Source organism: Alosa alosa, chromosome 21 (assembly GCF_017589495.1).
Source record: "Alosa alosa isolate M-15738 ecotype Scorff River chromosome 21, AALO_Geno_1.1, whole genome shotgun sequence".
In the NCBI taxonomy this organism is placed as follows: domain Eukaryota; kingdom Metazoa; phylum Chordata; class Actinopteri; order Clupeiformes; family Clupeidae; genus Alosa; species Alosa alosa.
In genome coordinates this window covers 17057063-17128517 of record NC_063209.1, presented here as the reverse complement: position 1 = coordinate 17128517, position 71455 = coordinate 17057063, and the positions used below count along the sequence as shown (strand labels likewise).

General features: G+C 42.3%; 5 protein-coding genes and 1 long non-coding RNA gene across 10 annotated transcripts in view; 2 read left to right on the top strand and 4 right to left on the bottom strand.

Moving 5' to 3' along the window:
- Nucleotides 1-28088, bottom strand: part of LOC125286060 (aminopeptidase N-like) — a 38731-nt gene extending 10643 nt beyond the window's left edge. The window contains exons 1-12 of one of the 3 annotated variants that reach the window (XM_048230747.1): nucleotides 28052-28088; nucleotides 20407-21240; nucleotides 19743-19885; nucleotides 18856-18998; nucleotides 18374-18500; nucleotides 17643-17797; nucleotides 17154-17267; nucleotides 15978-16121; nucleotides 14778-14843; nucleotides 14359-14424; nucleotides 13733-13911; nucleotides 13507-13583 (exon numbers count right to left, since the gene is read on the bottom strand). In XM_048230747.1, coding sequence (XP_048086704.1) covers nucleotides 13507-13583; nucleotides 13733-13911; nucleotides 14359-14424; nucleotides 14778-14843; nucleotides 15978-16121; nucleotides 17154-17267; nucleotides 17643-17797; nucleotides 18374-18500; nucleotides 18856-18998; nucleotides 19743-19885; nucleotides 20407-21008 — 1816 coding nt within the window. In that variant the 5' untranslated portion in view covers nucleotides 21009-21240; nucleotides 28052-28088. Of the gene's footprint in view, nucleotides 1-13506; nucleotides 13584-13732; nucleotides 13912-14358; nucleotides 14425-14777; nucleotides 14844-15977; nucleotides 16122-17153; nucleotides 17268-17642; nucleotides 17798-18373; nucleotides 18501-18855; nucleotides 18999-19742; nucleotides 19886-20406; nucleotides 21241-25439; nucleotides 25519-25929; nucleotides 26006-28051 lie in introns of those variants that run through there. The other 2 variants (XM_048230745.1, XM_048230746.1) reach the window with 2 other exon arrangements.
- Nucleotides 4443-6294, bottom strand: LOC125286061. The gene is made up of 2 exons (XM_048230748.1): nucleotides 5087-6294; nucleotides 4443-4481 (listed from the first exon to the last, which is right to left on the bottom strand). The coding sequence occupies exon 1, from the start codon at nucleotides 6131-6133 to the stop codon at nucleotides 5180-5182; it is 954 nt and encodes a 317-aa protein (XP_048086705.1). The 5' UTR covers nucleotides 6134-6294; the 3' UTR covers nucleotides 4443-4481; nucleotides 5087-5179.
- Nucleotides 7595-8150, top strand: LOC125286062. The gene is made up of 2 exons (XR_007192125.1): nucleotides 7595-7686; nucleotides 8059-8150. It is a non-coding gene; the product is annotated as an uncharacterized LOC125286062 (long non-coding RNA).
- An 18136-nt stretch (nucleotides 28089-46224) lies between the features above and the next one.
- Nucleotides 46225-52362, bottom strand: LOC125286909 (heat shock factor-binding protein 1-like). Of its 2 annotated transcripts, none has more exons than XM_048232232.1 (4): nucleotides 52150-52362; nucleotides 50952-51018; nucleotides 49197-49343; nucleotides 46225-47818 (listed from the first exon to the last, which is right to left on the bottom strand). In XM_048232232.1, the coding sequence occupies exons 1-3, from the start codon at nucleotides 52192-52194 to the stop codon at nucleotides 49213-49215; spliced, it is 243 nt and encodes an 80-aa protein (XP_048088189.1). In that variant the 5' UTR covers nucleotides 52195-52362; the 3' UTR covers nucleotides 46225-47818; nucleotides 49197-49212. The 2 variants fall into 2 exon arrangements, with proteins under 2 accessions (XP_048088189.1, XP_048088188.1); XM_048232231.1 differs by having other exon boundaries at nucleotides 49211-49343; nucleotides 52150-52358.
- A 401-nt stretch (nucleotides 52363-52763) lies between these two features.
- On the top strand, nucleotides 52764-62188 carry LOC125286403 (ADP-ribosylation factor-like 14 effector protein). The gene is made up of 5 exons (XM_048231472.1): nucleotides 52764-52928; nucleotides 56679-56865; nucleotides 60546-60659; nucleotides 60905-60954; nucleotides 61458-62188. Exons 1-5 carry the CDS (start codon nucleotides 52858-52860, stop codon nucleotides 61684-61686), a joined length of 651 nt encoding a protein of 216 aa, XP_048087429.1. The 5' UTR covers nucleotides 52764-52857; the 3' UTR covers nucleotides 61687-62188.
- Nucleotides 62189-62403: 215 nt separating this feature from the next.
- LOC125286404 (gonadotropin subunit beta-1-like) lies at nucleotides 62404-64478 on the bottom strand. 2 transcript variants are annotated; one of them, XM_048231473.1, is made up of 4 exons: nucleotides 64467-64478; nucleotides 63728-63786; nucleotides 63154-63362; nucleotides 62404-62773 (listed from the first exon to the last, which is right to left on the bottom strand). In XM_048231473.1, the coding sequence occupies exons 3-4, from the start codon at nucleotides 63304-63306 to the stop codon at nucleotides 62522-62524; spliced, it is 405 nt and encodes a 134-aa protein (XP_048087430.1). In that variant the 5' UTR covers nucleotides 63307-63362; nucleotides 63728-63786; nucleotides 64467-64478; the 3' UTR covers nucleotides 62404-62521. The 2 variants fall into 2 exon arrangements, with proteins under 2 accessions (XP_048087430.1, XP_048087431.1); XM_048231474.1 differs by having other exon boundaries at nucleotides 63154-63312; nucleotides 64467-64476.
- Nucleotides 64479-71455: the final 6977 nt, after the last annotated feature.

The window sequence follows — 71455 nt, the reverse complement described above, 5'->3', positions numbered from 1 at the left end:
CGACTGAGCATTTTTGTTATCCACAGTTTTGATCTGCTCTTCCAGCTCCTTTAATTTGGTCATGTTTTGTTTCCTCCTTGATGCTTCAAATGAGATAATACTACCCCTAATAAAAGCTTTAAATGCTTCCCAGAGAATGGAAGGAGAGGTCCCAGAGATGTCATTCATCTGAAAATACAAGGAAATTTGTTCTTTTAAATATTGGCGAAAGATTTGATCTGTAAAAAGTTGGGGATTTAGCCTCCAAGAGGAATGTGGTTTATCCATGTGGTCTAAATGCAAGGAAAAGGAAACAGGGGCATGGTCTGAAATCAAAATACTGTGATATCGAGCGTCCAGTATAAAGGGTGCAAGTCTACCATCCACTAGAAAGAAGTCAATTCTACTGTATGAGTTATGCACTGGTGAATAAAAGGAGTAGTCTCTACCTAAGGGATTCATTATTCTCCATATGTCTAATATATTTGCATTGTTTATATAAGAATTAAAAAATTCACTTGAGGCGTTTTTGGGGGGATTCCTTGTAGAGGATCTATCAAGATGTACATCTAGAACAGTATTAAAATCCCCTCCAATAATCAAATTAGTTTGTGAAACATCCGGTATTAGTGAGAAGACTTTCTGGAAAAATGCTGGGTTGTCTATGTTAGGAGCATATATGTTGACAAGGGTGAGTGAGATGTTGTAAATTTCTCCAATCACTATGATGTAGCGACCCTCTCTATCAGACATTGTTTTGCTATGTAAGAAGGGTACACCCTTTCTAATTAAAATGGCAGCACCTCTTGCTTTACATGAGAAAGCAGAATGAAAAACCTCTCCTATCCACTTTGTCCTAAGCCTATTGTGTGAGTTATTATTCAAATCGTTTCTTGCAAAAAACATAATATCTGAGGTGAGCGTCCTGAGATGAGATAAGACTTTCCCTCTTTTGACAGGGTGATTCAATCCACGCACATTCCAGCTAGAAAATCTAAGGTTCCCTATTGCCCTGGTGTTGTCATTTATAGTATCCTGCATAAGCACTGTTTGTTTGAATTTGAATATATAGCAGCATTGCTATTCTGTGCAATCTTTTTGTAGAGTCTTCATATCCCTCCCACCCCCTCATAGTAAGCCACCCAATGGCCACTACCTCCCCCAACCCATACCTCTTTTCCCATGTCAACCAGAACCACACATTAATAAAATAAAAGAAGACAAACCCAATTACTCTAGCCAGGTCAAAGTGATAGGCGCGAGTAGGGCTGGGCGATATGGCCTAAAAAAAAAATCCCCGATTTTTTTCACAAAAAATCCGATTTACGATTTAAATCGATTTTCTCAACAGCCCCCAAATTCAGATGCAAAAGAAATAGTTCCAAAAATACTTGTTTATTTTGATTTCTCCCTTGGAGTTAAAGTGCAATCAACAACAATTAGCCAAAAAGGCAATATGGCAGACCCTGCCATTGTAAACTGTGAAAACATGACATGTACATGACACAAAACATGACATGTAACCTTATGTAACATAACATTCAACAGCATCAGTTATCTGTACATGACAGCATAGGGTGCTTTTTTCTAAAAATTTCTAAACATTCTTAGCAAGCCTATCTACCACCTCTGGCTTTAGACATGCCCCGTGGCATGTAACAATGCCTGCCCCCCCAAAAAAAAAAAAAAAAAAAACTTGTTTATTTTGATTTCTCCCTTGGAGTTAAAGTGCAATCAACAACAACTAGCCAAAAAGGCAATATGGCAGGCCCTGCCATTGTAAACTGTGAAAATGTAATATGACATGTAACCTTATGTAACATAACATTCAACAGCATCAGTTATCTGTACATGACAGCATAGGGTGCTTTTTTCTAAACATTTCTAAACATTCTTAGCCAGGAAGACAAGCCTATCTACCACCTCTGGCTTTAGACATGCTCGATGGCATGTAACAATGCCCCCCCCCACTGAAAACCCTCTCTGAGGGTGCACTTGTTGCTGGGATTGAGAGGTATCTTTTTGCCAGGACACTTAGCCTAGGAAAATTTGGTTGGTGGCTTCCCACCACTCAAGAGGATTGGTGTCTGGGTCTACTTCAGGGGTCAATAAGTAAGATTTCAGCTCAGTCTCTATCTTTTCTGCCTCTGACTGGTTGGGAGATGACACTACATTCTGTTTGAAGAAGGCCGCTAAAGTCATCTTTTTCTTGGGTGGAGGCTGTGCATCTTCTTGGCGCACCTGCACAGCTGTGCCAGGCTGCTGTGGTGTACTGTTGTTGGAGGGAGCAGGTAGAGCCATCAGCTCAGCAACAACTCTTTTTTTGACTTCTTCCACCTTGTCTGGGTCAATGTAGGTTGTGCGGAACCTTGGGTCAACCAGTGAGGCCATGTCCAAGAGCTCATCTTTTACAGGGTCACTGTATTTGTCGTCAAGGTACCGCATTACATTCCCTTTTATTATTTTGGTGAGCTCTGTGTCTTCCTCCCCTGGCTCTAGGAGACTGGTTTTGAACAGATGGAGCACTGGTTTAATGTATGAAACACTGACATAGGATTCCCCAGAGAGTGCATCAGTGAACTCTTGGAGTGGTTTCACAGCTTTATTTACCGACTCCAACACATCCAAATCTTGCCAAGTGGGCACAAGATGGCTTACTTTTTCTTGTCCCAACCCAGGACACGGACTAGAGCCTTCTCCTGTTCGAGAAATCTCTCAATCATTCTTTGGCGTGAACCCCATCTAGTCGGGGACTCTGTTATCAGCTGATGAGTGGGTAGACCAAGCTCTGCCTGTACTTCGCTCATGTCTCTTCTTTTTTTCCAGCTGTAAGAAAAGGCAGACACAGCCTTTTTACAAACCCCAACAGCACGATTGATCCGTGGGTCCTTCACACCATTCTCTGTAGTAAATAAAAAATACATAGGCCTAATCAAAACACATTTTAGGGGAACATACCACTACATTCACAAACTTGTCTTGCTTCAATTTCTGTACAATATGAATGCACATGCACAAAGGGCACACACTCATTCACACACACACACACACACACACACACACACACACTTCATGTATACCATTATGATTAGATAGATAGATAGATAGATACAGTAGATAGATAGATAGATAGATAGATAGATAGATAGATAGATAGATTGATTGATTCCGGGGGAATTTCAAAATGTATTAATTCATACAATTTGTCATAATATTGGCTTGATGCATTAATTACATGATTCCTTACTTAGATTGTCTTGCTAAAGTAAAAAATGTCACTTGATGGATAGCCATTAGACTTACCGACAGCATTGTGCAATCTGTGTCCAAAGCACTGCAGGTTAGGCCACGCATTGTCCTTCAGAGCTTTAATCATGTTGCTGCCACTGTCAGTAGTCATACAAATGAGTCGGTCTTCGGCAAGGTTCCATGAGTTGAGGGCATCTCTTAGCCCCTGGGCTACAATTTCACCCGTGTGGTCCTCTGGAAAGTATGCCGTTTGAAGGCAGACGCTCCAAGAGAATCCAGTCATTGTTAATGAAGTGCACAGTGAGACTCATGTACGGTTGCATCGTCCGACTTGACCATAAATCTGTGGTGGCAGAGTAAGACGACACATCGTCCAATTCTTTTTTGACCCGTTGTCTTGTGCTATTATATAGATTGGGCAAGGCAACATCGGAGAAGTACTTTCGGCTAGGTAGCACATACCTGGGGTCCAAAACTTTAATCATGTTAATGAACCCCGGCTTTTCCACCGTATATATTGGCACCATATCCTTTGCTATATACATAGCAATCGCATCTGTTATGGCTTTCCAGCGGGCCAATTCTTGTCATATGGGATGCAGTTTGAAAACGTTTGTGGTACGGTGGACTGTATTTTTTAGCGGCTGTGCGTGTGGTGCTTGGGGTGCTGCTGTCTTTTTTTCATTCCGCTGCGCTTAACATTTCTCCCATTCGACAGGATGCTTTTGTTTGAGGTGCTGCAGTAAATTTGTCGTGATACTGCTGCCTTTGCTAGCAACAGACTTCATACAGACTTTGCAGCGGGGTGTTGTCTGGTCTAAATCTGACCTCGCGACGCGAACCAATTCAAATGACGGATGACACAGTGCCTTTCTTCGAACGAGTTCTTCCCTGCTTGCTGCCATGTTGTCACTCACTACTATCACTCACTATTTGGTAAATGCGCGCTCTATGCGGGGGGAGGGAGGGCCGAGCTCATTCTACGGGAGGCCAGAGGGAAGCGTTAGCGGATGTTAAAGAGAAAACCGATTTTCATTCAAACAAGTCGACGTGAACTACACACTCGAGTTAATCGATAAAATCGGTTTATCGCCCAGCCCTAGGCGCGAGTCTTCTTAGTGCAAACAAATAATAATAAAAATGCAGATAGAAAAGAAAAGAAGAAAAAAGAACAAATACTGTATACTATGCTTACTTCCGTGCACATGGCCTGCTTCTAAGTTCTAACAGCTCTGAAACTTAATTCCAAAGAACTTGATTGGAGAAAAGGGAAACAAACGAACATTAAGGCAGATGTATTTCACACCTGCCTACACCCAATTAGCAAATCTATAGGAGGAACAGTAAACTATTGGAGGTTACAGATATACACTTTTAGGTCTATTAATCTATTTGCTCTGCAACACCCTGAATTCAGATTCAAACAGCACATATTTGTATGCTGTATACTCAAAACATTAATTGCAATCATAATTTAAACATTCTGATTCAGATAATATCTGATTTAGGAACAATCAGATATAGGTACATTTCAAACATATCCCCCTTATCACATTTGTGTCAAACAAGGGAACAATGGATAACATAAAACATTTTTAGTAAACTGTATTGAGATGGAAAATAGGCTATAGCCTAGCCTAGACTAGGCCTACTGATCAATAACCCAAAACAGAACAAGATAGGCTGCACTCAATCGTTTAAGCACATTTAAAAGTAGCATCTTAACGTTTGTATTAACATAAAGGTGCCCACCAGACTAAAAAAATACAGTCTTCCCCGTAGGTTTAGGCTACAAATGGCACAAACCTCCCTTTGGAGAATCCCGGTATCCTACCATTTAGAAAATGTACAGTCTTACCATTATGTAGGCTAAGGTTAGTAGACAGGCACGGCTACTCTGGCAGGCTGTGTTATGCGTTAGTCATCAAGCTTATCAGCCAGCGAGCAAAAACTATTCCTGAGATTCCATGTCATTTGTCGAAGTCGACGGTTTTGGAGCAAACAGTCCTTCGGCGTATTCTTCGGCTTTTTTGGCGTCTGTGAAGGAAGTTTGTGTTCCGTTGAATGTAACCAGTAGTCTTGCGGGGTATAGCAGACCATACTTCACACCGGGCCTGTCTCGTAACAGCTCCCTGGCGCGATTGAATAACGCCCTACGCTTAGCTACGGCCGGAGGGTAGTCGGGAAAGATTTGGATTCTCTTGCCTTCGTAGAAGAGTTGTCTCGCCGCGATGGCTTTCCGTAGTATGCCCTCTAGCACATGATAGTAATGAAGTCTCAGGACGATGGGTCTTGGGGGCTCTTGCGGATCAGGTCTTCTACAGAGGGTCCGGTGCGCTCGATCAATAAGTGGCTTCGCCTCTAGAGATAGCACTTCTTGCAGTAGGTCAGCGACAAAGTCGTGTGGAGCGGATCCTTCTGCTCCTTCTGGGATTCCAATGATTCTAATGTTGTGTCGTCTTGACCTTCCTTCTAAGTCCTCACATTTAGTGACTAATTTATCCACCTCAGAATTCAACCGCGTTACTTGACTTTGGAGAGCAGTAATATCGTCGGACTGGAGTGAGGCTGATCTCTCTAGGTCTTTAATAGTTTTCTCGTGCGAGGATGTGTTTCCCTCAAGTGCTGTAATGGAAGTTTGAATCTCTTTTTTAGTTGTGGCAAGTTCGCCTCTTAGTTCGGTGCAAACAGTTTGTATTCGTGCATCTATGGACGAGCATATATCACCCTTAATCTGGGCAACTTCGCTTCGTAAGGCAGCAATAGCGGCTAGCACTGTACGGTTTGGAGGGTCTGCGTCGTCGTTCATATCACCGGGTGGCTGGGTTGTGTCACTCGAGTCCGAGGACTGAGCAGGGCCTAGTTCTTGTTCCTCGTTTTTCTTGGGTTTTCCCTTTTTTGACATCTTTTCCTCTGTCGGTCTAAATATTACTCTTGTGTGTGTTTCTTTTTGTCGTTCCGAGGATGTTTAGAGCGGATTTACATGAGTTTTGTGTTATAGTAAAGACAAATATGTCAGAGCTATCGCAATCACGTCTCACTCCTCCATCACTCAACCGGAAGTCCCTCGCGAATGAAGTTATTAACGTGGGAGTTGATGGGTGGTGCTTTTTTCTGGACAATTAGTCCGGTCTTCTTGCTCACTCCCTGTCGGGCTGTGCATTTCTTTCCATCTTCCGGATTAATTCTCACCAGAAATCTATAATGTGAGATTACATTTTAACTTCCAGTCTATAATTTTATAATTGATAAAAATAAAACATACAGAATATAACTTACCTCTGAACAAGGTCCAAATTGCATGCAGCTGACTCTTGGTATTCCATGTTTAAGACGTAATACGATGCAAAAAGAGTGGCGAAGGCAGCAGGAAAACTGTCTGATCCAGTGAATGTAATAGCAACTGTTCCTTCAATGGACACCATCCATCTTTTTTGCTGTCATGAGCGAGGGTCCTAAAACAAAACAATGTACTTTATTTTTGAATACTGAACTTCAAAAATACTGAAAACTGAAACAATGCAATAACAGACCGAGTTCAGATGTACACCCTATAGAGAATATCTGAAAATCCTTGATGACAAAGCAGTGGTTTAAGGTATTATCTGGAGTCAACCAACCCATAACCCTGTTGTTTCACATTACTAAGTGCTGTCAGAAGGTATGAAAACTACAAGACTTGGTACAACATAGACCAAATGGTGAAACATCAGCCAGCACTAACTGATAAGGGCAAAGAAGTTTCATTTTCATCTGTTAGCATTAGCAAATTTGGTCACTGTTGTAATGCTGTGGTTCTTTTACCTACCAGCAGCACTCACCAGACTCAAAGAACAGAGGTACAGAGATAGTTTCAGAACCCAACTATAGCTGCCAAACTGTGGAAGAGACTGCAAAAAGATAGGACCAAGATTCTGCTAACCAGGGATCCTTAAAAAAAAAAAACAGTGGAATACCCATACCCATATTCTATCAAATTTAGATTAATGAAGATTAATAATATTTATGCAATGTAACACAAGTGGGAGTGAGGTTGTTCGTGGATATCCTCTCGGGTGTAGTTCAGACAAAGGTAACCACACACATAAGGAGATCCAAGAACAACCTCACAACCACAAGTGTTATATGGCTTTTATAAAACCATTCCATTGCTAAATAATAAAGTTTACATACAAATGAAGAGGAAAAAACATACTTACCAAGCATAATGAGTCTGGGTGTGTCAGGCAATCTCTCGTGCCCCTCTATGTCTGCCACGGTTTCAGTGACCTGTATAAAACAAAACAAAACAAAAAAACATGGGCATTACAGTTTGTTAATTTGTCATGCTATTACTTACAAAAAATTAAATGTTAGATGTCTTTGTAGAGCAATACTTACATCAGCCAGAATGAAGAGAGAATCTGTCTGCTCTCTGAAGAATGCCATTAACAGCAGGATCGCTGAGATTGCCATGAGGTTGGTGTCATCTAATGTCCTAGTGTCATTTCCGATCTCCGTTAACAGGGACTGGATATCCCCTATCCATTTCAACCTCTGTTGCAAGAAGAAGTTGACAATTCGCCTGCCCTTACTCAGAAAAGCCTCTGTCAGCCTTGAAAGAAGGTCGATCCCTGTCAATTTTTCAAAATGTAAACAAAGCCATCTCTTCTGGGATAGAAAGGGCCACTCCTCCAGTATTGTAGAAACTTGAGGAGGGGGGCTGGAGTTGATAAGATCACGTTGTTTAACGTATGTCAACTGCATAAGGTCATCAACCCTAACCATGTCCACCCGTCTAGGTCCCTCAGTTTTGTATAGAGTCACTAACATCTGCCTTTTGACTTCCAGGGAATCTGAGGTTTCACCTTCAGGAAGGTCCTGAGGTTGCCAATCAACACAACCATAACTGTCCAATTTATTAAATGAGTTCTTTTGGGGAATGCTTTCGGGATTTGCTCTCTTTGGTTTACGAATTCTGGCAAGGGTGTTGTTTCTGTTCACATGCTCAACTCTGGTTTTTAATTGATTTAGAAGGGATGTGTAGCCACATCCCAAGAGTTCTCCTTCATCAGTCACATCCCCAAAGGTTTTGGGGTACTGTGCTACCACAGTCCTGGCTATCTCAGCACACTGAGCTCTGGTTGGGTTAACACAATGCAATCTGACAGCATCTATGATAACCCTAATCATTTGAAGTCGGTCAGGCTGGGCTGCCCTTTGTTCCTGAGACATGGCATTTCTAAGTGAAACTGGCATTTTTCCCCATGGAACCTGAAATTCCTGGATCCATTGGGAAGATGTAGAGATGGCAGAGGTGGCAGAGAGTGAAGATGAAGAGGAGGCAGCTGAGGGAGGAGATGGTGCAGGCAGTGGCGGAGAAGAAGTCGTTGGTGGCATTACAGAAGAAACGCCTGGACTCATCAGCACAGCAGAGTCACAGGGAGAGAAACAGAAGAACAGAAAGTAGCCTTTTGCTTGTATGGTGCTTGTATGAGGTTTGTAAGGTGTGTGTGTGATAGGATGTGTTTGATGGGGTCTCAGAGGCCTAGGTTATAAATGAAAACTGATTGTGTTTATCTTCGGGAGTTTGGGGCATGTCCACAAATTCACAGGCAGTGGGCTTACACAGTGGGCTTGCTATCTCTGAAATATTTGAATCCTTTCTGTACAAAAATATAATTGGTGGACTCAAATATACAATGCATATGTGTGTGTGTGTGCGTACTGGGGTGTGGAATTTGGGGGCATAGAACAGAGTACAATACAGCGTAAGACAAAAATGTCACAATGACAAGTGCATTCAACTAATTGAAATATCAGAACTTTATACAAACCTCTCCTTCGAAAGGCATCCAAAAATTTGCGGTATTGACATGGTGTAAGGATGTCCTTAATATCGTCTTCTGTCACGTAACAGAGATCTTGGACTTCTTCTATGCAAACAACTAGTAGAAGCCGTTCAAGAAGACTTCGCAGCCGCTCCTCATCTAATTTTGGAAGTACAGAGGTCACAACATCAAGGATGGTTTGTGACATCCTGCCATCTGCAAAATTAAACACAAATAGAGTGATGAAGTGCAACCACTGGAATGTCACATAAGTGATAGAGTGGTAATGGATAGTAGTCAGCTAGACTGTCTATGTCCATACACATGTATTCCTCCTGAGCAGTCAAGCTGTGAACCCCAACATCAATGAGCAAAACGGACACATGTTTCTCCAACATCAAAAACACTCTGTTCTGATGAAGCAAAATCAACACAATCTTGCCAAACACAATTCCCCCACTGTCATGTGCAACTGCCACAATTAGTCCCTTGCAGTATTTTGTGTTCTTGTACACTACAGCCGACAATTCTGTTGTGTCTTTTCTGAAAACGAATTTTCTGCAAAATGCCTGTTGAATCAAGGGACTGTAGAGCTTCTCCTCAAAGTTGGTTGTTGGGCCTACCACTTGAATATTGGGAGAAAACAGCTGCCCAGTGCTTAAGTATGCCTGCAACAATTGATGTCGTTCTGCCAATGAGCTGCACAAGTTTTTTGAAATTGTGTACGCTCCTTTGCACAGCGTTTGAAATAGCAATGTTTGCTTTCAAAGCGTGGGGTCCACAATCGAATAAGAGGCCCAAAATGGAGAATAAGATATGGATAGTGCAACAAATAATGATGTTTGGCTTTTAACAGACAATCAGGGAACATGGTGTGTCTCAGGTGAATGTATTCTTCAATGAGAACCTTTAGGTAACCAATCTGGCCATGACTAATTTTTGCTGCACAAATCAGCTCTACAATTTCCCTCAATTTTAGACAAAGCTGCCACACTTGGTTGTCTACTGGATTCTTAATACGGTCTCCAATGTAAAGAGGAAGCAAGCGTAAAAAACACCAATTCTGTGCGGCATGGCCACCAAGCTTCTCACCATCTTCTTTAACATCACATGGCCTGTTGTTTAAATCACTTCCAGAATGAGAGAATTGTGAAATGCACCTGTTCAACTGCACATATGTAAATTGTCTCTCAATTTTCACCAGATGCCTAATGTAAACTGCCAAATCATATGAGACAACACCCTCAAACAAATCATGCCCCAAACAAGGAGGTAGACCTGGATCACACACATGAAAGTGTTTCAGGCTGTTGAACATGGAATCAAATTTAATTCCATTAACAAGAGGGTGTCCATCTCTGAGTTCCAGAACACTTTCCCTGTAATTCTCCCGAGTCCTGTTGGGTCCTACCTGTCCTGGTTGTTCCTCAAATGTTGCCCTATCTATTAGGCAGTAGCGACAGAAGTTCTTACTCCTGCTAAAATTTTCTGTGAATCCCCCCACACAATGTGATCCAAGATTGTCCCCCGATATTGCCATTAATGATCCTTTTAGACTGTTGCTAATTTCAGTTTCAATTCCAAATTCCTCAATGTCTTTCAAATCCGATATAAGAGGCGTAAAAATCTTTTCTTGCCCAAAGTAACGGAAGTCATTCTCCCTACACAGCAACACCAACTGCATTGGATCTGTGCAAGAGCGGTTGTGGGGTAAGATTTCACCCAGGGTCAAGTACACAGCCAATATTTTATGCTTCTTTTTACCAGACCCAAGAGGGTTGGCAACCTCAAATGAATCCTGATAAAGAATTACAGTGAGAGATGAAGGGGATTCTTTCAAAAGAGCATTCTTTCTGATGGATTCTCCATCCATCAAGTCTTTTAAAACATCTCTCTGAGAGTCTGACATCAGATTCATCTTTGTCTCTGTGTACTGGTCTTTCACTATTGCCTGACTTAGAAGAGACTTTAGGGTCTCCTTGACTGGAATGTACTGAAAGGAGCGTTCAATGCCTGCTGCATCTGCACCTAAATAGATCTGAGTTGGTTCAACATAATTAAAAGTCTTCTTGAAAAATGTTTTGCGAGTTTGGTCAGATCGCAAGGGCCCTTCATGGCATCCTTTAAAGATATCTGCTTCAGTCAAATCATTCAGAATCTCATTGACCTCACTATCAGGCAGGTTCAATTTGGTTAGTTTATTTTTAAGTTTTGACAGGAGACATCTCATACCAGAATTATGAACCTCTTGGTATTCCTCTATGATGGTCTGGACCGTGCTTGCTGGAATGAGCATTTTAGCTTGCATTTTTAAATAAAAAAGTGCCAGATTGTTCAGAAACTGTGTGTCATCAAGCACCATATCATCCTCCACATGTACTCTGTCCACAGGAACATCAGTGGCAATGTCATCAGACAAGTTGAACAGCTCCTGTTGCTGTGTAGCTGGAGCAGTGTGACTTGCTGTTTCACACTGAACTAATTTATGATACCTACTCAAATGAGAGGAAAAGCTTGACCTAACTCTGAAGTATTTGGTGCAACCTGAGTAGGGACAATTCACCTTTTTTCCATCTCCAATATGCCATCTCAAGTGTGCACACAGATTTGCAAAATCTATGCCATGAAATGTGCAACCTTCAATTTGGCATGACATTATAACATCCTGCCTTTGAACTTGAGCTTGAGTTTGTGCTTTGTCATGGTGATGTCTATACATGTGCGATCTAAATGACTGAAATTTCTTAAAACTGCATGAGCACTGAGAAACACCACATGCATACCAGTAATTAGCCAAATTTCGGTGTGACCTTGCATGTCTAATGTAGGTGTGTAAGAAAGTGGTCGAATAACTGCAGGCCTTGCAGTTAAGGACGGACATACTTGGATGTCTGGCACTGTGCTCAAACCCGTCAATTCTTCTCACTCTACTCCAACCACTGTAGACAAAGACACAAAAAGGCAAAAGTTAAAACCCTGTTCACAACCTCACTTGTAGACTTTCTTCAATTATTTCCAAAAGCTAGGTTTACAAAAAGATAGGTTTTAAAAAAGAAAATGTATATATTTTATTTTTTTTAGAGGGATATGTCACAATCCTAATAGCCTACATTTTCTAGCCTAACGTTAGCAGATGCTACCTTGCAGGGATTAGACCATTTCTAACCCAGAAAAAAATATATACAAATACATGACGAACTTCACAATATACGTTAGTAATGTCACCAGGATAGTAGCATGGAAAAATAAACTATATCAGACAACTGTTAAACAGGGCCAAATACATGTGCCGTCTGTTTTGAAGTGCTAAAATAATTTTCGAAAGTCAGTGTATGCTGGCTTTGTGGACAAGATTATCATCGTTTTCGTTTAGTCCATGAAATAGCAGACAATACGCGATACTACATTTGTACAGATTAAAATGACGGCATAAAGAAGGCTAGATGATCTTAGTTTAAACAAATAGGCCTACCTTGCTGTTAATTCAAACTAGGGTTAGCTGTGCTTAGACGAGAGTCAACGGGCTATATGACAGACTTCACAATATACAGACGTTTGTCGCCAGGATAGTAAAATGGAAAAATAAATAATATAAGACAACTATTAAAAATGGGCAAATACATTTACTATTAGTTTTGAAGTGCTAAAATATCTGACGAGAATCGTCAATGTCTGCTCTAAGTGGGGACGAGAGTCGTCGACATCGTTTTCAATTTACTTAACGTTAGGCTAGCTTCTAGTCCTTGAAGTTAGCTGGTAATAACAACAGACAATACTTTTCAACGACAAGTCGATATTTTTAACTGTAAACTTACACAAGTTAAAAGGAGGGCATAAAGAGGACTAAATGATTATAAATTATCTCGATGAGGACTAGATGATTAATTTAAACAAATAGGCTATGCCTACCTTGTTGTTAAAGCTAGCTATGCTTAGCTGCTAAGCCAGAGACAATACTTTGCTATCGACACCAGCTTTGATACCAGCAAACAAGCTATGCTCGTCTTTTTACTAAACAAAAATCTACACAATGCTGGGGTAAAACTACTTAATGAATGCGAAAACCAAACTCACCAAATGTCAATGACTTGCGCTCATTCCACTATGGGTCATGTCTTCAGAAGAGGAGTAAAGTCGTCGGTTGGAAGAACTTCGTTCTCGATATTACAGCAAGGTGGCAGCAAAGTTACAGTATGCGGGAAAATGTACTGTAATATATTCCCGCGTCAATAATATTACACAGAATGCAACATTAACTACAACACTGTGCTGTAAAGACATGATATTGTATCATACTGTAGAATTTAGCTGTACTGTACTGCAAAACCTACAGCCACATTTAACAGTGTATACTTGGCTAATAATAAACCTGATTTACATTAATGGTTGAGCAGATGGGCTTACCTGACTAATGATTGAGCAGCTGGTCTTACAGTACCTGTCTAATGGTTGATCAGGTGTTCTATACCTGTCTTTTCAATCAGCCAGTGTTGATCCTGATGTACGCCATTCTTCATCCACTTGATTGGCACAATCCATTGGTAACTATGGCAATGAGAATGGAAGCAATAAACGACGTTTTGGAGGTTGATGCTATAACTGTAGTTACATCGGTTATACCGAATTTTATGAGTATATAATAATGGAGAAACATCATCAGCCAATGGAAGAGTTGTACTGTAGCATAAACCCACTTGTAAATGGATGGTCTGTCCACCACTGCATCAGGGTCCAACAGGAAGTGCTTCTGGCTAATGGTTCCTGTTGTGGTATCTATGGTAACCAGAGGGAAGCCCATCTGAAGGATCCAGCGGTTCATAATGTCATGGACGGAGTAGGGCAGATTTACATGTAACCCTGTGCTCTGTGCAGCCTGATGAGACAATGAAGCACTTTTCGGTAAACAGCAAATTACATCAAAGTACACAAATGTTCTTTTTTTGCATCCTGTGTTTGGGGTTTACAGAGGCCATATATCAAGAAATGTGTTTAAAGGGGTGGCTCAGGATTTTGGACATAGGACCTCATTTCTAAGTTAGCAAGTGTGATATTTATCAGTGGAGACCGTTTTCAAAATTTCAAATTTATTTGCCTCGGGTGTACTGTGGGGGTAAGGCTGTTTTTAATGGTAGGCTAACACATACTGATGACTTGCCTAGCACCTCCGAACTCTGAAACTAGAAGGACTGGATGGAACGTGTTGAAAATGGTCTCCACTGATAAATATCACACTTGCTAATTTGGAAATGAGGTCCTACTGTATGTCCAAAATCCTGAACCCACCCCTTTAATGTATTGTTCTGTGATGTCAAGAACTTACATCCTGCAAATGGTCCCAAAGGTCAGAATATACAGTGTTGCCAAAAGCAAACTGATGCAAATAGGACTGCAAAAAAAAGAAAATATAGAAAGAAATATAAAGAATGGATAAAGAAAGGAGAGAGAGAGAGAGTTAATAAATCCAGTGTCAGAGACTGTCATTTTGTTACCATGGGGATTATACAGTTTCAGCATAAATGTCACATCACCATAAGAGACATTGTTTACAATGTCTTATTTTTTTGATAGATTTTTTAGATCATTATAATGTCTATTAAACAGTTACTGTTACATTATTATTACATTACATTACAGTTACATTATTATTTGTTATACTGTATTATGAAAGCCTGATTTAAAGTGTAGCAATTAATGAATTGATTAATTTGATTGGTTGATTGATTGATTGGTCAGACCTACACTGAGTCCTTTAACGAATACGGGCTCAGACAGAAACTCCGACAGCATTCTCAGGACAGCTGCACCCTGTGACGCCAAACACACCCGATTAGTACAGACCTAACGCTGTCTCAGAAGGAACAGCACGTGACATTCCAACCATGGTTTAACACCACACACACACACACACACACATATACATTCTTATCCACAAGTATGCATACACCATACACATGCATTCACACATACATAGACTATTCACTTACCCATACACATCAATACCAAACATGCACATGTATGTACACACAAACACACACACACACACACACACACACACACACACACACACACACACACACACACACACACACACACACACACACACTGGCAGCACACACATACAGACATGGGCAAGTGTCTGGCTCAAGCTGAGAGGTTTTACGACTGGGAACCTGCCCCCTTTTTCCTCACTTTGACCCTAATCAGGGAATCTTACCCTGGCTGACCCCTGCCTGCATACACACACACACACACACACACACACACACACACACACACACACACACACACACATACCGGCTGGCTCCAGTTCATGCAGTCCACGACGAGACGGATTTATGTGATGAATAAACTGAGGGAAATGACTAACATCTGTTTGGGTCACCCTCTGGGCCTTACGCCGTGGTCTCCCATTAGCACCGCTCATTACAGCCAAGCTGGATTGGAACATGTCTTAACTGTTCAGCAGCCAGGCAACACTGTGCTGGGCTCGGCCTCATGGTAATTGGAGTTTATTTACATGCAACAAAGCAGTGCTTAGGCATTTACATTCCTGCCAGTGGACGGATGGTGATGAAGGATCTGATTACTTGGTCTTGAGTGAAAGCAAGTAAAGCAACCTTGCCTTCTACGGTTCAGCAAAACTCTGCTTTAAAAGCATGCGACTGTAACAGTTAGTTCACCACTAGAAAGGCAGATGTTTTATACAAACGTTTGATATATATATATATATTTATTAATAAAGGTCACTAAATAAAGTCAGATGACCATTGAAATGGCCTGTGGATGGACTGAGGAGCTTTCATACCTTGCTGCAGGAGATGGTGTTGAACATATGGCTTCTCTCTCTCTCTCTCTCTCTCTCTCTCTCTCTTACATACACACACACACACAGTCCTGCTGGTAGAATGGCCGTGTGGATGGAGGGAGGGGTTCTCATACCTTGCTGTAGGAGATGGTGTCGAACATCTGGCTGATCTCCTCTGGCTTACTGACCTCGTTCTCACTGCGGGTCAGAGGGTGCGAGGAGACCAGCGAGTCTGCAGCGAAAGCTCTCTGGACGTCACCCTGCACGATCATGTCTTTCTGTGGAGACAGGTGGAAATAAACAAAAACATCCCTTGTTGTTGTTGATGTTGTTGTTTTGTCACTGTTTGTATTCTCGGCTAGCGTGCCGTAGCTAGAAAAGTTGTGGGTTCAATTCCCAGCTTCCCTGTGAGCTGTGCCCTTGAGCAAGGCACTTAACCCCAAGTTGCTCCAGGGACAATGTAACAATAAATAAATAATAAAATAAATAATAAATGTAAATGTAAAATGTTTTTTTCTGGATCAGTTAATATCATATGTGAAGAAAACTGAGTTTGGACTTGGATGTGTGTCACTGTTTTAAGGTCTGGGATAGCACATTTCGGTGTTTTTGTGACACATGCCAGGTTGAATACTTGTGACATGCACAACAAAAGATGACTTTGGTCTTAAGGTGACCACAATATGAGGACAGCGTGTCTCTCCATTGTGTTTCTTTTTGCCAAGTTAAGACCTTTTTAAGACCATTATGAGTGAAATGTAAGACATTTTCTTCAAAAGAAGGTGAAACAATTTACTCAAACAAATTCAATACTGGTTTTAACATTAAAGATGTTACTACATTAGAATACAGAGCCCAGGATAGAGACCTGCTCTGTTCAACACAAAATGCTGAGACAAGCACGAGACTAAACAATCATATGCAACTCAATCTAACTGAGCTTTTACACATCGAGGTTACAGGTTACATAAATGAAGAGTCATTTTTTCCTCATTCAGGTTTCCTGTGGCTTGCTCATCAGTTCTACAGATACTTCAGATTCTTCCCCATCATGCCGTGGTTAAAGTGGGAGGAATCCAGAGTTCTTCACTCCCAAAGCAAACTCATCAAACTGCTCATTCCTGCATGTGGCTGAAACAATGTTTATTTTAGTTCAGGGGCCTAAAAACGTTCAATCTTTTTCCATTGTTTTTGGGTTAGAATTTCCTTGAGGTTGTATGTGTGTGTGTGTGTGTGTGTGTGTGTGTGTGTGTGTGTGTGTGCGTGCGTGCGTGTGTGTGTGTGTGTGTGCGGGAGATTTATAAGCTCACAATATGCCAGGAGGGTTCTGCGTGGTCGGCTCCAAGATACTCCACGTAGGAGGCGAAGCCTTCGTTCAGCCACAGGTCGTTCCACCACCTCAGAGTCACCAGGTTGCCAAACCACTACGAGGGAATCACATGCATGCACACACACACACACACACAAACACACACAGACATACACACACACACACACACACACATACACACATACACACACATACATATAGTTATTCTCCCAGAACCTCCTAGTCTCCAGATATATCCCTAATTCCCTACTTCTCTCTCTTTATATCTACTTCTCTTTATCTGTCTGTCCAGACTACCAAAGAAAGTTTTGTTTCTGTGTGATATATATAACCCATGTCTATAAGCAGCCTACTAAAAAAAACCCTCCTGTCTTTTCTTTTTGTATAGTGCCAACAGTCTGAGATCTATTAGCAGGAATGAAATCAAGCGCCTCATAAATTAAAGTTGTTGTTATTCTTTTATTAATACCATATGGGCCAGTTCGTGCGCGATGACTGTTAAAACCCTCTCCTTGTTCCCGTTGGAGGAGGTCTTGGGGTCGTACAGGAGGCTCGTCTCACGGTAAGTGATCAGCCCCCAGTTCTCCATGGCCCCGGCGTTGAAGTCCGGGAGAGCCACCTGGTCTAGAGAGGGGAGTGGAGTGCACCACCATCATACGGCAGCAAAACGTTTAGCCAACGTTTTGAAACAATACTGTACAATAGGGATGTTCCTGTTGTGTTGTGTGAAACGTTTAAATAGTTTTCACTTAACAATACACAAAAGTACATGGACATGAATGTTTGATATTCTACATAATACTGACAGTGATGCAGGAGAAGAAGAAAGAATAGTTGTGATAAGACAAACGCATAAAACTTTTGCACAGGACTGTACATCAATGAGTGTCTAAAGCTTATGTGTGAAAACACAGTCTACAAATGATGAATGATGAGTCTCAAAGTGCCTCATACACACACACACACACACACAGCGTCACACTCACACACACACACACACACAGCGTCACACTCACACACACACACACACACACACACACACAGCGTCACACTCACACACACACACACACAGCGTCACACTCACACACACACACACAGCGTCACACTCACACAATGAGTTTCTGAAGCTGATGTGTAAACACACAGTCTACAAATGATGAATGATGAATCTCAAAGTGTCTTCCGTGGCTGTGACCATACCTGATTTTGTGAGCGGATAGCTGGTGTTGTAGTACCGCTCGAAGAACTCCAGCACGCGAAGGGTTACGTTGAGGGCGTAGTCCCCATGTCCTGATTCCAGCGCCGTTTTCCTGGCCCAGATACGAACCTGTCAAAAAAAAAGGAAAACTGAATATTTCCCGTCCAAACCTCCTTGGCTCAATTACTCACTGAATGTGGAGTGTGTGTGAGCAAGGAGTGGGTGAGTTTGAAATGTGTGTGAGTGGGGAGTGTGTGTGTGTTTGTGTGTGTGTGAGTATGTGTGTGTGCATACTGCAGAGGTTTTAAAAAATGAACTGCCCTCCTCATTACCCCCTTGTGGGAGTTGGTGGTGATGAAATTTATTATTATCACTAAAAACCATTATCCATTACACAATGGGCCAAGCTCACTCAACCATTTCTTGGCTTGTAAATTATAACTCGGTCTCAGGAGACGAAATAGAAATGTGTGAAAATAATCACCAGGGTTGTAGAGTCTGTTTCGTCCTTCTGGATAGAGCCAAAGTCGGAGACGATGAAGGCCAAGATGTATGTGGACATGCGTTTGGTCGGCTCAAACCTGGTGACTAGGACGTCTGTTTCATCCAGAGACGTGTGTAGGATTTCTGAGGAGGCAGGCACACATAGAGTTAGGTGAGACGGTGTTGGGGATTGGGAGCGTAAACATGTTCAGATGGCTCCACCAACACTCCGGCCCTGGCCCAACCTGTAGTAAGGTTGGGTTCCTGGCCAAGGGACTTTATGGAGCGTTTTCACAACTAAGCTGTTTACATGAAATTGTGACAGACAACAGTAAAGACATACAGTATTCATTTGAGAACTTGTTGGTTGCTTTTTTGTTTACTCATGGTAATCAAGAAGCATTCAAGGTGACTCTTTGAAGAAACCGGTTATGATGATGTCAGCAGTCATTGTCAGTGTCAATTGATTTATAGCTCTTTTATACACCATGGCAGTTAATCAATAGTGTACAAACCAGCCATGAAGGTAAATGGAGGCTATTTTAGTTTTCAGTGCTGTTCTACTATGTCAAAATAGTCAAAAAGAAACAACCATAAAAGAGCAGGTGTTTCAAAACCTTTGAACTTGTATGTACATAAATAAACAGTAAACTAAGTGAATAAATATCTAATAAACAAATAACCTCATATCTAGTGGACATGACTGAAAATCCAGAGACATGAGAGCAGTCTGTCTTTCTCTTGTCCACATCTTATCAGGTGTGAACATACTGGCCAGTCACCCACTACGGGGCCAGTGCGGGGGGGTCGATGGCTGGGGTGGGGCAGGTGTCACAATGCCTCTGTGTTCTATGTTGTCTGTGACCATGGTTCTCATGGTTCCCTTACCAGCATCTCGGCTGTTGGCCAGCGCTATGGTTCCGGGAGGATGGATCAGGGTTATGTGAAAGACCGCCTTCATGGCCGGCTCGTCGAAGCACGGGAACGCTTTCCTGGCGTATGTAGCCTGCATCTGAGTAGTGGCCACAATTCTGGTGGAAAGAATCATAATGCTAATGGTTAACAGACGCCAGACCTATGGCACATACCCAGGCTGCATCCTGAGTAATTTATATCTGATTACACTTTATCTGTTTTCAGCTGCAATGCGATGCATAATGATAGCTATTGAGATTCACTATTATGATCCCCTGCATCACTGTAGGGTTCTCTGACTTTTGATTGTAAACTCAGTGAATTGTTAGCATATCTGACACAGCACAGAGTAGTGATTGCTCGGTTACACTTTACTTGACAGTATCGACATAAGAGTGACATGACACTGTCATGAACGTGTCATAAACAAGTCATACACTATGACATAACGCTTCTGTCATTAAGTGTCATTCGGTTTTTGTCATAACAAGTTAGGGTTATGATTAGGGGTTAGGTTTAGGGTTAGAGTTAGGGTTGCTTAGGGTTCATGTGTCATGACATTGTCATGTGTTCATGACAGTGTCATGTCAGTCTTATGTCGATACTGTCAAGTTCGGTGTTACCGATTGCTCCTTACTTTTTGACACCCTTCTCGGTGTATTCACTCCTGTAGAAGCCCTCGAGGTCATCGGCCAGCTCTCCCTGAAACTTGGTGTGGAGCTGGTAAGAATGTCCTGGGACTAGTTTGCCACTGAGCTGGACGACCAGGTACTCTGTCTTCTCCTGGAGCCATGTGGTCTTGATAGAAGGAGCTCTCGCTCTACCCAGTCCAGTCAGAGTTGCGTGATGCCCGTTGGACTTGGTCAAGTTGAGTTTGCTGGAGTGAATGAGGATCAGGTCTGTCTCCTTCTCGCACTTAAAGTCCACAGTAGAGTGTCCAGTGAAGACGTACAGGCCGTGCTCGTTCTTTGTCAGGCGAGGCCACAGGGTGACGTTGTAGTGGACTGGGTACAGAGTGTCCGGCAGACGGTACCTATCCCAGGGTTCCCTGGCCTCAGGGGCTGGAGTGGGACCCACCAGAGTCCCCCCATCTCCTCCCCCATCTCCTCCTCCTCCTCCTGCAGTGCACTTGTGTTTAGAGTAGGCCACTGACAAGGCGAAGATGGTGATGGCGGCAACGACAGCAACAACAGCGGCGCTGACCGCGACAGTCCTGCTGACGTAATAACCCTGAGACATGGCCAGGCGCTGGTACAGTGTAGAACAGTGAACGGACGGACCGGTCAGTCTTAATATGCACACTAAGGCAACTACACTCTCTCATGTGTTGTCCCTATCTGGACACAGAGATGTGTTAAAAACAACGCAAGTTGTGTTGTTTTCAACACATTCGCTTTAAGAGTGTACTAAGACGCTGGCCTTGGACTGTCCATAAACAACATCCTTTGTCCTCTGTTACTCCTTCAGGAACCTAAAGCATAAGAGGAGACTTCTTTTAGTCATAGTTCTAGTAGTGTTGTAGTTTAAGTGGCGCTCATCCATACATGTGACATTGTAAATGTATGTCCATTGGTGGGGCCCTTGTCTTAAACCAAACATTTCCCAGAGGATTGTCCAACATGAATCCAAATAAGGCTTTTGAGACTCATCAGATAAAAGGATCTCACATTACTAATGTTGTCTTAATGGCTCATATGTGCTATACACCAATTGAAAAGGATATGTAAATGTTATGACAAACATGACTAAGGACAGACTTATTTGGACTTGATTTGGAACACAGAGGCTTACTTCTTGTTTTTGTACTTTAATGTAGGGACAGTGTCATACTCATAATAAAAGACTTTGATGATGTTTATCTGAGTTGTGACACAGAGACTGATTAGAGTTATACTTGTGCTTTAACGTAGGGACACTGTCATACTCATAATAAAAGACTTGTGACTATGTGTCCATAACTGCTGATAGATACCCTCATATCATTATCAAACTAATAGCACTAACCCAAGGGCATTTATTGACTCCATATCTTTAGGTTGTTACTTTTATTGACCACCTAATCATATACAGCATTAGTCAGTCCCAGCAGGCGGTAATAGGCCTTGACCTTCTCACCACACCTGGCATGTTGAACACTCACTCACATAGACTAGAGAGAATATCTCGGTTGTTAAATCCACTGTGAATACTGCAGTTTCAGTGGGACTTCACCCAGGACACTCCTGGCCCTATCCCAGAGTCTGAAATGCTACCCTAACATTTAAGGAACTTCAACGGTGTTGTTTGACACTCAGGATTGTCAGCATAAACACTATACTGGCCATAAATGTACTCCAGCCAAATGCAGTGTTTCTCTGGCTAAGAGTGCCATCAGCTTCAGTGGTGTGCTAAGAAAAGAGTCAGACTCTTACACCCATATTGTCATATGGCCTGTTTTAGTTTTTGCCACAGATGTTTGCCCCTTATCTGTCAAGAAGATCTAGGAGGTTGTTCATTGCGTGTGTGTGTGTGTGTGTGTGTGTGTGTGTGTGCGTACGAGAGAGAGAGAGAGAGAGAGAGAGTGTGTGTGTGTGTGTGTGTGTGTGTGTGTGTGTGTTTTATATCAACCACACAAAAGAGCTGTTTCTGAAACTGTGTGTCCCACAAGGGAAGGGAACAGATAAGAAGGTAGTCAGCAAACTGTACAAACAGAGAGAGCTCTGCAGCCGATTCTATGAAAAACCACTCAGGCATCCAAATGGGGCAAATATGAGCACCTCTTGGTGGCACATCCAGCAACCGAGCAATCTGCCTATCAAGTACATTTTCTTGCACTTACTCCCACTTATCTTTTGAGGTTGGTTAAAGCGTAAACAATTATGCCACGAACATGACGATATTTGCAGCAGAAATGTGTTTTTGCTGAGATGACCCTGGTTAAGGCGAGGCAGCTCAAAGATGTGGCGGTGTGTGGGTGGCTCTGAGCAGGCCACCTAGCGTAAATCTGTAACAGTAGTGCTGTTGCCCACAGAAATAAAGCCTGTTTTCCCATCATCCTCTCCTACGACAGAGGAATGGCCCATCTATCTGCAGAAGTTATGCGCAGCTGGTCAACTCATTAGGTGAGAAACTGTGTAAGTAACCTATGCTGAACAATACTCTTAGTTACTGTATTACTGTGTAAAGAATAAGTACACACACGCATGCATGTGTACACAGACACACACACAGACACACACACACTCTGAGATAAATGCATTTTTGCTCTGTCTCTATCGTTCTCACACACAGACAGACACACACAAACACACACACACACTGAGATAAATGCATTCATTCTCTCTCTCTCCTGCTCTCTCTCTCTCTCTCTCTCTCTCTCTCTCGTACACACATACACACACACAGGCACACACAAATATCCATGCATTCACAAAGTACCCAAACACTCTTTGACGCTCTGAAACTCTCTGTTGAGTGACGTGCTGAAGAGGAAGCCATATGGGAGCGTGAAGACGTGCTCACCGGCAATATGTGTGTCTAGAGACTGCATACAAACACACCCACACAAACACACACACACACACACACACACACACACACACACACACACAGAATTGTGTGATAGAGAAGACATGCTTACCAGTAACGTGTGTCAGAATGCATACAAACACACAGAGACATACAGACACACAGACACACACACACAGCAATGTGTGAGAGGGATATAGAGCTAAATTTGTCTCAATAATATTTGTATATGCGCAGAGGGGGATCCACAAATATTTCTTGATTTGCATGTGTTTTGATATCTACAAATAAAAAAATCATATTTGTAACTCGTATATTGATTTTTACAAATATATAATTTGAATTGAAAGATAAATATATATCTACGCATAAAACCGTCAGTTTGTAAGCGAAATCAAGCTTTGACTCCAAGGATTGTTGGTTCAAATCCAGGAGTAATCATTCTGCCAATGTTAGTTTTGGAAAGGATACATGCCAACACAAAAGTTGTAAAAGTAGGCCTAGCCAACTAACATTCGTTATTGCAATACGTTTTAACCAAAGATTCTAGAGATGAGCTCTGTTCTAGAATCTTTGGTTTTAACACCTAAAGCCTCGGTTGCTAGATAACAATAAACAAACTCAAAGATCGTAATTCTTGATTTCGCTTACAAACTGACGGTTTTATGCGTTCACTAAACAAAGATTATGGAAATTAAACACCACTTTTCCATCAAAAAGCTGGTTGTAAAAGGCATAACTTGTTAGATTTAACAACTACGTTCGCTAGCTCTGTGTGTTTTGAGTCCCATAGAACAACACTGCCATCTACTGGATTAGAAAGTCTGTCAGCAGGCGAATTAGAGGTAGGCTATTTGTGGATCTGGTGGCTCCTCTGCCGCAAAGATTGTCTTAAAAACACGTGTGCTGATCCACAAATGCGAAAACGAAAACTGGGTGTGTTGGTGATCCACAAATGCAAAATTAGATTTCACAAAGGCAATTTTCAGTTTTACAAATGCCATTTCATTTACAAATACACATCTACAATTGTGAAAAACAATTTACAAGTTAGAAAAAAAATTTGCGTGTGGATTTGTGCGACTTTCATGTGAAGAACGTCTCAAAAACACGTAACTTTGTAAGGCGAAGAATGCGTGTGCTGGTGATCCACAAATGCAGAATCACATTTCACAAATGAAGTTTTCGGTTTTACAATGGCATTTTATTTACAAATGCACATCTATATTTGTAAAAATCAATATACGAGTTACACAGTGTGCAGTGTGACAGATCGGATTAGAAGACGCCAGCGTAAACATGTTTGTGTTTTGTCCTGAGTTTGCAGCCAGCAGCTAATTTTGATGCCGACTATGTTTGTTCTTTCTGTTTCTAATTATGGCTACGGCGGACCACAGCCCCACAACATCAACAGTGTAGCTAAAGAAAACCTCTCCACAAACAAAAGCCAGGACAGGGGCGAAACGACACTAATGCTGAAACATCTGTGAAGACAACCCGCAAGCCACGTCCATTCAGGCAAACTCACAGGCGCCTGTCAAAGTGAGTTATCCACCTCCCTTATCGGCTGGCCCCGAATCTAACGGATAGTCATATCATAGAGTCTTCCAGTGCTTCTTAACTGGTGGGTAGGGACCCAAAAGTGGGTTGAGGGACCGTTCTGAGTGGGTCGCGGAGCTTGTGTTGAAATCACTCATTTAATATTGGACCTTTTTTTTTGATAGACCTTATTTGTATGTCAGTCATTGCCATGGACATAGATAGACAATGTTTATGTGACAGGTCATGTTAGACATAATTTTAGCGGTAAACACAAGTAAACAAAATGGGACAGAAACCCCAGTGTGTGGTGTGCAGTGAATTACTGGCACATGAAACCATAAAAACTAAAAGGTCACATCTAAACTTTGTCCAGAATCCAGTGGATAGCTAGATCACAGGCTATACCTGCACAAGACCCTGCTTTATTTCAATGGGATACCATCAATCACCAACTAAACAGTTATTCCCACCTACTGTTTGGGTTCATTAGCAGGGTTCATTTAAAGCCAAAGTCAGCTTTATTGTCAATCCTGCTGTTTGTACAAGACATATAGAGAATTGAAATCAGGCCCACAGTAGGGACATTAATTGACATTGACATGAGTGATGATAGATTCTTACCCTCATCCAAAGTGTGTGGGTGAAACTTTTCACTGAGTGTGGAGCGTGTTCCTATCCTCTCTCCAGCCCTGTAACTGTCCCTCTGCAGCCGCCTGTTAAGAGTGGGTGGGTGCAGTCGAGAGCCCTGTGCGCTCACAAGAGGACGCGGAGAGCGAGGGCGCAGCTTCTCAAGTTCTCCCTCAACGGCTACATGTGTGGAATCAATCAGTTGGGTAGAGAGAGCGATAGAGAGAGAGAGAGAGAGTCTACACAGCTGCAAGCAGCAAGACTCCCAGCTCTCTCTCTCTCTCTCTCTCTCTCTCTTTTCCCCTTCTCTGTCCCTCTCTTTCCTCCCCTGCTTTCTCTGCTTTTCCACTTTTATGAAAGAATGTAGTTTACATTCACATTCCAACACTTGGGACTGGGGAAACCAATCCATAAACAAACAAACAAACAAACAGAGTAAACAAGCACAAGCAAAACAAGGAAAACAAGTCAACAGGTTTCTCACCAAGGCATGCTGAAAAAGAACAGAGGAGGTGCAATCAGCAGTGGCACAGCGCAGAGCAGAGTAGAGAAGGACGTGCGTACCGTGCGATCAAGACTGACCACAGGGGTGTGTGTGGAGCATCCAGGATACAGCTAAAGGGGAGCTTACACACTCACTCACTCTCTCTCTCTTTCTCTATCTCTCTCTTACACACACACACGCTCAGCCCCTGGTCTGTGAAGGAGGGGTGGAGAGGTGGGGGTTGGGGGGGTGGGGCATGTAAGTTCTTCATGCATGGCAGGTTTCTGGAGCTTACTCATAATTTTGTAAGGAGGACTGGGGGAGGAGAGAAGGAGGTGTGTGTGTGTGTGTGTGTGTGTGTGTGTGTGTGTGTGTGTGTGTGTGTGTGTGTGTGTGTGTGTGTGTGTGTTTAAAACTATAATGTGGTTAACCAGTTGTCTAGGACCTCGTCCAAACTCGCAACAGCAGTAGTGACAGCTGTCAGACAAGAAAAGGCAAGTCAAGAGAACATAATTATATTTGCCATGCGTTGCAGTACAGCAGCATAAAGAACGAGAGATGATGAGAAAAAAAGAACGTTGAGACTGTCAGCTCTTAGACAGGATGATGATAAAGAATCTGTGTGTGTGTGTGTGTGTGTGTGTTTGCCACAATGTGTGGCAACAGTTTCCTGAGCAGGATGACAAGGTTTACTCAGAAAGTTAGTATCAACCATACACATCTTAGAAAAATTAAGCAAAATGACAGTGCATGCGGGCAGTTTTAAGATCTACTTAATGTCACAATGAATAAGGATGTTAGCACAGTTTTTCATTTTAAGTTACTCACCCAAAAAGTGATGATACACATGGCACCTTCTTGAGAAATGTTGCTTCAAAATGTTCCTGAGTATTGTTCTATGGGAATGTTCCCATTGATATGGGGCAACATTCTTTTTTACTTTTATCAACTTTAATCATCAGTAGGCAAATTCTTATGCCATCCAATCAGAAGACAAGGAACTGGTAATGTGGTTGCCCAGCAACAGTGCTCAGAACGCTGTCCCTAGTATCTTGACCCTTACACTAAGCAATGCAAATGTATGTAACTGCACTGTTGTTATCAATGACACTACAGGCACAAGGCCTGAGTACGACATTTTGACATTTCATCAAAACTTTCGTTTTTACACATTCTGTTGCTAAAGTCATTTTTCAATGATCTAAACAAATCCTCGTTGCATCGTTAATTGACCTCTACATTAACAGATTTCCCCCCTAAGAATTCCATTATCTTATCATTGATTCTTATCATGATGCATATCATATGGGATCACGTTCAGAGCATGAGAGAATGACACAAACCTGTCAGAAAGCCAATAACAATCCATCGAATTTTAGAAAATGAAGAATATTTGGAGCGCTTTGGGTTGCACTATGTGCATGTTAAATGCGCTTTAAAAATAAATCTGACTTGACTTGACTTGACTATTTGTGGAGACTTTTTATTTTGTTGTTGCTGTTCAGTGTGGCCATTCATATCGTTACAGCTTACAGCTGACGTTACTGTCTTAGTTCTTCTGTGTGGATTGGCCTTTGGTCTCTCACAGTGCCCTGCACTCAGATGACCCCCATCACTGAGCATTAAGCAAATCATTACTTTCTAATCCACTCTGTGGGGAATTAGTGCAGACTGAGGTACCTGAGTGACCGTGTGTAAAGTGCTGGTTGTGTAAAGTGGTGTAAAGTGGCGGTGTAAAGCGGTGTAAAGTGGTGGTGTAAAGCACACAAGCATTCTTGCAGTACACTAAGCAGCGTTAGTGCGCCACTTCGAAAGTTTGTTTAGATCCAGTGACACTGCAATCATGAAAACGGAACGTCACACTTTGGTACTCTATTAGTATGCCAGTGACTGTGCCAGCCACTCTATGTTGTCTTCTAACTTTTACTCTCCTGTTGTGCACCGTTGGATGAATACCGTGTTTATAATAGTTATTCATTTTCTACCAGGGACAGGTGAGAGCCGAGATAAAGAGAAACAAAAAGTTAGTTCACCCCTATCTGTGTCACCTCATGATAAGGTTATTTCACATTAGCTCTCTGGAAAACAAAACAACAAAAATAACATCAACACAGTGACTTACTTTAATCTGTTGAGGAGTGAATTCTTTAAGACAGTTCCCCAGAGAGTGAATTATTTTCCTGGCTCCTTCTAGAATTCTACGCAAACGTTCTATAGTTTGAGTGTTCTTAAAATTGTTACAGAAAAGTCCCTGAGGGTAATTGTTGCATCATAGTACGGAACTTTTTTTGAAAACGTTCTAATCACATATTTGTCATCGTACTCCCAGGGGCCCTGATCACATATTTGTGACTGTACTCCTCAACAGGTTAAAAACGGAAGATTGAAGGTTTGAGCCAGTGTGACTAAGCCACCACCATATTGTCTCAGAATAATAATTACATCCCTCTCAACTATTGTTATTATTTCTGTTAGCTATTGTTAATTTCTCCTTGGTGTTATTTTATAACTATATTTTTTACATCCATTGCACAAGTCTGTGCTAAAATGGTGTATCAAGAGCTGTGTGAATACAATGAACACTAAAAAATTACATTTACAGTAATGTTTACACAACTCTGTTATAACATCAAGCTCTGAACACTGACACATTTTTATCAGCTTCCCCCTATCTAGGGTCAACAGCCAAGGTCAGATCAGGTAGAGTAGCCCCAGTTTGAACTGTGTCTAGCCACTAGGCTATGTCAACAACGACTATTCGTGTTCATCAGTTCTACCCTAAATTCCAAATCTGTATGACTGAACAAAACAAATGAAGCAAAGAAAAATGGCAGGTATTTTTCAGTGAACTTATACATCAGGGTGGCATGAACAAGAAAAAAAATTCTAAATATTCAATCGTATAAAGTTAACCAAAAGTGTGTGTTTCCCATATGTAGGCTGCAAGTTTTAGCATCACACTTCCAATGAAGTGTGCCCCTGTTAAGCTGCTGGAGTTGTTGAAGAAAGGTATGCGTGTGTGTGTGTGTGTGTGTGTGTGTGTGTGTGTGTGTGTGTGTGTGTGTGTGTGTCTGTGTGTGTGTCTGTGTGTGTGCTATAGTGAACATATGCATAACGCTGGCAGAAATCTTACATTATATAATTCCATGATGCTTGCTTTACATTACATTGTATGTACTATATGGATCTCCTTGAATCCTTGAAGTCATGCTGAACCACGTTTCTGTGCATTTTGATGTGGTTGTGTTGCCATGGCTTTAGCTGCATAAAGTTTAAGTAGGTAATTTGGCACCATATTAAACACTACAACAAACTTACTTGGTATGATGATAACTTAGAAGTGATGGTTCACACCTGCATTTCCCAGCAAACTATGTATGTGTTTCATTTGTGTCGTGTGTGTTGTACGGTGTGATATATGTGCCAGTTTGACTGATTCAGATTAACCACAGCTACGAGGAATGTTCAAAAGTGTGTGGACTATAGTCGTGGTCAGAAGATTAGTCTAATGTAAGAAGAAGGCTTGGGTGCATGCTGTCTCATTCGATTAATTTATTTTTCTTTGTGTGTGTGTGTGTGTGTGTGTGTGTGTGTGTGTGTGTGTGTTAGTGTGTGTGTGTGTGTTAGTGTGTTCGTGTGTGTGTGTGTGTGTGTGTGTGTGTGTGTGTGTGTTGTGTGTGTTAGTGTGTTAGTGTGTGTGTGTGTGTATAAGGGAATTGCTATGGAGCATTACTGAGCTCCACATAATGATCTGCCAAGCTAATGCTAATATGGCTCCATCTAAAATATGTGGGCTCTGTTAAGTAAGGTTCCAGGTAATGATTTGTCTAACTCCCAGGTTAACACTATACAAGAGACATTACTCATGAGACATTACTCATGAACACACATGGGCGATCGTTCCATTCACTGTGTACATCTGAGAATAAAGCCATAGTTTCAAAAGAAAAAAAAGTTTTTTTTAGTTTGTGTATAGTGAACTTTGTGTAAACAGTCTATGTAAGTGCTATCCTTTAAAGGACCTTAATACATCAGTTTGCCATCTCCCTTTAAAGGAATCAGCCTATCCTTAGTCGATAATGTGTTTTGTTTTTTCTCTGACATTTGAGAGCAATATAAAATGAACAAAAATATGTTTGAGATCTAAAAATAATGAAAACCCCCAGTGAACATCTGAGAGTATTTCTGAATGGACTGTTACATGGGCGTATTTAATGCCTTTAAACTGGATATGAGAGACCACCCACACTTTTATTGATACTTCACATTCCAGTACATTCCTCTTGGCTCTAAGTCCCTGAAAAGCCATCCTGAAAGAGATGCATGTGTCTTAGAGGACCGCCTCTATTTGTGCAGTCTGTGGCCGGGACTACAGATGCCGGTTCCCCAGATCCCGCACTGACATATGACTCCAATTTCCTGTGGACGCAGAAAGTCCGCTAAGGAGTCGCTAAGCAGTCAACACCATATTATTCACCTATAAGTGCTGTTTGTGGAGGCATGCTGATTGTGCAATACACATGATTCAGCTCTGCTCTGCACACACACACACACACACACACACACACACACACACACACACACCAAAACCAACTTCCTTCTTACTGCATGTCAATGATTGCTTTCATTTAGAACACTTTACAAATGCAACTTGGGGTGCCCTGCTCAAGGGCACAATGGTGGAAGCCAGGAATTGAACCCACAACTTTCAGGCTACTGCACCCTAGCGCAGCTCCTTAACCACTACACTACCACCATGTAGCCTAGGGAAGAATTTAATCACTTCACAGCAGATAGCTTTTACAACTGTAGAAATCAGATTTATTTATTTCATTTATTTTTATTTTACCTTTATTATACCAGGAATTCTCATTGAGATCAAGAGTTTATTGTACAAGAAATACCTGGCCAAGACAGCAGCAGTGCAGCACAGACCACAAACTCACCATGATCAACATGATACACAAAATCACACACACACACACACACAAACACACAAGGTACAACCCGTGGACCTCCAAAGGCGCCATGCAGAGACCACCATGAGATGACGTTATGCTGTATGTCAAAAACATCCTGTTCATAGGCACATAGCTTTTTTGAACACTTCTCTGTCGTGAGAGTTAGGTGCGGATGCTCCGAGGGCTGGCCCAATGCAGTGACCACAGATGAGATGACAACCAAGAACACATGGTGCTGATTGGGATCCTGGTGAGAAGTTGTCTGATCTGCCACATGAAGTGTCTATTGCAGAGTGACGGTCCTATTGGGCAAGAGTATTGACTAGGTCATTACTCACTGGTGGCTTCTGCAGGCATTCTCTGAGTCTGCCCCCGCACCTCACACGATCAGAAGCTAGACATGCCGCTCTACTGTAGCCACTCCCCCGTCTGTGTGTTATTTGCATATTTGTCGAACCATTTGTCCGAATGATTTTTCTAACTTGGCATGTGTCTTGCTACGGGCACAAGTAAGTGCAGTGCCAGGTTTGACGTTGTTTGGATAAGAAATGCCAAAATATTGTTATATCGGTAAAAGAAACAAACATTGGCTTTTGCCTGTTGCCACTCCCCCTCTCACACAGCACTGTTACAGTAGGTGACCTATTTGGCAGAACCAAATCAGTGTAGGCTACACAGGTAAAAAGTTAAGTGAGTGCAAAATGTGTTGATGATTATCATGTCTTACCTCAACAGTAAAGACTCCCTGTATGCAGTTTGCTTGCATTAAATGATTCAGCAGATTTTGCAACAACAAGCCAACTAACACAGGTATGCAGTGGCTATTCAACTTTTTTACACTTCGAATAGCCCAGGCTACTTTGGACTGTCATTAGACTTTGAATAAACAAACGACTGCAAGGTCCCAAATTGAAGCAAGCAAATTTACTGTAAGGACGTTTCAGAATCTACTCAATCATCAAATTATTTAATCAGCTAAACATATAGTCTTAACTGAAAGCTTTAGGCTTATGTCATTTTGATTACAGACAGTGGCAGACAGAGTTGCAAATATCATATTATGATGTATTATTCCACAAAATGTTTTTCTATACAAAAGTCTGTCTTTTCTATCATCAAGTTATTCTATAGGCTAAACAAACAGCCTTGACTCAAACAGCTGTTAGGTTTATGTCATTTTAATCTGTCACATACAGCCAATAGCATCATCCCATTTTTAAAGCAGGCCTACCTGCGGGCATGTAATTGGGCTACAGGTTTTCTACAGGAACATTTGAACAGGCACTGCACTAGTCTACTAAATGATTAAATGTAAATGCAGTTATAAACAGGGTTAGATTTAACCATTGCCTCATCAGATTATGAATGAATGAATGAATGAATGAATGAATGAAAGTCACAGTGTGTGATTGTGTAGGAGTGTCTATCTTACCTCGTGATAAAATCAGATGTACTCCCTCTTATCGTGATATCAAAGGTCAGTGATAGGGCCATCACACCATTACTGTAGGACTGAAGCCTCTCCGAGGCTCAGAGCTGGCACGTGCTCTCTTTCTGAACTTTTCTCTTCATAAGAGTATGAGAACTGAGTAAGTGTGGAGAACTTCTCTCTGTTAAAGAGTGTGTTCCAACTGTCTATGTACTTGTTTAGCCCACTATACTTAGACCACATATATTTTCAAGAGCAAGGACATACACATTCACCAATTAATCTATTTTAGTTTGTTAGTTGGTTAACAAGGACACTAAAGAAATGGTACTAATACACTTTTTGTTTTAAGAAAATGTGAAACTGTCCATCCTCCCTGTAATACATTTGCACATTGCATGGACCTGCCCAAGGCTATTTCATAAGTTGTAAAACACAAGTCGGCTCTTAAGAAATACCACTAACATTATGAGAAACGACACAAAACAACGCTGAAAAATATTTTTTCATGCAAAATTCAACTGATTGCCTTTACTCTCTGCTACTGTTCCTGAGTTTTGTCCTGTCTGTGGTAGGGGGAAGGTCTATCTCCCTATCTACCTTGCATAGTGCGCATGTCAAATGCAGTGTTGTATGAAAGCACCCAGCTACCTGAGGGTGCAAATGTATTCTTGTGACAAACCCAGATTTAACCCTTTGTAAAGGTAAAATATGGTAAAATATGTCTTGTCTTCACCGTGGGATAGTGAGAAACGTAATTTCGATCTCTTTGTATGTCTGGAACATGTGAAGAAATTGACAATAAAGCTGACTTTGACTTTGACTTTGTACTCTGCAGTTTTAGTGAATGAACAAGCAATATTACTGTAATCTTACTATAGCCTCGTGAGACCATCCTGATCTCGCAAGCTTCAGGTTTCCACTCGCAGATCAGTCTGGCATCTTTCCGATAAAGAAAATTTGGAGCAGTTCACCAAACGAACGGTCAATCAGCGTTGGTTTGAGGCGGGTTTAGGTGTGACGCAACGAACAACATGACGGCATACACAGATGAGATGAGCATAGCTATCACGCAAGTTTTATTCAAATTAGAAAGTATTCCTGGGGAAGCTGTGAAGCTATGAGTCTCAGCCATGCAGCTGGGAGGAATGAAAGACACAGACATACTCCATGGCCGATTCCAGTTCATAATGGAGGAATATACTTTCTTCAGAAGTGTAGGGCCTACTGTGAAAACTTGGTGGGAATTGTCGTTGAGGTTCACGTCACATACAAATTGTAAGTTAAAAAATGTTAACGTTAGTTACGTTACCTAACTTAATTGTATGTTAAATGAAGACATTAGAAGAACACTTCGTTCATCTAATTGGTTGATTTGGCCCATCGATAACCAACATAGGTGGTGATAGACAGATGGTTTATCCAATCAGCTAACCAGTATTTCCGCCCCTTCCCAAAAGTTCTCCAACAGAAAGTTTTGAGATGGACATGCGAAGCATCCATCTGGCGGAGTCAGGTTAATATTACTATACTAAAAAAAATAATTATAATATTGTACTTGTGTGTAGGTGAGAGTGTATGCCAATTTCAGCAAATAATAAGACAAAAACTCATATGGCCTCTCTAAGTTTGAAGGAGTTTCTACTGCATACAGTACACTCCAGAATAAATGGCATAATTGACTAAATACATGCATAAAAAATAATCTTTTGGTGATTTATTGTAATCACACAATGAAATGAATGTGGAAAAATCCAATGTTGAAGAGAAGCAAATGTATTCTGAGAAAAAGGAAAATTTCAGGAAGAAATAAATATGTTTTTAAGAAATTGCCCCACAATTATTGGCACCCTCAGAAAATCTTATATGGAGAGGAGGAGAAAGGAGAGGCTAAATTCCCTAGTCATGTCAACATGGGAAAGACAAGCTAGTACACTAAATTGAAATGAAAAGAAAGTGTGTTGACATGTGTAATTTAGGGAATTGCTAACAAAACTAGGCACTCTGTTGAAAATACCCATATTTACAGATAAAACAATAATTAAAAGGTTTTATTTAATTGGAAATGTGACAAACATTCTTGGACAAAGATGGTTATCTTGCCCACACAGTATGGAGGATGGTATTATTGATTATTTACAGGGCATGCCAGGTAAAGGCCTTTTCAGTCATTTACAGTTTTTCTCAGTCACTTTGGTGCATTTCTCTAATTATAATGTACATTTTCATAATAGTGCATTTCTCAAAACAAACTGCAAACTGCACTGCATATCGAATGCAAAAGCGCATATCTTGCACAAAATGCTTAGTTTATGCCTTAAAAGCAAATATCTATGCCAATGAAACGGTCAGTGCAATCAAAATAACAAGTTGTTTATGTCAAGATAGTCAAACTGTTTAGTCTTGTTGTCAATGACAGTTTACTCTGTAAGTATTTTCAAATGAACAATGTTCAAGTCAGCACTATTTTCTATTTCAAAACTACAAAGTTACACATTATTGTGTGTGTGAAGGGGGTTGATTGCAAGACAATGGATGTGTTTCAAAGTTTATTTTTTCTGTTGATAGACATTGTGAAAGTACAAAGAAATATACAGTAAAACACCCCTTGGTCAGAGCTGTGCACCACATCTTTCTAATCCTGATCCTGTCTGTCAGGTCACATATTTAAATATGCTAGACAGACTATGACAATTAGTTATGACAACTAGTTCAACACATTTGCATGTAGTGACACAAGCGATGCAATAATTAAGGGTAATTTGTTTTATGGGGTAGAACTATTCAGCAGGGAACCAGTAGTGTATGTTGATCAACATGACATTAGCCATTGGAAATTCAACAGTAAACATTTGTACAAAATCAGTTGCATAGATGTACAAAAGCATTGCTATTTGTTCAAAATGTGGAGAAACTGCTTCAATGATGTACAATGAAGTGATTGAATTGATATGGAGTTTGAACAAATCATTTTGAGAATTAGATTCTGATCTGAGAAATGCAAGATGAAAAAAACTGAGAAAACTGTAATTACAAGTGTAAACGACAGGAGTTACTTAATGGTACAGTGACTTTGACTGGAATTATGGTTCAATGCAAATTGCACTGTTTAGCAAGAAACATTTTGTGTGGCGTTTGGTATACATTGAAGAATGACTATACTGAAAAGAACCCCATGCCTAATGAGAATTGTGGCGGAGGGGCTGGGGGGATTTTATAAAGACGAATGGTCTTAAATCCCTTGGTTTGTATTCTCCAACTTTATGGGGTGTCATAAGAAAATATTACAAGCTGTTTTATTGTCAAAGAGAGACAAGCAGGGGTACCAATAAATGTGGGTGATGTGTTTTTGTAAAAATATTTATTTGATTTTCCTTTTTTGCAGAATAAAGTTGCTTTCCTATGCAACCTTGAAGGAAAAGCACTGTATATATATATATATATATATATATATATATATATATATATATATATATATATATATATATATATATACACACACACACACACCTGTTTTCGGTCAACTTTACCAAAGGTGCCAATAATTCTCTGTGGAGGATACCGGACACATGACTTCCCTCTTATGGCTCAATGATCCCCCTAGTGGTGACATGTTAAAATGCTTCCCTATTACTGCTGCCTTCGTTGTCAATCAGTGGTCATCTTCTGAAGGTCTGTATTTAAAGAACATTTATGAATGAACACAGATACTGTGCAACCGTAGGGGGATCCCGGTAGTATAAAAAAACTGCATTAGATACCTTTAATTTCACACTCTAATGGCCAACAATCGAGTTTGGTAGAATATCAATATCTAAAAAAGGACCTCACACAAAGTATCTCTAATTTCATGGGCAGTTGGTATCTCTCTAAAAAAATGAACAGATCATATGATGTAGGCTACAACCCCTGCTGTGTGTGTGTATGTCTGTGTGTGTGTGTGTGTGTGTGTGTGTGTGTGTGTGTGTGCGTGTCTCCTCAAGTGATTCGCTGAAAACAATCCAGCATCTTTCATCACTGAAAGAGTAAACAGTGGATACAAATGGGAATGCAAAAGGCTTTATATTTGTGTGCTCAAGTGCTTCAAATTGTGACTGATCTTTTCAGCACAATTCCATGCCTGGCTAAACAACATGGGGCAATATAACTGCCTGGTCCTAAATTATGTTGCAGTGTTACAGAGATGAGTTACTTGCATTTATTGTCACTATATTATATATTCATCTTTTGATAATCTGTGATGAAAATGTATTGAATCTTCCAGTAAATGTACAAAAACCTACATCTCAGTGATCTCAAGATGTAAGTGAAGTCTCTTCTTTCACCTGCAAGGGGCGTCCTTACAACACACTTTTAGGCTACAGCCAGTTACAGAAAAAACATAGCAGTCCCCTCGCACATTCACTCAAAAGTGATCACCATAGATACCAAAACAATACCAGGATGGCACTGTTATATTTGTACAACATTTTGTGATGTGTCTGTCTGAGTACCTTTGAGGTACAGTTAGTGGATTTACACTAATCTACATCCACTACACCACTACACAATGGTCTTCAATGGAAATTATTGGTATGGACCCCATCCATTGCATAATATGGCCATATAAAAACATTAATTATCATAGAATAATATATTGTACTAACATCACATGTGATCCCACATATTAACTTTGCTAAAGGTTAGCTTGGTTCTCTACTATGACTGACATGTTTCTGTAATGTCCTCTCAGCTTTCTTCCCCTAACTTTGTCATCATCAATGCATCAAGTCAAGTCAGCTTTTTTTATATAGCGCATTTCATATACAGAGGTCATTTAATGTTCTTTACATAAACACAAGCAATCACACCCACAGACTATATGTATACACTACAGAGGTAGCCTTTCTTCATAGGCCAAGGTCTTGATAACGGTAGTTGTCCCGCTCTTCAAGCAAAGAGAGCAGGATGCTACATGCTCCGTCCCCTTTTTAATCACCACGTCAACAAGGAAGGTCACCTGGTCCTGCAGCACACTGGTCCTCTGCAAGACCTCCTCTGCCTCCCTACTGCTGATCACACAAGGCTGGCCCTGAAGCCTGTCCAAGACATCTCTGAGAAGACCTCCTGATATCCTTTTGATGAGGTCAGGCCAAAACGTAAACAGTTGATCTAGGAACAGATCATCAACAGATCATCAAAGCAAGTAGGCTCAGGATTCTGACACTTACTCATGGCCATAATGCTTACCCATTGACCCATTCTGAAAACAGAACAGTATTGATGGAAATTCTAAACCATGTTGTGGTCCGGATTGGAATGGATGTAAACATTCTGCATGCAGGATTTGGCCATATTGTTTCCCCATTCGTCAACCCTGATCACAGAGACCACCATCTCGGGTTACTTCCAAGCTCCACACAAGGTACAGACACCTTCTTTGACCATTTCATGGACCACCAGCAGTTCTGCCAACTCCACATGCTGCAGTGCATGGCCTGGCAGAGGAGGTTGCCCTGGCACACGGGCCTATCATGGAGGAGCTCAGCGCTGGGCTGTGTGGCACAGTGGCGCCTGGAGCAAAATATTTTGAACTTGAGAAAGCGATGTGAGTCCGGGGGAGCACACGACCCCCAGGGAAAGAAAATTGTGAAACATATCCCCTCAAATGGAAACTTCGGGTAACTTTTGTGGGAACAAAATTGACCAATGGAAGGCATATGTCATGAGCTCTCTCTCTGCCTGGTAACACGAGCTGATTGAAGTCTGATGACCTCCACCTGTTCCTGCTCTGCTCTGCCTCACCCTCGTTTACCTACCAGCTGCACTGCATTCACCACTCATCATGCCCTGTATATAAAGCCTTGCTTTTCAGTCCACACTTGTCAGATCGTCTGCAAACCCAAGACCAGTTACCTGCCTGTCTTGGAAAACGACTCTGACTCTTTGCCTGTGAACCCAGACCCGCTCGACTACTTCTTTGATCTCCAGCCCGGTAATCTTGACCTGCCTTCCGTCTCTCTTCTCACGAATACAGCCTAGCCCTTGACTGTACTGCTGCTTCGTTTCAATTGCTGTTGTGTGTGTGTTTCCCCAGGACTTCCCGGATCATCCAGCTCCTGCCATTGCTGCTCGGCTATTGGGGGAAACACACACACGCAGACTCTGGAACTCCGGAACCCCTGAAACCCCCAACCCTTAAATAAATTTTCCTAACGTGGCGGCTTTTGTGGTCCTCGTCCTGTTTGGTGTCTGACAGTGCGATCTGACCAAACATGGACCCAGCGCCGCGGTCGAACCAACATGGAAACCGGCGAACCAGAACCACCCACCGCCATGCAACGCCTGGAAGAGACAGAGAGAGGCAAACCGCAACACTGCTGACATTGCCTCCCTACTTCAAGCCGCCTACCAACAGCTTCAGCAGTTCCAGCAGCAACAGCAACAACTTGCAATGATCATTCAACTTCTCACCAACCTTTCTCCTCTGCCTGCTCCCACCGCCCAGCCCCAGCCAGCCTGCTCACCGCCCAGCACCCGAAGTCTCCTGCCCAGTCCACTGCTGCCGTGGCTGCCGGAGCCCCAGAACCCAGGATCGGCAATCCAGAGCGGTTCAGCGGCGACCCAACCCAGGTACGGGCGTTCCTGACTTGCTGCCGTGTCCAGTTTACCCTGCAACCCAGGACTTTTGCCACTGAAGGGGCGAGGGTCGGTTCACGTGATCACTCACCTGACGGGCCGAGCTCGACTCTGGGGAACGGCGGAGTTCGGCCCAGACCCCAGCATGTGCAACCTTCAACCTATTCGCAGAGGAGATGCTCAAGGTATTCGATTTGGAATCCACCACAGCCGAGGCATCTCGGACCCTGATGAGTATTCGCCAAGGCAGAAGGACTGTTGCGGATTACTCCATTGACTTCCGAACTGTGGCAAGTCGGAGCTCCTGGAACATGGAAGCATTGGTGGATGCCTTCCTCCACAGCCTGGCGGACTACATAAAGGACGAGCTGGTTTCCCATGATCAACCCCCCACTCTTGATGAAGCCATTAGTCTGGCTGTCCGCATCGACCGCAGGATCCAGGTCCGCCGTCGTGAGAGGGCGCCAGAGTCCATCCACCAGCACACGGAGTGTCCCAACTGCCCTTCTGTCCGCACCTGCCACACCGTCTAGCCAGCCGGACCAGTCTGAACCGATGGAGATCGGCCACCCTCCTAACCCCTGCAGAGCGCCAGCGACGCATCACCTCCAACTTGTGCCTGTACTGTGGTGGTGATGGTCATCGAGTCGCCACCTGTCCAGCAAAAGGCCGGAGCTCACCAGATGTAGGAGGAATCCGGATGAGCTCAATGAACATTCAGCCCTCCATCAGCCGTAAACCCCTCATCCAAGTCTGCCTTCACCTGTCTGATTCCACCCACACCCTGGCAGCCCTGGTGGACTCTGGCGCAGAAGCAAACATTATTGACACAGGACTTGCTCGTCAGCTGGGCTTGGAAAGCCATCGCTTGTCCACTCCTGTTCGGCCCGGGCCCTGGGCGGTCACGCACTGGCACAGTTACCAGCATCACAGCCCCCATCTCAATGATGGTGTCAGGAAACCACCGAGAGACCATCCGCTTCCACCTGCTCAGCTCTCCAGGCCAACCCCTAATCCTGGGCTACCCTTGGCTCCGTCTCCACAATCCTCACCTCGATTGGGCCTCCGGAACTGTGAAAGAGTGGGGAAATGCCTGCCACCTGACCTGTTTGCGTGCTGCCTCGTTGCCCCCCGGCTCAGTACCCCCCAGCACTGCCCCGACATTTCTAATGTCCCTGAATGTTACCATGGCCTCCGAGAGGTGTTCAACAAGACCAAAGCCACATCTCTGCCCCCACACCGTCCGTACGACTGTGCCATTGATCTCCTCCCTGGGACTGCTCCACCCAAAGGTCACCTCTACTCACTATCCCCTCCTGAAAGAAAAGCTATGGAGGATTACATCAGGGACTCCCTGGCAGCTGGACTCATCCGCCCGTCTTCCTCTCCAGCTGGTGCCGGGTTCTTCTTTGTGGGAAAGAAAGATGGTTCTCTTCGCCCCTGCATTGATTATCGAGGTCTGAATGATGTCACAGTGAAGAACCGGTACCCTCTGCCTTTACTCACCTCTGCTTTTGAGTTGCTCCAGGGATCCACTATTTTCACCAAACTGGACCTTAGAAATGCTTACCACCTAGTCCGAATAAGGGAGGGTGACGAGTGGAAGACTGCATTCAACACCCACACCGGCCATTATGAGTACCTGGTAATGCCATTTGGCCTCACCAACGCCCCAGCGGTATTCCAGGCGCTGGTGAATGATGTGCTGCGGGACATGCTGAATAAATTAGCCTTCGCGGTACCTGGGCGACATCTTAATTTTCTCCAGAACTCTGTCCTAACACACTTCGTCATGTCCAGCTGGTTCTTCAATGGCTCCTGGAGAACTCCCTTTATGTCAAAGCAGAGAAATGCGAGTTCCATGCTCAGACTGTGTCATTCCTGGGATACATCGTCGCTGAAGGCAATATCCAGATGGACCCCGCAAAGGTCTCGGCAGTTACCTCCTGGCCAGTTCCGGGGAATAGGAAGAAGTTGCAGCAATTCCTCGGGTTTGCCAATTTCTACCGGAGATTCATCCGGAACTACAGCTCCGTCGCCGCTCCCCTCACAGCTCTGACCAGCATCAAACACCCCTTTTCCTGGACCCCAGAGGCCAACACAGCCTTTCATACCCTCAAGGCCCGGTTCACCACTGCCCCCATCCTCCAGATGCCGGATTCAGACCGGCAGTTCGTTGTCGAGGTGGATGCCTCAGACGTGGGAGTCGGGGCCATACTCTCTCAACGGGCAGAGGAGGACAACAAGTTGCACCCCTGCGCATTTTTCTCTCGCCGGCTTTCACCTGCAGAGCGCAATTATGATGTTGGAGACCGTGAGCTGTTGGCAGTCAAGCTTGCCCTGGAGGAGTGGCGTCACTGGCTGGAGGGGTCCACAGTTCCGTTCCTGGTCTGGACCGATCACAAAAACCTCGAATACATCCGCAACGCCAAACGTCTTAACCCCAGACAGTCCCGCTGGGCCTTGTTTTTCACCAGATTCAACTTCACCCTGTCATACCGCCCAGGTTCTCGAACACCAAGCGGACGCTCTCTCCCGTCAGTTTCATAAGGATGGCGCCCTTCCCAGGAACCTGCATCAATTCTGCCCGATCCCTGCGTCGTAGCTGCCCTGACCTGGGATATCGAGGAGGAGATTCAAGAGGCCCTCCGTGACCATCCCAGTCCCAGTGCATGCCCAGACGGTCGTCTCTTCGTCCCAGAGAATTTGAGGTCCCGGGTCATACAGTGGGGACACAACTCCCGCCTTGCCTGCCACCCGGGCTCCGCCCGCACCTGCCATCTCCTTGCCCAGCGCTTCTGGTGGTCTTCTTTGAGAAAGGATGTCCGAGAATTCGTCCGTGCCTGCCCCACCTGCAATCAGAACAAGTCCTCCACTCGGCCCCCCGCGGGTTTACTCCAGCCCTTGCCTGTGCCCACACGACCCTGGTCCCACGTCTCCTTGGACTTTGTAACTGGCCTCCCACCATCAGGTGGGATGACGGTCATTCTCACTGTGGTTGACCGGTTCAGAAATATGGCACACTTCATTCCCCTCCCTAAACTGCCATCTGCCAGAGAGACAGCCCAGGCTGTTCTTGATCATGTCTTCCGTCTACACGGGCTGCCCAGGGATGTTGTCTCTGACCGAGGTCCGCAATTCACCTCTACATTCTGGAAGGAGTTCTGCCGTCTTCTAGGGGCCACAGTGAGTCTCACCTCTGGGTTCCACCCCCAGTCCAATGGTCAATCCGAGCGGGCAAACCAGGAGCGGGAGAAGGCGCTGCGGTGCATGGTTTCTCACAAACCCCAGGCTTGGGTACAACAACTGACGTGGATAGAGTATGCTCACAACTCCCTCACCTGCTCTGCCACTAGTATGTCACCTTTCCAGTGTGTGTATGGCTACCAGCCCCCCCTGTTCCCCAGCCAGGAGGGAGATGTGTCCTGCCCGTCTGCCCTCGCCTATGCCCGCCGTGGCCGTCGTACCTGGTCACAAGCTCGTGCCACGCTACTCAAGTCAGCTGTCAGCTATGCCACTGGGGCTAACCGCCGAAGATCGCCGGCACCTGCCTACCGTGTTGGCCAGAAGGTGTGGCTGTCAGCCAAGGATCTCCCACTGCAGGTGGAATCGCGTAAACTGGCACCTCGATTCCTCGGCCCGTTCCCTATCCAGAGGGTCATCAGCCCAACCGCAGTCCGGCTCCAGTTGCCAACCTCCATGAGGGTGCACCCTACTTTCCATGTTTGAAAGTCAAGCCGGCGCATGAAAGCCCGCTGGTCCCGTGCGCTTCCTCCTCCTCCTCCTCGCCTCGTTGGCCGGTGGGCTGGTGTACACCGTTCGGCGCCTGCTTCCGGTCCAGGCGGCGAGGTAGGGGCCTCCAGTATCTCGTCGACTGGGAGGGCTATGGGCCTGAGGAGAGAACCTGGGTGCCAGCCAGTCGGATTGTGGACCGGACACTCATCGCCGACTTCCACCGTCTGCATCCTGATCAACCTGCAATCCGTAAGGGCCGCCCCAGAGGGGTCCCTAACCGTCCTGCCCGCCCGGCTTCCTGTCCTGTGCCTGACCCTGTTTCGGTACCTGTCCCGTGTTCTGTCCATGACCCTCCAGCTCCCTCCGAGGATGAGGATTTTCACTCGGTCCGCTCGGAGGAATTCTAGCCCTCCACCGGCTCCCCTCCGCCCTCCCGACGTGGTGTCACTCTTGGGGACTTCTGGGGCCGTCCCTTAGGGGGGGGGGTTCTGTCATAGCTCTCTCTCTGCCTGGTAACACGCGCTGATTGAAGTCTGATGACCTCCACCTGTTCCTGCTCTGCTCTGCCTCACCCTCGTTTACCTACCAGCTGCACTGCATTCACCACTCATCATGCCCTGTATATAAAGCCTTGCTTTTCAGTCCACACTTGTCAGATCGTCTGCAAACCCGCACCAGTTACCTGCCTGTCTTGGAAAACGACTGACTCTTTGCCTGTGAACCCAGACCCGCTCGACTACTTCTTTGATCTCCAGCCCCGGTAATCTTGACCTGCCTTCCGTCTCTCTTCTCTAATACAGCCTAGCCCTTGACTGTACTGCTGCTTCGTTTCAATTGCTGTTGTGTGTGTGTGTTTCCCCCAGAACTTCCCGGATCATCCAGCTCCTGCCATTGCTGCTCGGCTATTGGGGGAACACACACACGCAGACTCTTGGAACTCCCGGAACCCCTGAAACCCCTGTAACCCCCAACCCTTAAATAAATTTTCTAACGTGACGCTTTTGTGGTCCTCGTCCTGTTTGGTGTCTGACAGCATAGTAGTAGCAGTGGTATAGTATAAACGTATATAAAACGTATTATAATTTAATTTAATTTAATTTAATTTAATTTAATTTAATTTAAAAAGTAGTAGTATAAAAGTATATAGAAAATAGGAGACTACAAGTATATAAAAAGTAGTATAAAAGGATTGGGGCACCTGCCTTTACACCCACAGGAACGTCAGTAACATCCCACTCTTAATCCATCAATCCAAGTATTAAATGATTTGGTCCCTCTTTACAGTTTAACAATGGCTAAATCCCAATCCCTGTGGCTGCAACACGAAACTACATGGAACAAGAACACTGGAGATTTCTGCCAGAGTTAGCAAGCTAACTACCTAAGCCTTATGCCACAATGCTACATACCCAGAAGTTGAAGCTTCTCTCATACAAATTAACATCCCCCAGAATGTCCATACGAAAATGTTCAGCATGTAATGTCAACTATTCATCTAGTTAGACTGATGATGCAAAGTTTGCTAGCAAGTAAGCTAATATGGAAAGTTCGCTAGCAAGTTAGCTATGGCTAAGATGGAGAGTCTGTTTGGGGAATGTGTTGTGTTTGAAGATATCGCCATCTAGCTTGGCGGAGTAAAACATTAATACATTGGCCTACGACAGTGTTTCTCAAACTATTTCAGTTTCAGGACCACTTAACTAACCCTACTAAAAAAAAAAAAAAAAGATTAGACCTACTTCAACAGTAGCCTATAATTAGTCTATAGGCCTACTCACTGAACCACCTTGCTTATTGTCTTTGCACTGCTTATTGTGTCAGAGGATTCATTCTGTATGATTTAAACTGGCATATCTTACATAGACAGTGTTGCAGAACTGTTTGGATTTAACTACAAGTTATTTGGCAAACAACTCATCTATATTATATTTTACCACGTCTGCTCGCGGACCACTTGGTGATCCCCGGACCACACTTTGAGAAACACTGGTCTACGAATATGACAGTGGTCCAGTCAAATCTTTTACTGTCTATGGTCAAATCCCAGCCGAGCTATAACTGTAGCTCGACTTACCTGTGCATGTAAACATAATGGACTGACAAAAAAATCAGAATGAGTAATTATAACAGACGAGTAGCCCTGTGGACACACAATATTGTTGGAAAATTGAGATGTGTGAAACACTATTTGACTCAAATGGTAATCAGAAATAATTAAAAAAAAAAAAAAAAGACTAAAATGTGTTGACTAAAACTGACTAAGACTAAGATACCTTTAGTTTTCTTTTGACTAAAACTAGACTAAAATGATTTAGACTTTTAGTCAACTAAAACTTGACTAACAAAAATGATATTTGAATGACTAAATATGACAAAGACTAAAAAGGACATTTCGTCACAAGACTAAGACTAAGACTAAATTAAAAATAGGTGACAAAATTAACACTAAAAAGCATTCCCCATAAAAAATAAATCAATTAAAAAGTCAATAAATAAATAATAATAATAACAATAATAATAATAGTAATAATAGTATTGATAATAAATCCTACACAGAATATTCTGTTTCACAAGGAGATCTTGTATGGACCGTGTAATCCACGAATGGTGTTCGTTGATGTTCCAAAACAAGTAGCGTAGCAAAATACAGTTTGTGTCGTATTTTATTTGCCATTTTGTAAAATCCCATTGATTTCTGTTGGAAGACTCATTGCACGTTGATATTACTGCGCCACCGTCTATGCTTCAGGCTCAAAAATTGAGCAGAAGTGTATACGCGATTGTGAGGTGTCTGAAAAAATAGTTCCACAATAGCAAATAAGACGGCAGGAAATCATACATTGCGCCGATATATTTGATTTTAATAATCAATGAACACCACTAACCACTCGGTGAGTTGCAGTTTTGAAAACAAACGTTAAGGGTTGTTTTAGGACATGTTTGAGCATGCCTGTAGGCAGCCACTCTGAATAGTCAAAGGCGATTCAAAACGAGTCAGAAAAGTCGAGACGGGACCAATCGTCAAAATGTCGGTGTCCACCACTGTAGTTCATCTAAAACAAACCAGAAAAGGGACTCGAAGTGCTAAATACCGGAATTTTCCTTTAAGTGCTTGAGGGCTCGGCTGCACCCTTTCTCCAAGTCGGGATCTGTGAACACTTTACTCAAGGAAATTACCTACAATTCATAGCGTTGTAACCTGAAACACAGGACTACCCAAAGGGAGGCTGGAAGGTTGAAAAACCACCAGTTAACAATTGCTATAAAATGGAAACGTGTTTGCAAAACGTTTTTTGTGATTTAATTATAGGTCACAGGCACAAGCTTGATCACTTACGACTAATATGTAGGGTTTAGGGGAGAGATTGTGATTTAGCTAGTGTTTGAAACATTTAGGAACCACTGAGCTACATGAAATTGTTCAGATCAGGGTTGGGGCCCCAGAATGATCTCACAGGGCTATTCTAAAGTAAGCCTTCATTCATGGGAAGCTATACCCATTTATGACCACAGACAATCTGTTATTCAGACAGAAACAGCCGTACTAGTAAGTGAAATAGCAAATCGTTTATTTTTTTTTAGCAATGGTACACCACCACACAACACAGTTTTGAGCAAAAACTTATATTTACTGTGTCCAATTGAGTTCAAGACAAATGTGTTACAAGTCAAGAAGCATATATGTCGGTATCTTATTAATGATAAAGCATCACCGCCCCCCCCCAAAAACAAAACAAAAAAAAAAAAAAAACACAGTAACAAGCAGCATCTCTAATAAATCAAATATAATCAAATTAAAATAAATAAACATGTAATCTTCACTGCAGTTCAGTGCAACATTGGTGCACACTCGATCATAGTGACTCTTCAGCAGCAGCGCACCCCAGCATTAAAGGTTGCAGTGCACTTTTTTATGCGCCCCAAGAGCCCTGTGTGTAAGGGCGTAGCACCAAATTTATTTGCAGTTTAACCCCCTATACCCCAACCCTTCCCACCCCACCTGGGGTATACTACAAAGGAAGACTAATGGTATACTGAGCCTAAAGCCCAAAGTGTGCTTAATTTTCCCAAATAGTGGAAAATGTTCCTTTTTTCTTTCTTTGATCTTTACATTTGAATGTTTTGGGGTACAAATTATCAGTAGAGTTCTTTAAACTGTAATATGGCAAGCAACAAGGCAGTTGCCACAAACTTTTGCCTCTGCTTGGCAAATCTGAGCACACACACCCCATGCATTAGGATCAACATACCCCTCATCTCATTTTGTACTATACCCTCTGAACACCCCCTTTAAACCCCAACCTGTGCTCATCAGTGCAAACGAACAGGGATGAGTTCAGATTGAGTCTGAACTATGATAAAAGCTGGACTGGGTTTCCCCAAACGTGCTGTACTATGACCACTGTTAAGGGCGCCCATTTTAAACCAGTGACTACAAGTAGTATGTACTGTGTGGTGTTACTTATGTTAGCTTACTGGGTTAAATTAATTAATTCAAAATAAGACCGGTCATTTTTTTTGTGTTTGCAGAGTAAAATAAATAAATTGGGACCACAACTGTTGTCACCATTTTAAAAAATATTTTTCTCCTTGATTACAATGGCCACAGTACTTCAATATTTCAGCGAAACTCAGTCCTCGTTTCTTAAGATGAATTCTGATGATTGTGACGCGTTACCTCACATACAACCTGCATCTGTGATGAGCGACTGAACGAATGAGAGGTGGAGCCTAGAAAAACGGGGCAAATACATCTGAAAGTCTCAAAAACTTAAAATGTAGTAGAAAACGTGACATAGGAAAAGAACTTTGCATCTCTTGTTTGGGGTCGCCATGTCTATTTGGCAGGTAACTGGTATTAGTGTCTGATGACTTACTGTACACATTTAAGGTTAACAAACATAAATTATATATTTGACCATAATTTCCCACAATATTTATAGTTAGAGTAACATGATACTGTATAAAAGACCTTATACACAGTAAGTCATAATTAAATCACAATGATGACAAAAAGGAAGAAAGGAAAGGGGAAAAAAAAAAAAAAAAAAAAAAACACACATCCTTTAGCATCCTTGAATAAGAATTAAAAAAAAAAGAATCTCAACTTCTCTAAAATGTCTTCATCGATGCAGTACTGAGTATCCTGTTGGATGAGTGCACACACGCACACACACACACACACACACACACAGAGAGAGAGAGTGAGACAACAAAATGTATTAATCGCTGCTTACAAGAAGGACACTAGTTATTCCACTCAAGAGAATCTGTCTGAAAATGCAGTTTGAATCCTAACCAATTTAACATCCTCAACCTCAGTACTTGTCTGTTTTTATATGGTTAAGTTTAAAGAGCCCTTTGATTATCCTTACCAATTTATGTCTTCTACATAAGCTATTTGAATCAGTCTTCGACTACCCCACCACAACACCCCAAAGTGCCCCGAGTTTCACCGTACCAATAAGATTGTGGGCTTTTTTGAAATCACAGAATATCAGAACGGAAGAGAACAATACCAGGTAAAGCGTATGTAACCTACTGGTACCCAGCCTTCAGCTTCTGATATAAATAACGTATGTACTGAGGCAAAGATTGCATTACATAAAGCATCCTTATATAATGCTAAACATACATACATAACACATGCGTAAATATAGATGAGGTCACCTCAAAGTAACCTTCAAGTTCCACACAGACTACTGAAGAACCTGCAAGACCGGCCTAGACACTATAAGACTGAGGCCCTTTTTCCATACAACAGAGACATCTCAAATGGTAAAAATGTCAGAAATTTAAAACAAGAGTTTAAATGAGCCTCTATTTCAGCATAAGCCCATCACTTCATTATAAAGGGCTGTGCTTACACACATAGGGCTTTCTGGTTGATCTGTCACCAGTCTAGTTGGCGGCTTGATGACACACAAAAAAAAAAACTGGACGTAATCATTTGTCAGTGGATCCAGCCAGGGGGGAATGAGAATCTTTACAAAAACAAAACCCTCAGTACCCATGGCAACCATGGACCATCACAAAAGACTGCCCCTGATGGCTTAAAGCCAAAAGTCACCAATTGGATCCGGTCCAGAATCTCTACCATCAGAGGTGTATGGAAACCTTGGCAACCACGGCTTGAGCAGGCCGTGAGCGGTCAGGGCGTGCCGACACCCAAAGGCCACCAGGCTAAGCCTGGACAGTGAGTGGGAACAGTAGTGTAAAGCTGAGAGCAACCGAGCACGTCTCATCATGCCTAACCCAACACAATAGCACAGCTGATGGTGAGACAGACAGACAGCTACACCCACACACTCTCTGCAGCGCAGCTCCGTGCCCATGGGTAATCAGGCGTTGTAGCGCTGTGCACTGCAGGACTATAACAAAACATCATTACACCACTGCCTGGATGAAGTTTCAATTGTGATGCGCTCTTTAGAACGAATATTTGCGCACCTGAAGCGGTTCCATTTATTTGTGTACAAAATGTTAGTGTGAGTGAGTCTTCTTTTGGGAGTTTAAAAGTTCACCTTTGGCCTCTCACCTTTACTCCGACCCCTGAGCGGAACCTTCTGTGGGCTTGGTTTCCCCACCTTCGCCCTCCTCCACCCCCGCCTGGGTCATGAGGTCAGCAATGTTCTTCTCCAGGTCGTCGATGCGGGTGCTCATTTCATCGAGTGACTCCAGTTAAGTGCAACACACTCTAGTCGACATACATCTATTGACCCTATCAACTTCAGAAACAAACATGTCCACTCCTAAGGCATTTCCGGTAGCATGGAAAACAACAGTGAGCTAATGGTAACTTGAGGACAAATATTTTGTAGAGCATTATGCTAAATCTGATTCAGATCACTTCAAAGTATCTGCATTGGTTTGGAACGTTTCAACCGGAAAGCCTCTAGGAACAGATTGAAAATGTCTTTACTCATTAATTTCAAGTTTAAGTAAAGTTTTGGGATCATTACATACTCAAAAAGGAAAAGAACAAGCATCTGAACCGAAAACATCCACTCCATGCTGTTTCACCAAGTGTCAATAAAGTAGGCCATCTATCAATCTATCTAGCCTATCTATCATCTACGTAGCCTGTAGCCTACATTGATGTTGGCTGATTTTAATCACATACTGTATTTGTAGCGATGTCGTGATATAATGTTTAGCTTTGATGTTTTTAAGTAGTAAACTTATTCACGTTCAATTGCAAGACAGTATGCCTAAAAAAGAACCCCTTATACACACATGCATGCACCCTCATCTTCCCTCACGCACCGCACGCATGCACACACACACACACAGGTTGCTAGGTTACCATAGCAAATAGGCTCACCCCAGAAATTATTTTTTAGTAGCCTAATAGTAAAATTATTTGTTAGTAGCCTAATGGTAAATGCTGCAGGTGTAGAAATCTACATAAAACAGATATTTACTTTGATGTCAGGTCTAGATTACATCATGAAACTTGTTGTGCATATTAATACATTAAATTGCTTTACCTCTTCTCCCTCCGAGCACTTCACAACATAGCTGGGTGAACAAAGCTGTCCATACTAAGTCATGCACAAGAGGCTGCAATTTTACAGAGAGCATTTTGAACATTACTTAATTGTTGGCACTGGCACTTATAAACACTAAATGGGTAAATTGCAATAAATGGGCTTAGTTTTGTAGCCTGATGTTGGAGTTAGAATAAATACCTCTGTGCCAATTGCTTGATCATTTTACAGCCATGTCATTTTCGTTATACATTATTTGTTTTGGTTGTTTAAAAATGCAAAAAGAAAAATATCAGATTAATCGATCGATAAAGTGCTAGATTAATCGATTACAAAAAGAATCGATAGCTGCAGCCCAACTATATGATGATAACCACACAATACACACCCCTTACGATGATAACCATTCAATATACACAACCTTTATGAAGGCAACTATAATAACTGAGAGACACTGGTATTAAGGTGAGGGTTGGAGATGTACCTGATGACCCTTCATGGAAGGTGATCTAGGTAAAAACCAAAGATTCTAGAGCTCTCCGGTATGGGCATCCGCTCTACGTAGGTACAGCACACAATCTCACTTAAGAGTGAAACACTAACTACAGCTCGTCTTTTTCAATGTCAATTAAAATGTTCCAGTGTCACAAGGTTATTATCATTGAGATTCACAGAACACGTTTTAACCATGACCACCAACTGCAGTGTGCTTCAACACTGCTTATCGCCCACACATACTCTTAACATAATGCCACATTCACACCACCATGGTCTGCATAACAAGGATATTCCTGCCAATTATCTGGTCTGACATGGTCTGAAACTTGTCCTGCATTTGCTGAAGTAGGGTCTGGACCTAAAAAAAAAAAAATAGTGGAAAAGGAAATGTATAAAACCATTATTACTGTTTATTCTTTAGAGGTTAAAAGCAATGGAAATATGTAAGAACGTATCTAATCTTCAAGATATTATAACACATCTCCATTTTTCATGTGGGCGGGCACGTTCTAAGCAGCCTCTAGCGTAACACTGAAAAAAATAGACTGAACCAGGTGGGCGTACGGTTCACCATGCCGTAGCACCGAGGAGCAAAATTACTTAGTTGCCTCCCACGCCTTAGCCAAACAGAAACCATGGAAACTGTGCTGTGCTAAGATTAGCGTAGCTTGAGAAATTGCATAGGATTTGAGACAGTCAGACGACAGGCTAGTCCTTCCAAAGCAATCTCCATCAGTAAGGTTAACAGCAAAAAACATTCAATGTTGCTAGCAAACCGTGCTGGACGTAACGTTATCTAAGTTATTGTGCACATATGGCATCACATTCTTTTTAGTTCAAAGCAAAGTAATTTAACGTTAACTATTAGCACACAAACCAGGGTAGTTCTAGTCCTTTCCAGACTCTACTTTTCAACGGACCAAACTAAGCATTAATGTTAACGTTATAAGACTTTACCTCTACAGTTACAATATGACGTTAGCTGTGTAGGAAACTTCAACTTATACATTTGTGCACTATTATCGATAGTTAATTCATTACAGCTACCGTGAGCTAGTTACAACCAGCGCTGTTTGTCCTACAACGTTAACGACACCAGATTGCCAGATGTTGGTAGCCTAAAGAACGACTGATGAATTCGACGCTTTCCTTAGTTCAGTAATGTGGCTTAGAACGCCCTCTAGAATCTAACGTTATACCGTTTTAATTAACTACCTAGGGTCCTAGCTAGCTAACTGCCTTGCTACCAAGCCATCATTCCAAAGTAGGTTACATTGCAACCACATTATAGTTAGCTAGCTATCAGAGCAATTCTGCTTTTCACAGATGTACATCCGTGTAGTTGTGAGCGACATATTGAAATTGACTTGGGAATACAATTCTAATGTTCCGCCAATGATTATCTAGTGCTATTCAAACTGAGTAGGGTGGCATTAGCTTGGCTATCGTTAACGTCAGCTATAAACGATACGTTAGCTGATTCACTTACCACAGCGGTCATATCTTGAACAGATTTCGGGTCCGGTTCTGACATTGTGGGCTTGTTTGGGTCGCTGCTTGTTTGAGTTGGTTCCGCCACACCTGTGAAACCGTATTTTCCTCCAAAGATGATGTTGCTACCTTGCTCCAATTTCACTGTTCCTTCCAGACTGCCTGCCAGCCAACCAATGTGATGCTAGATAACGTATTTTTCAGGCAACGTCATAACTTCTTCTTTAGTTTGCAAGTGGTTGGAAGACGAGGTGTCATATAGGTTTTTGTGTTGCGCCACCAATGGTGTAGGAATGTTATTACATCGCAGTGTGTAGTAAAACGTGAAATCGGAAAGTTCGAATTTTTGCATTAACGTAGATGATCAAAATCAACACCGACTGTTACATGTCGTTGACCGAGATTTACTTCATATGATGTTCATATGATATTTCACTCCTGATTTATGGATTTATGCGCCAAAGGGGAAAGGGAAGCCCAACGTAACAGTACCACACATCAGAGAGCTCTGCCATCAATAAAGAAACATCTCCACCTAGTGGTGCGACTACAGCAGTGCCACATAATCAGCCAATGAGCGCCTCTCCGGTGACGCAATCTCCTGTTCTCGTACTCAACGGGTTGGTTGGTGGCTAAAAAGTCAGATGTATCCTACGAATTAGCGCAATTCGTTTGAATTCTGTATGTGCAATTTGTATCGTTCATCATGCCGATCGTTTGCTCTGCAGGGGGATGCACGAATCGTTTTATAAAAGGCTCGGAAATTCGTTTTTATCGGTAAGAATATATTGTATTTACTTTGTGGGCAATGAGGAGTTACTCAGTTAGCTATCTGGCTAGTGAGCTAGCAAGTTTTGTGTGGCGGGCACGTTACCTGGATAGAAATGTAATTCTGTTAATGTAGACTTACAAGCTAACGTCATGTCTACATCGATAAAGTTAGTTTTCAGTTGAATAGTCGTAAGTATGCCGGCTATAAAAAGTTATGCAAGGGACAAAAGAATGTGGACAGTGGTTGGTTTTGGTTGTCCTGATTTGTGAATTCAGAAAATAGGCAAATGTTGCCTCAAACTAATACATTGGTTACCAAGCCATGCACCTTTTTTGGAAGAGACACTTTAGTTGTACATTCATTTAACCGCACTGACTTTCTTAAGCATAGGCAAGAGCAGGTAACGACATATTTGAAAAGCGGCCTTTACATGACAAATGAAAGGGTGAACTTTGCATCTAACAAGGTAGGGTGAATTTAGTGACATTTAACATTAACTTTAACTCATCAACTCATAAGTTTTGGAAGCTAGCATTTCCAAAATGATCCAGGTGGTGGCAGTTCCTTCACACAAGCTTACGTTTCGTCATAGATCACTTGAGGTGCAAACAATATCGTTTTGGTTGATTTGACCACTTAACTTCAAAACAGGCACCTTACTTTGGATAGACATTAGCAATATAGGCTATCATAGGAGTGATTAACGTCAGAAAATCTAGACTGGAGTAACTCAACATTTGGCACCCTCGAAGTTGCAGTGTTTTTAGCTGTTTCTTGTGGAGAAATTGCGTGAGGAAGTGAAAATTGCAAAAATAGTTAAGGTTAGTAAGACCAAAATCACACTGATAATCTTGATGCTTATTAAAAAAGTATCATCAAAGGTAAACAGTAAGGATTACAGAAAATCAAAGTAGGCCTACTTTATTTGTGAAAATGCTTTGACTGAGGTAATTCACAAAGCAGTATAACCTTTCGTAGAACTGTCCAAAAAAGACAATCACCTAAAGAGATGGCATCATGTCATATGTTTCAATACATTCATATATTTTGTAATTCAAAAGTTCATATCTTTAATAATTCATAGTCTGTGGCCTGCATAGTTACTAATAGCCAAGTAAGTATCTAGTAATTTCATATTGATTTAAACTATTTGACTACACTTCTGTTTAATGTCATTACATTGGTGGTGTACGTCTAATTGACTGCCTAGGTAGGTTAGCAACACCAGGTTGAGAGATGCAAGTAAGCAGATCATTAACGTTAGTCTTCTATTTATTATATATATATCTATATATCGCATTGATTACATGGTTAATGATAGTGGCACAAATTTCATCACTGACAACAGTTCTTGCAGCCAAATGGAATGCCACCACCACGCATTCTTACACCTCTACCTTGCCCTCTCCTTGGGCCTGCTCTTCTCCCTGGCCCTGCACCTCTCACTGCATCTCTTACTGGGCCTGCTCCCCTTGCCCTTATTCTTACTTGTCCAGACATTACAGTGTTTGTCTTTTTCTGTTTCTCAATTTGTGGCGGTAGCTGATTAAGATCGTCTTGGTAGTGTATAGGTCTAATTGAGTGCCTGTCACTTTAAGACGAGTAACAGTTAAAAGGCTGCTGATGTGTGGATGCAATTCATAATGTTTTCTACATAGTTAAAATAAAGTTTCGTACTTCTCCTTGGGACAAGCACTTTTGAATTTTGGAAAACACTTTTCCATTTACATCGGGATTTTCCTAAGCATGCTAAACTCGACATCCAAACAGTATTCTAACGTTGCCTTTGAGATACTGCTTGATTGCATCACTTAACTTAGTTTAGTCTCTTCAATGTAGCCTACTATGTTGTGATAAGACCTTAGCAGAGTTAAGCAGTTTTGCAGCAGTTTTGAACAAATTTGCGCAGCATGGTCACGATGCTAAGCAGATTTAATAGCAATTTAGCCAGACTTCTTCTATGCAATGCTTCTATGTGGCAACAACAATCCTTCAACAATCGTGAATACTTTGTTAAATGTGCATGCAGAGGAGGGGCAGCAGGCTACGAGAAAGAGCGGGGCAGCTAAGGAAAGGCTGCGTGCGTAAAAAGCGCAGCTCAATGGCAACGCAAGGATTTGATCTTATATTTAATTTAAATTAAATTAAACATAGAATATTAATCTGTGGCGGTCGATTTTGATATCATGGCGCCCCGCCACAGATTAGTCAATGTATGGGAAACACTGTAATTTTACTGTGTCAGTGTAATAGAACAAAATAACCCCTGCCACTGAGTCTAAGCCAGACTGGAATCAGCTGTGGTTGGCCCAATTTACCCAACATAAATCAGTTGTGTGTCAATTATTGAATTGTTTGTTTATTATCAGCTGAGATATATTGTTTTTGAACTGATATCATTGTAGAAGCAGGTTTTTATACTGTATCTATGGTTTGGAATATTGTTTTTACTATTGTGGGATGTTGTGTTAACATTCGTAAATACTGCGAAAACAATCCATAATTTTGTTGGGAGGTATAGCTTGTCTGTTAAGAAAATGTAAGCATTGTGGAAATGTGTTCACTGACTGCATATCGTGTGCAAATGACATGAAATGTGTGAATGGTATGGCCACAAAAGACCGATGCTGTGTTAATTGTATAGAGTTTTGAAAATGTGACAACTGGTTGGACGCTTGTTAGCGACTGAAAAAAAACTGTAAGGACAGTTGCTTGGCTCTCTGTCATCGTGCCCATAGATATTAGAAAGCCAGATACTGCATTGGGCTCCAGAACGTACGTAAATAGCGCTGCCATATTGGTGAGGGCAACGATCACTGTAGACCATTGGAGAAACGGGTGTCTCTGATTGGATATCAGACAGGTGTCTCTATCTGGCAAGTGTTGCCCATAGACAGTAAGGTGTTTGCCCCCAACAATATGGCGACCTGTTCACTAATGCCACCTGCAGTAATTGAACTCGACGGACAATGTGGTATCTAGCTTTCTAATATCTATGATCACGACAACTTAATTCTGAAAGTGGTGTGCGCGTCAGTAATAACAGTCCATGTATAACAATAATCCCTGAGCTGAGAAGACCACATAACGCAAGTGATGGGAATTAAACGAAACCTTGAGGCAGAGAATTTGCCTCGGATCATTTTTTGTAATTTAATTATTTGAGTTACTTGAGTAATCGTTTCAGCCGTAATATAAATTAAATATAAATATGTGAAATGTTTTAGCAGTATCCTTGTAAGAGCAGAATATATATGGATATGCAGTAAGAACAGTGTATGAACAACACAGATATGTGCAGTGTAGTAGCAGTAACATTATAAGAGTAGTAAAAATAATATCTAGAATATGCAGTGTATTAACAGTAATATTATAAAAACAGAATAAATGGATATTCAGTATGAACCGTAGACAGATATGTACAGTATGCACAGACATGTCCAGTGTAGTAACAGTAACATTATAGGAGTATAAAAAAACAAGTGTATGTGCAATAAAAACAGTATAAAGAGCAGTAGTTATGGTTATGTATAAGTGTAATTAATAGGGTGCAACTTGCCGAAATGTGGGTTAAACAACAAGAAATCAGTTGCGTTCAGGGTTCATTCAAGCCTGTGAGCCTTTGTCCGTCAGGCAGTGGAAAATGTACTTAGGGTGCACACATACACACACACACACACACACACACACTGCCCTTTCTGTAAGTGATTGCCTCAGCATTTTGTACTCTGTTGCCTCCTCTTTCCTCTCCCCAGGTTCCCTATTAGTAAGCCTCAGCTGGCCGAACAGTGGGTGCGGAGTCTCAACCGCAAGAACTTCGTCCCCACCACCAACTCTTGCCTCTGCTCTGAGCACTTCCAACCGGACTGTTTCCGCGACTACAACGGCAAGCCTTTCCTGCGAGAGGAGGCTATTCCAACCATCTTCAATTCGAACAAGCAGGTAGGGTGAGCCAAAATGTTCATGACTATACAGTTTTTGCATCATATCAAAAGTTGGCTACTTTGAAAAGCATAAAATATGTTGCGTTGTTTGCTTTTTTGTTTACCATGTGATCCCACCTACACTACCAGTCAAAAGTTTGCACACACCATGTTTTTTTTAATGTTTTTTTACTTTATCTTTATTTATATCTGAGTAGGTGGTTATTATTATGAAATAGCCCACATGGATTCATGTTAGCAAACAAAAAGTGTAAATAAATCTACATTTTTAATATTTTAAATTCGTCAAGGTGCAGACCTTTTGCTCAGCCTCTCAACCAACTTTATAGTCAGCTGGAATTGATTTCCAACAGCCTTGATGGCTTTCCCATACATTGTAAGCATTTGTTAGCTGCTTGTCTTTCACCGAGTTTAATTAAAAAAGAATGATGTTGCCTTTAATAATTAGCCTAGAAATCTAGACGCACCCTAGCGGCAGCAAATTACATTTGCTTCCAGGGCTAGTCACGTTGAAGCTGTTTTGTTGTTCTAAAGTAAGTATATATACTCTTTTGATCCCATGAGGAAAATTTGGTCTCTGCATTTATCCCAATCTGTGAATTAGTGAAACACAGTGAGGTGAAGCACACACTAATCACGACGCAGTGAGCTGCCTGCTACAGCGGCGCTCGGGAGCAGTAAGGGGTTAGGTGCCTTGCTCAAGGGCACTTCAGCCGTTCCTACTGGGCGGGGTTCGAATCGGCATCCCTCCGGTTACAACTCTGAAGCGCTAACCAGTAGGCCACAACTGCCCCTGTTCTTCAGACCCTTCAAGTCGACAGCATGACCAGAGTTTAGGCAGAGACTTTTATGGTGTTTTTTCCTGTTCAAAAGATATAACATCACTGCATGTACTGTAGGTATTACATTTCCTGGAAAAACCCAGACTAACACAGTGAGGGTGTGGTGATGTGTGAAGCGAGTCAGTGAGGGGGAGATGATGATACTGTACCAGCCTGTACAGGAGTTATTTGAATGAGCAGAGTGGAGACCATTTCTTGTGAAATGGTCAGAACGAGACTGGGGTAAAAGTCCACATTACATCAGATTGGAAAAGTACTGGAATCACACAATATCCGACATATTTTTTATATAAAAACAGGGAATGGTTTCCACCATTAAAATCGGCCCTGGTCGACGCTAATTGGCTGAAAGGCGTTTTTGGTGACGCCTCGAGGAGGCGCTTCTCGAGCGCCGAGGAGCATAAAAGGCAGAGCACAGCCATCAGTAGCTCAGATCTCATGGCGGGTATCAGCTGGTAACATCATCTTCACCTTGTTACTTGACCGTTCAGTCTGGACATTGTTTGGGCTGTATTCTCACTGCAATACGGTGAATGAAGATCAACAATATTTCGGAATCTCCAGAGTGCCAATTGGCTGACGGGATTCAGAGGTGGATTTTTCCACGACACTTTTTAACGAGGAGATGCGCCAGCATTAGGGTTGCAAAGGAGCGGAAAATTTCCGGTAGGAAAATGATGGGAATTTACGGTAATTCCTACTTTTTCATATACAAACATTAACATTTTGTTTGATAATAACCAATATGATTTGTTTGTTCATATTTTCGCTTAGCTTACCATACAAAGCTAGCTACCATGCAAACGGGAATCCCATTCTCTGCCTATGGTTTACTAGCGTGCTAAGCTAGCAACACTGAAACCACTGAACTGCCCAAGATGCACCACACCACTCAACAACAAAATCTGATTGGTTGGAACATTAACTGACTATCAGTTTGTTCAGTTAGAATCCCAGAAAATGGTAAAACAAGTAAAAAAAAATGACACAACATACCACCCCAACCAAACCTTATAGATTATGTAAGTTATATATAAATTGTCAAGCGTCCCATTACAGTTTAATTACAGTTTAATTACAGTGCAAAATGACGTACACCAATTTGAATGAGGACAAAAGTGACGACAAGCCCATAACTGGACAACTCTGTTCGCAAACTTATCCCAGTTTCACACCAGTTATTCCCACATGAGATGACGTTTTAACTGGGAAGTTATTTTCCCCATGCACATGAACTCACCATAGGTTTCCTTTACGTCTAGTAGCCTATGCTGATTGCTGTGTGCATGGGATTGACGTATGTGCAGGGTAGAAATTTGTCTGAAATTGCATTAAATCAGGTTGTTTTAACTAGTATTATGCTGCAAGATGGGGTTTTGTCCACTACATTTAAGTTCCCTGTTATAGACTAACTTGCCATATTAAAAATTCCCAGTTTATTCCCATTAATTCCTGCTAATTCCCGTATATTCTCGTTAATTCCCATGGAAAGTTTCCAACTTTGAAAATTCCTGTAATTTTGCAACCCTAACCAGCATTCAAAGAATTCTCTGTGAAAATGTATGGGGTAAGGGGTTAGTTTGTTACGCCAATATGGCCACTGTCTACGCCAAGGCTTTGAACTGGTTCACGGAACTAAAATGAAAAACGTAAACTTTTGATGCTTTGCTAGGAACAGAAACGAAACCAGAAACGTTACATTTTTTTATGGTCCGGAACAGAAACGTTCTGTTATTTAAAGTAATGGTAACCAGTTAATACCATTATTTATTTAGTTCTTTGACAAGATTTCTGTGCGATATGACTTGGTAAGGTTCACTTCCGGTTGAAATGTAATAGAGAAGCTTGCCGCCAGCTATACAGGGCCCTGACAAGGTTTTGGGCATTTGTTTATAAGTTCAGTATTCACAATGGCAGCTATGTACACACCATTGGGGTTTTGTATTGTCTAATGACATAAGAGAGACAAAAATGCACTGATTGAGCCCTAACCGGGTTTGGCCAATTGATCTTCACAATGGCAGCTATGTAGCCCATCATATTTCAATTATTTGCCCAGATTTTGCTATGCAAGTTGCACAGGCTTTTGGATAGATGTAAGAACTACAGTGATGCTTCTGTAATGCTTAGTGGTTTTGTATTGTTTGATGACATAAGAGAAACAAATGCACTGATTGGGCCCTGGTCAGGTTGGGTCAATTGAAGTTCTCAATGGCCGCTATGTAGCCTGCCCTATTTGTCATTTGCACCAATTGAGCTATGTAAGAAGTATAATGGATATGTGTTCAGTTTTTTGCCAATAAACAACATGGCAGAAATGTTCCTTGTCTTAATTCATGTATAAAAGTGAAAGAAATGTATGCATGTTAAAATTACAGTTATGCCGCTTACATAATGTAGCCTATAGTGCATTGTTTGATGACAGGACAAGAGACTTAAGAAACATTATGGAGACTAACAATATAATTTTATAAAAGTCCGAATGATCAGCCTACTTATTTGTATATCCCGCAGCTGACATGGCATTTTATTTTTTTATACTAACAGGTTTAGGAACGTAAATTTTAGGGTTTAACCGAAAACCGGAAACGTTAAAATACTGTTTCTGTTTGGAACGAACCAATTGGGGAAATAATTCTGGTTGAAAGCCCTGGTCTATACATATCCCACCCTTTCCTGTATGCCTCCCCATTCAATTGAATAGGAAAATAGCTACCCGATAACTGCCCAGAGTATGTTGCAAGATGGCCGCCGGGTGGAGGGACTTGCCTAAAATGACTTTGGTTTATATTAATTTTTCCAGTCTGACTCTGTTGCTTCTCTTCCTCTGGTCCAGATCGAGCTGCGCCGTAACCGCGGTCAACCGGGCGAAGTGAACCGACTAGGCCTGACGCAGGACAAACCCAGACTTCGCATTCAGGAGAAGCGACAGTCCAGCAGGGATGCCAGAGTGAGGCACACACTACGCGCTTTTCTCTACACACACTCAATCTGCGGGCGTACACACACACACACACACACACACACACACACACACACACTACGCGCTTTTCTCTACACACACTCAATCTGCGGGCGTACACACACACACACACACACACACACACACACGCACGTGTGCGCAGAGATGTTCGCTTCACATGCCTGTTGTTTTATGTGATTCTGTGTTAAATTATGTTTTTATGTTTTTCCCAGGGGAGAATGTTGGACAAGAAGGAGAGGAGGAGGGGAAAGATGGCTGAAAGGTACAGTAACTCCTAATGAGTCCACTCATACTTATTTTTTTATTTTTCCACTCCATATCTCTCTCTCTCTCTCTCTCTCTCTCTCTCTCTCTCTCTCTCTCTTTCTCTGTCTCTCTCTCTCTGTGTGTCTCTCTCTCATGCTCACATCTCCTTTTTTAATGGTAAGTGAATTTCACACCTAGCCTGAGGCCTGCGTATCTTAAAGCACCAGGCCAATTTTCAGATCTGAAAAATTACCGTATTTTCCAGACTATAAGTTGCACTTTTTTCATAGTTAGGCTGGTCCTGCGACTCGGGTGCAATATATGTATATATATTTATATATATGTTTTTTTCCTCTTCATGACAATTTTTTTTCTGGTGTGACTTCTACTCCGTTGCGACTTATAGTCCGGAAAATACGGTATATAAAACGGCCCCAGAAATGTCGGAGAACTTCAAACCCAGATATTTCCCTTGCTATGAGCCCTGTGTAACTCTGATGTGTGCACGCGTGTCCGCAGGCAGACCATGACGGGGAAGAGTAAAGTGTACGACAGTCGCGGGCTGCTGATCTCGTGTGGACGCGACCTCTGCGACTGCCTGGACGCCGACTGCATGGGCTGCTTCTACCCGTGCCCCGACTGTGGCTCGCGCAAGTGCGGCGTGGAGTGCCGCTGCGACAGAAAGTGGCTCTACGAGCAGGTGGAGGTGGAGGGTGGAGAGATCATCCGCAACAAGTTTGCCTCCTAGCCACACACACATACACACACACACACAGTCCATTGGTGGTGGGGGAAGGGATAGGAGGAGGAGGAGGATGCAGGAGAGTGGAGGAAGGAGCTCACCTGCTAGCCACACACACACACACTCCATCAGTTGAGGAGGAGAGGTGAGTGGGGGTATGACTGTTTTAAACAGCTGTAATACAAAGATGAGCAAGAGGAGACAGAAAAGTAGAGCTGGAGGAAGAGGAAGAAAGAGGAAGAATGGGCTCTCAAAAAGGACAGGCTGCTGGTCACCCGAGGAAGAAAAGACTGCAAAGGAGTGGGAAGAGTTGGAACAATGGATTATGTCAAGCTTAACAAGCAAAAGTTCTTAACCACCCATTTTCTTTCCCATCATTTTCTGAGTTTTCAGAATGGTTCAGATACTATCTTGTTGTGAATATTGATGTTCAGTGTTTTTTTTTTCTGTGTCAAAGACCTTTGTGTATTATTTTCGTTTGTAATTAAACACATTTTCTTATAATAATCATGTGCTGATCTTCTTCATCCATTTATTCATTAGCAGTGTTTGTTAAGGACATTCTACATACTACTTCTGTTTTGAGTTTTGAGCAATTTAAAGTCGCCATTTCACAACATCAGACAAGATGGAACTTGAGAAATGTCATAACATCACACACAAACACACTGCAGACTCAGTTGCGCTGTGTGTATAACAATACATTTTAATGAGTGTTGCTAGGCGTTAGGAACAGCAACAGTATGCTGAATGACCACTAGGGGGCACACTTTCCACAGCTGACATCAGCAGTGGCACACCAATCGAGTGGAGAAGTGCCTCCAGTGTCCCAATCCCGCCCTCATAGGTGGTGCGGCAGCAGGGGGGGTTCGGAGGGACGGCACACCTGCTCGGGGCTGAGGGGGCTGCAGTCGTAGTGGTTGGTGTTGCAGGTACTGCACTTACAGCTGAGGGCCTTCGGCACCGTCAGCAGGAGCAGCTCCGACCCGGAGTAGCATTGCTCGGGAACGCGGCGGGTCTCGTAGGTCCACTCCTGGAAGTGGCAGCTCACCTCCGCGTTTTGCTTCCCTGAGGGACTCCTGTACACAGGTGCCTGTGGACACACACACACACAAATAAACATAAAAGAGTGTGTGTTTCACATTCACAAAGAAGAACTTTATGAGCAAACCAGAAGTTTTGTTTTAAAATAAATTGGTGAATGTGTTTTTGGAAAAAGGCTCTCTGGGTTCATTTATATCTGTCTAAATGACTGACAGGTGAGATATCGACAGGGCGTTACCAGAGTTGTCCAGCTTCAGAGAGTAAAAGTCCTGCCACACACTCAGTCAGTGAGTGTAATTAGTATAACTCCTCAGAACAATAGAAAGTGCTAATTAGAGAAATCACCTAGGTTAAGTGCACAGGTAGAACCAATATGTGAAAGGACTTTTACTTTCTGAAGCCGGACTTATACACCTCTGGAAGAGTTACCGTGTTTGAGCACAGGCCAGCACACCCCTGGGTCTCCATGTAGCAGCATCGGCCATTTTCCATCTCCACGGGGATGCTGATGTTGACCAGCTGGCACTCTGGCACCACCGCCCGCACCAGGCTCCACAGCGCAACCATGGTAACCACGTGCATCTTCAACTGGGAAAGTTGCAGAAATTCCACAGAGGATTTCAGGCCAACGTTGGGCACTGGATTGTTAGACAGCAGTTTTAAGGTTTGCACCACAGATAAGACAGATAACACATCTGTTATATCACCAATACTTCCAATTTCAGTTCTCCTTCAACCCTAAAGAACTGTCTCATATAGCCTAAGTAGTATAACGCATTCAAAGGCCATTAAAAAGGTTTTCAATAGGGCCTCACTTTACTATAGTAATGTGAAAATGTTCTGAAAGTTGTAATCCTTTTACTGTAATTCTAATTCACATTTAATTTCAAATGTTATAATGATTTTAATTCACAGAAGTGTCTTTAGGCCTTCCTCAGATATCCAATTCTCAAACACACAAATACAATATTTGAGCAAAATAATAATAACACCATTCCCTGACCTGAATTTAGTGAATCTGGTGCAGTGACTAGTTGTAGATGCAGCTAAATGAGCGATCACCTGAGAGAGAGGGATGAAGACATGAGGAGGAAGGGACAGAGAGAGAGAGAGAGGGAAAAGTCAGAACCTCCATCATGCGGATTACCAGAGCAACACTATCACTTTGGTTTCACGGGTCACTGACAATCCCTGACAACACACTCCTAACATAGCACACCAGTCAAAACACACACACCCTTTTCCAATCCTTTGCAACACACTCCTAACACACCGGTCTAAACACACTTGTTTCCAATCCCTATCACATGGCAGCAAATCATTCAGTCAGAAACAACGCTCACGACACACACACACACATCACACATATACCGATTATGCATGTGTTCTTCATAGCGCTATTTAACATAAATCCTCAAATCAACAAGCAAGTCCAATCACCAAAAAACGACCATGTCTGCAGACCACATAAAGAGACAGCATACAGACAGACAGTGCCCGCTGCTTTACCCCAGGTGCAGCCTTACTGGCATCAGACATAAAATGCAGACAACCTGACTATATAATCTCTATGTAATACAGAGCGAGAGAGACCATTCAGAGAGGCAGATTATCATACAGACTAAATACAGATATGAAGACGTAGATATGAAGATGTAGATATGAATTCATACAGATATGAAGATGTAGATATGAAGATATATGAATTCATACAGATATGAAGATGTAGATGTTACCCTCACCGGCTGTTTGATCCTGTGGCACTACGGATGGGAGTTCCTGCTTTTATGGACCCGACTATACATCTCCACAGGTCTGGAGGGTAATCCACTGGACTTCATGAATCGTTACGCACTCCTGTTGCAGATGCTATCAGTGCAGCCGGGGGGGGGGTTCAGATTAAGCCCCAATGGCCCTGGCATATGATGGGCTCGCTTTCCATTTGGGTAGTCACTCACACACACACTCACACACACACACACACACACACACACACACACACACACACACACACATACATAATACACATACATTTGTAATTTGTATATTATTGGGTTGAAGAAAATGGCTTTGCATTTTCTATCAAAATACTTTATGTGTGTATTTTTTTTGTAAAACCAATACTTGTGATGACATCATAAAAGATCATAAAAGTGCAAAACAATGAGTTTAGCCTCTGACTGGTGCTGACTTGTGATTAGAATATTGAGATTCAGGAAGATGATCCAGTTGCTGATCAACAGTGTTACAGCATTACATAGCGTTACACTGACAATGCCAGAGACTTGTCACCACTTTGTACCACTTACTGTAACAAGTTCAGTTGTGACTTCATCTCAGTTGTGAGTGCATCTCTGATGCAGTATTTAGGCTGTGACTATGAGATGTAACTGGCAGGTCAGCATAGTTAATCTGTTGACTGCAGGTTTATGGCATGTCTCGTTGGCAGAGAAAAGCTGTTGCTCTCAAACACTGTCCACTTACAGTAATCAACGGAGTCAGTGTGTACTGATAAAGGAATAGATTAGAGTAAATAGACAGATATAATGTATACAATAATATGCAAAGTTTGCAGAGTGATTTCATGCTCCCATATTATAGAGTAGTCAGAGTTTCAAAATGCAAAATTATTTTGATTTAAAATGAGGGTATGTGATATTTTATTTTAAAATACATTTTGAAGTAATGTTTCCCATCCCTGTGTGTGTGTGTGTGTATGTGTGTGTAAGAGAGGGAGAGAGAGAATGTGTATATATGAGTGTGTGTATGTCTTTCCTATAGCTTTGGAAGAAGGTCAAGTGTGTATGAGAGGAGTTGTTTTGTCTGGAACATCGGCTCAGGCCTCCAAGGTGAGTTGACTCCGGTGTAAGCTGGCGGATCAGCATCGCCCACCATTGGAAAATCCTGCCTCTCTCGTCACTTCCACAACACCCTCAAAACCTGAGACCTGTCCAAGAGGGCTCTGCCCTGCTCGCTGTCAAATCCTAGCGATACCTGTCTGACAGCATATCTCTTCCCTCTTAGGTTTTACATTCAACCTTTCAAACATGTTTTCATTCATTTTTAAGTTTTGTCATTTTGATTTGTTTGGTTTGACTTGCCCACACAGACACACTCACACACACTCACACACATACACACACACACACACACACACTCAGATGCAGTTTTCTAGGGAGCATAAAGTCACTACTCCTCAGTGCCAGCATTAAGGGCAGACACACACTCTATCCCATAATATGACACAATGAGCTGTTGTGTCCGGTTTCCTGTGTCCCAGTGAACAGCCCTGCCATGCCCTGCCTGGCTGCCCAGGGTGAGTCTCATTTGGTCTCTGCTGTGTTGGTTGCGTAAGGAGGTCAGCGGGCACTTCTCTTAACACATCTCCTCCTGCCCCATCCAAGATGCCCTCCGTGGGGTAGAAATAATGAGAGGGGAACAGGTGGAGGAAAGAAATGAAGACAGGAACTAGGGGAGAGGCTTGGAACAGTCTGGTACAAACACACACACACACATACACACACACACAGGCGCACACACACACACACACACACACACACACACACACACACACACACACACACACACACACACACACACACACACACACACACACACACACACAGGCAGACACACACACACAAACACAATACACACACAGACAAACACAAAACACATATGCTAAGCTCAATGACTTTGGAGAGAGCATTGTTGTCATCATCATCATCATCATCATCATCATCATAAAAAAAGGATAGAACTGTAAAATGATAGCAACATGGTAGCAACATGTAAGCACCTATTGTACATAACCCAAACTTGTAATAATTCAGTTTATAGCAGGAAAAGTATGACTTTATAGAAAACTGACTGTTAATGTTTATGTTCATTAGGATTTTGTATGTTTTTGTATGTATGCCATTGCTCTGAACAATTTGCTCTCATCAATATTAGTATTTGATTTACAGTATATTACAGTTTAAGATTGTTAACAAGTGTTATAATTAAAACATGCTTTATAAACTCTTAACACAGCAACATACCTTCGTCACACAATTGACCAAATAGTTAATTTTCTGTTTAAAATCACATTTTGTTCATTAGTCTGCATTCCAAAACACAAAAAAACTCAACTCAGTCTTTCAAAACACTTGCACATGTCCATCACTACACACAAACTCTAAAACACTGACTGGTGACAAGCTGAGTGTAAAATGTGGCATTTGTGGGATTATATTGTCTTACGAGTGAATGAGGCTTCTTTAACAGTGGAGAAAGTGACAGAAATGCTGCAATAAAAAACAAGCATTTACCTTACTGTAGCACCTAGTAGCAACAAGATATTGCTGCCAGTGATATTTGACCTAAATGGTCTTTGGGTACAAACTTCTCAGAATAAAATACACAAATTCAGTTTAAAAAAAGGCACAGAAGGGGTAAAAAAAAAGGAAAAGAAAAAGTTGTCTTGTTCTGTTCCTGTCCCGTTCTATATTTCATCAGAGGCAGCAGCTACTGTATGCTCTGTTTTAAACACCACCACACATTCTTACTCCTCTCATTCATCTCCTCTTTTACCTTTTCTGCTCCAACTACTCCTCTCCCTGGTCCTCTCCTCTCCCTCATGGAATTTTTCCTCTCCTTTGTCCAGACATTCTCTCTCTCTCTCTCTCTCTCTCTCTCTCTCTCTCTTTCTCTCTCTCTTCAACACCGTGCCATGTCTCCAACTGAAATTGGAATCAGCTTTGGCTGATATGTTAACTCACAATCAAGTCAGCCATTTCCCAGTCTTTCAATGATCAGTTTGTTTCACTCTAGTTTTTGACAACTGTTAATGCAGATGTTTCACTCTAGTTTTTGACAACTGTTGATGCAGATGTGGAGACATTATAATGAGGTTTTGAACACAGGGTTCTCTATTCTAGCATACTGTCTATAAACATTTGAAAATAAGACAACAAATATCCTTAATCTTGGTACTAGGTAAAGAAATCTTGAGCATTGTAGAAAGGTAGAAATGTGTTAGAAAAGATAGGAGAGTGCAGATGGATGAATTAATGGAGGGAGATTGCAGCAGACTACTGCAGACTACTAAGCCGACAGAAGCCATATTTCACATGCCAGGTAAAACACACTGTACTCGTCATCAGTCATCAGCATTCTCTGCAGATGATCATCATGACCACATCAGAGGATAATTTGGATCATCAATATCACCACCACCACCACCACCATCATCATCATCATCATCATCATCCCCATCATCATCACCATCATAATCACCATCATCATCATCCCCATCATCATCATCATCATCACCCACATCACCACCATCATCATCATCATCATCATCATCACCATCATCATCATCATCAACACCATCACCATTATCACCATCATCATTATCATCATCATCATCATCATATTATCACTATCATCATCACTGTCTCATCACGATGCATGTTAAACATTAGTAGATTGGGACACTCTTGATACCATATGAAATATAGGGTCTGTTTGAAACGGAAGACAGCTGCCTACTGCCTCCCTCCCTACATAGAGAGCTGTCTAAATAACTAGACATGACTTTGGATTAAATGCATCTTTTAAAATTGAGCGTAGCACTCTAGAATCTTTGGTTAACACTATGGTATGACGTTAGCAAAGGCCTGACGTTAAATTAAATTAGCTTACGTAAGCTAGCAGGCTAACGGTATAAACAAAGTCCATTTAGGCAAGTCCCTCCACTTGGCGGCCATATTGCAACGCTTTTTGGGCACTCATCGGGCATCCTGTTCGGCAGAAATGCGCGCGTGCAAGGCTTCACGACACCAATCTTGCTCCAGCGGCGTTTCACAACACATGATTGGCACGATGTCTTCACAACACACCATATGATTGGCTCAATGTATTCACATCACACCATATGATTGGCTCAATGTATTCACATGTCGACGTTTTGCCGAGGAAGGGGTGGGATATGTGTAGACAACTGGCATATTGGCGTTACAAACTAGCCCCATGCATTTCTATGGAGGATATTTTGAGTGCTGTGTCTCCTCATTAGAGGGTCTCTGGTATAAATGAGTTTTACGGCCGGCAGATATATATCAGACCAGATGCTATTAATGGTTACAACAATGGCATAATCAGATAGTAAATTGTTTATTTCTCATCTCAAATCTACAAATCTAAGCAAAGCAGTCATTATCAATGTCATCCGCCATGTTTGTTTACCTTTCACAGCTGTTTCAGACGTTGCCGCAAGGGATTATGGGTAGGAGGAAGCATGAAGTGTGCATCGATGCTGCCTCCAAAAATGACCGTTATTTGGGAATTCTAAGATATCTTAGAAGGCAGCAGAATTTACAGCAGCAACTTTACCTGTTTCGAACACACCCATTGTGTAGATCATCATGGAGATCCAGCCTCATCAGGCTATATCACAGGTTCTAGAGGAGCAGACACACCCACACACACACGCACGCATGCACGCACGCACGCACGCACACACGCGCACACACAAAACACACACACACACACACACACACACACACACACACACACACACACACACACACACACACACACACACACAGGAGCATCAGCTAATTAAACTCTGGGAGCCAGATACCACAGTGTCGCCATGACAGCAGCATCCCTCGCTGCCGTTCCAGCCCTGGGCCTGGCATCCCATCAGCTTCCTGTTGCTGCACCCAGACACACCCAGGTGTGTGAGACACACACACACACACACACACACACACACACAGCCCTGTAGGGGAACAGTGTGCTTCTCACCTGAATTCCCTCTGTGCTGAAGCACTCACACTGACAACACTCACACACACCTCCGAGCACACACACACACACAAACTTACACAGACATTTCCATATACAAACACACTCATGTGCATAAACTCATACAAACACAGATAAACTTATACACACACACACACACACACACACACTTTCTTCCTGAGATGAGGTGCACGGAGGGATTGTGGGAACGGTGTGTGTTGGTAAACACCACCTGGTTCCATGGTCTGCGGTCCTGCAGGGGGTGAGCCACTACTGAGGCACACATTTCACACAAAGACGTGCACCAGGTTGTGTGTGTGAGTCTCTCCATGTGTGGCTTGAGTTTGTCTGTGGTGTATTGTGTGTGTGCCTCTCTCTGCGCAGTGTATTTCTCTCTCTTTCTCTTTCTCTCTGAGCAGTGTGTTGTATGTGTGTGTGGTTGTCTCTCTGTCTCGCTCGTGAGTTTAAACAGATTTAATATAATTACCGTAATATAGGCCACATGATATTATATTTTTTTATTGTAACAACAAAAATCTCAGGTCATTTTAAACACTGAAATTGGATTTGACAATTCTGGCAAGTGCCAGGGAAGAATGTATTGAGCAGTACTGACCACTAGATGCAACAGGAGCTGTTTATGTCCAGGCAAGGATATCACCATATACTCATTAAATGAAACAGATCATGTTGTTTTGTGCAAATAGAAGTGTTATGGTAAGTTAATATGTATGTATTTTGACTCTTTTTGGCATTGCTTTGAGCTACTACAGGTATTTGAATACATTTTAGACATGACAAATCAAACAGAAAGTACCACAGTAAATTTAAACACATGTGAACAGACCCATAGAATATTGGGTAATACTCTATATCTAATGTATACATTTGCAATTTGGAATATATATATATAAAAATACCACCTTTGTTTACCAGTTAATCACTCTAAATCCCCCGGTGGGTACCTGTCCTTCCTCTAAGTGGCAGATAGAGGGCGCTGTCTCCCCTGCAGGCGTGTCTGTGTCACACCAGGAGAGCCAGCAGAGCGAGGCTAAACATATGGAGGCGCCGGCCCCCCCGTCCGCCTCGTACCTGTCCTGCAGCAACAGGAAGCCGCCTGGATCAGGGAGGCTTAGCCCGCTGCCACCTGAGCCTCTCATTACAAGTCCTGTTCAGGGTTGTTTACCACAACCACAGAAACAGCAACAACAAATATATAATTATTATCATAATTGTAATCATTATTATCATCTTGCTTGAAACAATGGAAAAAACTAATTTGTGTCCATTTTTTATATTCCTTTGCTGTCTGCACCCCCTCAGAATCACTTGATCTCCATAAAATCAATCAATCAATTCATTTCCAAGCAATCACTCAGGCGATGTCCTAGATTTAAATAGGTATTTGAGAAACAAGTGATGTTGACTCCACATGAAGCAAATAATGCAGCTCTAGAATTCTGTTAGCTGTGCATCACCTGACATCAATAACATAGACTTGCTATCTAGCCAGTGGTTATCATGAGGCTCTGTGTGTGTGTGTGTGTGTGTGTGTGTGTGTGTGTGTGTGTGTGTGTGTGTGTGTGTGTTTGTGTCTGTCTTTGTTGGGGGGGGGTAGCAAGAGATCTATGGGAACATCTACGGTGTCTTACCATTACACCATCATTCATCCTGATGAAAGCAGTTCTGTATATATGCCTTGAAGTGTTTACATCTATTGTAAAAGTAGAAAAATGACAAGGGTCAGACATTGTCAGAAACTGTGAATCTACTACTGTAAACTGGACTAGAAGCCATTTTTTGAATAAAACATTGCCTTGCTCAAAATACACTACCTTGATGATGTCAATCTGATAGAGCAGTAACATATTAATGTGCGCTCTCATGATGGCATCAAGCATGTCTTCACATTCATCAGGGGAATGGAAATGTA

What these genes read in the sequence shown, in the direction of transcription:
- LOC125286061 (XM_048230748.1), bottom strand. Translation starts at nt 6,133, where the DNA reads ATGTCAAAAAAGGGAAAACCCAAGAAAAACGAGGAACAAGAACTAGGC.
- LOC125286909 (XM_048232232.1), bottom strand. Translation starts at nt 52,194, where the DNA reads ATGTCAGAACCGGACCCGAAATCTGTTCAAGATATGACCGCTGTG. An exon ending in TTCAAGATATGACCGCTGTG is followed by an intron (nt 51,019 to 52,149) that starts GTAAGTGAATCA and finishes TTTTTTTTTTAG; the next exon opens with GTCCAGACCCTACTTCAGCA. An exon ending in AGACCAGATAATTGGCAGGA is followed by an intron (nt 49,344 to 50,951) that starts ATATCCTTGTTA and finishes AACTGGAGTCAC; the next exon opens with TCGATGAAATGAGCACCCGC.
- LOC125286403 (XM_048231472.1), top strand. Translation starts at nt 52,858, where the DNA reads ATGCCGATCGTTTGCTCTGCAGGGGGATGCACGAATCGTTTTATAAAA. An exon ending in TCTTCAATTCGAACAAGCAG is followed by an intron (nt 56,866 to 60,545) that starts GTAGGGTGAGCC and finishes CCTCTGGTCCAG; the next exon opens with ATCGAGCTGCGCCGTAACCG. An exon ending in AGTCCAGCAGGGATGCCAGA is followed by an intron (nt 60,660 to 60,904) that starts GTGAGGCACACA and finishes TGTTTTTCCCAG; the next exon opens with GGGAGAATGTTGGACAAGAA.
- LOC125286404 (XM_048231473.1), bottom strand. Translation starts at nt 63,306, where the DNA reads ATGCACGTGGTTACCATGGTTGCGCTGTGGAGCCTGGTGCGGGCGGTG. An exon ending in CTGGCCTGTGCTCAAACACG is followed by an intron (nt 62,774 to 63,153) that starts GTAACTCTTCCA and finishes GTGTGTCCACAG; the next exon opens with GCACCTGTGTACAGGAGTCC.